Here is a 72089-nt window from a genome sequence, read left to right on the forward strand (position 1 = left end):
AGTTCACCTTTAAGAAGAAAAATAATAAATACACATATTTGTTTTAGGAAAAAAAATTGCATTTTTTTTCCCCACAGGAATCTGAGAAAGGAGTCCCCAAAGTCACTAGAGAAATTACCGTTTAACATGGGAGTCTATGGAAGGGGTGCCCGGCTTTGAAAAATCGGAGCTCCCCGGCCGTAGGTCCCCCGGACAACAAACCTTGCACACTTGCAGAAGAAGAGTGGTGCTACATGTGTGCCAAGTTTGGGGTCCAGGGGACCTACGGCCGGCCGGTACCGGGTCCCCAAATTCCGGGAGATCAGGCACAAAAAGGTGACTCGAGTATAAGCTGACGGGAGCATTTTCAGCACAAGAAAATGTGCTGAAAAACTCGGCTTATACTCGAGTATATACGGTAAGTTAAAAGCTAATTGGCTACCATGCACGGCTGCACCAGATTCTGAGTCCACCTGTTTTAGTAAATCTACCCAGTGTGCCGACAGTGGGACCCGGGGGTGTCAGAATACACCGATAAGTGGCTGTAGGCGCTAATTGACAAAAGCTTTCCAACATTTCCATTCAACAGAAGTCGATCTAATCATCAACTTCTGTCGAGCGGGGAATACTGCAGTCTCTGATGAATTTCAGTCTGTCTCTGTTTGTCTCTTTTCTCCCCCATCATACACTCTCAGAAAGCATACAAATAGAAAACAGAGAAAGCAAAATCTTGACATGGTTGTAGCAATGGTGGTGAAGTTAAGAACTTAAAAACAGATTAATCTAGTTAAAGAAAGATACGAGAGGTTTGTAGTGATTCAACCATCCATGAAAAAAATAGTTTTGGGTGGATCACACCCCCTTAAATTGTATTTTCTAGTCAAAATGTCTGTCACTCATGTGTGAAAATCACAAACTATCACAAAAATGGGACCTGTCAGAAAAGAAATACATAAGAAACCATTGCCGACTTATTTTTGAAGGTGCGTGCTCTGTAGCCTTTACTCCTTAACTTTTCTTCACCCCAACGACCTGCAATAACCATGTTCATACGTGTTGGAGACACTACATATGTACATGGGTCAGTAACTTGCTATGTAAAAAGACAAGGATGAGGATGTAAAAAGAAAAACGGCAACAACTGCTTCCAAATTTGTATCCGAACAGATTGCTTTTAAATGAAGGATGAACATGTATTCATTAAAGCTCAATTGAACACATATCACAGAAATAGATATGACGTCAGACAGACATTGTGATATCAGCTTCCATTTTCTTACCCTTACCTCTGTTTTATTGTTACAGTAATTGTGAAGTGTGTCTAAATATGACTCCGTTGGGCGTCCCAGTGCACTCAGTAATTTAAATGAAAAGTCCTGTTTTTTTTTTTTCCTAGTCATACTTACCTCAGTGGCTGGAGCATCAGAGTGATGCTGCATCTGTCCCCCGGCGTCTCTGCACTGAGAACCGGACAGAACTCGGTTCTCACTCCTCCCCGAGCAGAGCGATGCTGACTATCAGTCAGCATAGCTTCTGCTCTACTTCTCTGCGCTCATTGGAGTGCTGAGCAATGGAGGGGCGGGGAGGCAGTGGCTCGCTCAGACTGTCATCAATCAGGGCAGCTGGCGGATCCTGACCTGGAAGTCGGGATGATGCGCTGCCCCGACTGATGGCAGTGACGTCAGCGGAGAGCGGACTTCAGACCACTCTCCGTTGAAAACAGGTCACAGGAGTGCAAAACAAATTGCACTCCACTGACACATAGGAGAAGTTCAGCCTAAATAGCTCAGGCTGGACTTCTCCTTTAACAGACCTGGTCAGACCCCCCTCCCCCCTCATCTTCAGACACATCCCTTTTTTTTTTTCAGAAATGCCAGTCCGTATGAGGGTGCTTGTAATGATGGGTGACCCCTTTCTGGTGAGACAAATCCCTTTGTTCCTCAGCAATACAAGTTTGTAGAAGGGTGCTAGTAATGAGAGTTGAGGCTTTGCCGGTGACTTGTCCGCAATGTTCCACTATGGGGGAAGTTCCTTCCCTGACTGCGCAGGCGCAAACTTCCCGACGGAAATCTCCGAACCTCGCCCGGCATCCAGGCTCATTCTTTAACATCCCCGTGGATTGGAGGATGATAAAAAAAGAGCCAGGAGGCCGAGCGAGCGAAGCGAGCCATCCGAGCGCAGCGAGGACGTGAGGCCGACTGGCCACTTTCCTCTAAGTCCACGTCGCCCTGGATGCCAGCCGCCGTTCGGGGATTTCCGTCAGCAAGTTTGCACCCGCGCAGTGCTTGAAGGAACTTTCCCGATAGCTGGAACCATCTCTGCGCATCAGTTCGCGCATGCGCTGGAACTTCCATGATACATGGAACCAGCACGGCAGATCACCGGCATGCAGTGCTCAAGTGGAAGTGCAGAAAGTGCCTTTCCACTTGGATGAAAATATTTTTTAAAGCAACTTAAAAAAGCAAGGTCTGCCGTTTACATCCCTCCTCCCTTGCATAAATGCTGAAAAACATAAAAAGAAAAAAAAATGCAGAGGAAACAAAAATTAGAGAGTATACCCACCTTTCTGCCCACCATGCCTATGGGAGGGTGATGCCATCCTTCTACGTGTTCTACTGGTGAGATCTGGGAAATGTAAAGTACTCCAAATCTTGTGGGAAGATCCTGCGCAGTTAGATGATTTGGGGCACTCTGCATTCTCCTGGACCTCACCGAAGGATGACGTCAGCCGCTGCACCAGGAAATCCAGAGGAAAAGGGAGTATAATATATTTTCTTTCATTACAGGTCTTGTTTTTACCTTTATTTCACTAAGGAGTGGGGGTAAACAGTGGGCCATGCATGCAGTACAAGGTCCACCATAATGCATTCCCTAGCAAAAATCTATTAAAGTGGAAGTTCACCCCAATACTAAAATCTCAAATTCTACTGGTATCCCCAATCTAAGACTAACATATCTAGCCCTGTAAAGAAGAAATTGCTATACATACCTATTCTGAAGCCCATCCAGTCTGGTCTCCAGCGGCAGAAGCTCTGCAGAAGGGACAGCCAACAACGGCTGGTAAATGCCTGGGAAGGGGCGTCACCCATAGAGTTACTATGGGGCTTCCGTTGTCTGCTCCCTCTCCTGCTCTGGCCTCCATAGCGAAGCCGCCGCTGACAGCTTAGCATGGGACTGGACCGGATGGGCTTCAGAAAAGGTATTTATAGCGACTTCTTCTTTACAGGGCTAGATAGGTTAGTTTTAGATCGTGGATTTCAAGATTTTTGTATTAGGGTAAACTTCTACTTTAAAAATCGTAATATATGGCAGCACAGAACTATGCTGAGAAAAAAAAAACGACGCGAGACTTCAGCTGGGCTTTAATGGATAAGTTCACCATTGGAAACACATTCCACCCGTTTGTAGGTTGTAACACGTAACATGTTCCCACTCCTGCAGCTTCTCCCTGATCCCTTTCTAACTGTGATAGTGGACCAGGGATCTTCTCCCCGCACCGGCTGTCACAATTTGAAAAGAATGCAGTCATGCAGGGCTCCGCACATACGTCTGCGTCATTTATTCACTTGCAGCTGACGGCTCGTTCTTCTCAATGTACTACTATGACACCGGTGCGCGTTCTAGTAGTTTATTGATGCTTCCTGTCATTCTGTAACTGCCTGCCTGTACGAGGTTTGGGCAGACAGGTACACTGACAGTCAGCAGGAGAATGGCATTGCACCTGCGATCTGCTGATCTTGGTGGCAATGCTCTGCACACTTTTAATAAAAAAAAAAAAAAAATGCACATTTAATAATTTTATTAGAAAGGTGAACTTATCATTTTAAATTCTAGCATTTTAAAGGGGTTGTAAAGGTACAATTTATTTTTTTCCTATATAGCTTCCTTTACCTTGTCCTCATTTCTTCCGAGAAATCCTCACTTCCTGTTCTTCTGTCTGTAACTCCACACAGTAATGCGAGGCTTTCTCCCTGGTGTGGATTGTCGTGCTCGCCGCCTCCCTTGGACTACAGGAGAGTCAGGTAGCTCGCTACGTTGCAGATAGAGAAAGGAGCTGTGTGTTAGTGGGCGTCCTGACTCTCCCGTAGTCCAAGAGAGGGGGCGAGCACGACACTGCACACCAGGGAGAAAGCCTTGCATTACTGTGTGGAGTTACAGACAGAAGAAGAACAGGAAGTGAGGATTTCTCAGAAGAAATAAGTACATTTTAAAGCAAAAATGGAAGGATGAGGTAAGTGAAGGAGGACTGCACTAAGGTAAAGGAAGCTATTTAGGAAAAAAATAAATTGTACCTTTACAACCCCTTTAAGATAAGACACACAGACCTTATTAAAGAAACACCATATAATACAAACAACAATAGATACAAATTGGAGAATCACAATGATAGTTTCTGCTTGTCATAAGGTAGTGAATCTTTCACAATTCACAAGTAAACAATTTGCCTGTCAAATTCCCACACAGTGATCAGGGAATGGGATCCAGTAGGGCTGTGTGCTAGCGGAGGTATCAAGTAAAACAAGGCAGTTATGGTCTGGCACAAAGTCCTTCTCTCACCATGCGGAGTCATCAACTGGTGGGCAGATTTCTACAGATGACAGAGATACGCCGGTCTCGTTCAACGGGTTCGCCATTAAAGAAAGATTCCTCATTGCGTAGAATTTCATGAGTAAAGTCAAAGCGGGCAGTACCACTGACAGTAAAGGAGACAAAAAATAATTAAAAAAACATTCACAGTCAAGACAAAATTGACCAGTATTTCCTTTTTTTGCATTAAGGCTGAATTCACACCTATGGCATTTTTTGTGCTTTTTGCATTTTTCAGATTTGCACTACAGAACGTGTTCCATAGAAAACCATGTTATATGGACTGTAGTACAAATCTGCAAAAAGCACTAAAAATGCATAGGTGTGAATCAGGCCTAAGGGCACATATTGTAGTGACCCAAGGTTAGTGCTTAGCAAGAAGGATGCCGCTGCAGACTGGGGATGGGTTTGTCCAGACCCAAGACATGCAGACAAAATGAGGAGGTTTTCCGGCTACAGCACCCCTGACCCGGCCATGTTGAGCAGGCTCTGCTCAATCCATAGCAGCCACACCACTGAGTTTCGTCCTGCCCCTGGGGCTAAATCATGGAGGTTGTGTCCAGGTTATGACCTTGACGATTAAGCCCCGGGGGTGGAGCGAAACGTGTTGGGGGTGTGGCTTTGACTAATTGAGCCGAGGCTGTTTTTACTTGCCTACAGCATGGAAGGTTTCGGAGTGTGGCACACGAGAGACCTCCTCTCATTTTGGCACAAACTGTAGTGTTCAGCTTGGAAAAGTCTTTGTCTAAGTCACAAAACAGTATAACCATACAGGATACGGCGAGAAGGAATCAAAAAACATCTTCAACCGAATCAGTATGTAGCCCAGTAAAGCCTAATGCCGCGTACACACGGTCGTTTTTTTGTGATGAAAAAAAAACGACATTTTTAAAAACGTCATTTAAAATGACCGTGTGAGGGGAAAACGTTGTTTTATGTCTTCTTTGTGGGACATCCCAAGCTCGATTGTACGACATTTGGGTCCATTGGTTGTGGTAAGCGCATATGTATTCCACCTCATATTTGAAGATTTCTGTTGGGAAGTTCCTCACCATCTCATGACATCTTCATCGTTTCTATATTTGTTATGGACACTATATTACAGTTTTGTTTACATTGCTCACTTTATTGATTCGTATTTCACATTTTGTTGTTGTGCAATTTTTGCCATTACATCTTTTGTGTCACATTATATGGTGACACCTCACTAGGTGCATACAGTCATTGCCATTGGGCTCACAAGTAGCGCTACTTTACCATCCACATTTGCATGAATGTTGCCATTTTCTTGTGTAGCTGCTTCACTCCCGTTTAGGGTTCATTCTTTGATACATTTATTTTTGTTTTCGGGTAGCGCACATATTTTTCTTTTCACATGATGCTGCAAAGAGACTGTGAAATGAGGAATAACCCTCTTCTTTTTGGGCTTTTTGATCCTTTTAATACCTTTTCGCCATAAACTGTATGGTTATAATGACTCTAAATGAAAAAAAAAAAAAAATTCTAAACACAAGCCATTAGTTGATCTCATACACCTAATAAAATCAGTATGCAAATTACACTTATTTGTTTACAAACGGTTTATTGAAAAAATAAGTCTCAATACAGTTTAAACTCGAATTGGCAAGGAGTACAAAAATACATACAAGAGCAATGCTGTTATCAACCACTGCTTGCCCAGACACCCTCACTAACCAAGCTTGGCCAGTTAAGTGCAGGGCAGGTCACACCAGATTTTAGGGGTTCTATACAAGAGGTCAATAGCAGCGTGCATGCACCCAGAGGTGTCTACAACTCATGTAGACTCTTTCTGCCATTGGTTCACTTTAACTCTTTAACTCAGAAGTTTTTTTTATCTTAATGCATAACTTTCTGTGTGCAGCAGCCCCCCTAAAACCTACCCTAGCCCATCTTGATCCAACGATGTTGCAGGAGAGTCTCGGCTGCCCAAGACTCTCCCTCCTCATTGGCTGAGATGGCAGCGTGGCATCCCAACCACTCAAGCCCTCCCACCCCACAACCCCTATTCCAAACCACCCTCAACGACCTCACCCATCACTCCCCTTGCTCTCCACCTTCCAAACTACCCCTCTACCTACTCTTGCTAGGCAATATGTATCAGTAATTGGTATAGACGAGTACTTTAAAAGAAAAAAGTATCAGTACTTGTGGTTAAAAAAATGGTATCAGTGCATCCCTAGTGGGGGTGCAGTAAAAAATGTCAGGGGGTCAGAGGATGGGAGGTCAGCAGGGCAATGCACAGTGGGTCAGCAGTTTGTAGGCCAGTGTACAGAGGCTATTCGTTATTAGGACAGCATACAGGGGTCAGAAGGGCAGTGTACAGTGGGTCAGCAGAGGAGTGCACAGGAAATGGTAAGGCACTGTACTGGCAATCAGTAGGGCAGAGGACACTGTGGAAGGATAGCACACAGGGGTCACTGTGGAAAGACAGCACACAGGGGTCACCGCTGTAAGGATAGCACACAGGGGTCACCGCTGGAAGGATAGCACACAGGGGTCACCGCTGGAAGGATAGCACACAGGGGTCACCGCTGGAAGGATAGCACACAGGGGTCACTGTGGAAGGATAGCACATAGGGGGTCATCGCTGAAAGGATAGCACACAGGGGTCATCGCTGGAGGGATAGCGCACAGGGGTCACCACTGGTAGGATAGCACACAGGGGTCAATGATGGAAGGATAGCACACAAGGGTCAACCCTGGAAGGATAGCACACAGGGGTCAACCCTGGAAGGATAGCACACAGGGGTCACCGCTGGAAGGATAGCACACAGGGGTCAACGCTGGAAGGATAGCACACAGGGGTCACTGCTGGAAGGAGAGAAGATGGGGGTCACCCCAGGCAGGAGAGGCAGCCGGCTTAGCTTCCTTCCCTGCTCTGTACAGGCACAGCCTGAGTACAGGCAGCAAGTTTTCCTCATTGGCTCTTCCCCACACAGCACAGAGCTGAAATCCCCTTTGCAGAGAAACAAAATCCAACACATCCCCGCTGACAAGATGGAGCTCTGCATTGTTTACATATGCAAAGCTCCGTCCAGCCTGTCTTCTCGCCGATCAGCAGGTGGCGGCAGACATCCATTGGGCAGCATCTGCCGATCGGCTTCTGCTGTATCTAATCACAGCAGAAGCAGCGTGCCCCTACCTGGAAGTGCATAAGCACATATATATATATATATATATATACACACACACACGTGGTTCTGCACAGAACGCCCGCCCTGTAGCAGTAAATCTGCTATAGGGCAGTCAGGAAGTGGTTAAACATTGAACATGTATATATATATATAGCTAGGCAGGCAATCCCACATCTCAACCTACCTGATTATATACAAGCAGCGCCTTGGCAGCAACAGGTCCACCCGTTCCTCTGAATTGCTGACACAAACCAGTCTCATGACACTGCTGGAGAGTAAGCATATCCCAGCGATAGTACTGCCACAAAACTAAGGAGAAAGAAAGGTAATCATCACCACTAGAAGAATTCATGGCACAGTCTATAATTCTAAACAGCTCAAAAAATAAAGTTCAGTGGCCAGTCCGGACTGAACAAATGTATATTACAAAGGTTTTACAGGATAAGTTCACCTATCCTACCGATACTTTCGGTCAAGTACTCGCCGATACCGAGTGCCAATACCGCTCCTGTGTGAACCCAGGCTGAAGTCACTATGACAAGCCTGAGTTCACACAGGAGTGGTGCAGGAAACCGCATGAGATTCAGACAGGAATCACACTGCATTCCTGTTCAAATCACATGCGATTCTTTGCAGTGCAATTTGAGGCCATTCATTTTGTAAGGGCTCAAATCGCACCACGAAGGTATCGGTTTCAGACATTGGAGCACTTTCACGAGTACTCGCGAAAATACTCGATATTGGCACCAATACTGATGCAACCCTATTTTTTGGCATTCTCAGGCTCCTGCAGACTGTCAGTGTAGCTGTCTGCCCATACCTCGTACAGGCAGCAAGTGACTAAATGACAGGAAGCATCATGGAACTACCTGGAGGCCCCATCCATTCACAGAACTCTATGAATGAATGAATGACATAGCCGGGTGGGCGGAGCCCCACATGACCGCTTTTTTTTTCTTCCAATTGTGACAGTGGGTGTGAGGAAAAGATCCCCAGCCTGGTGTCACTATGGGGACTGGGGGAGCTGCTGTATGAGTAACATGTTACACCTTGAATACGGTGCCACATGTTAGGAAAGGTGAAATTATCCTTTAAGCAAAAGCAAGGCCTGCAATCTTGCAAGTCGTCAGTCATCATTACCTTGACACTGTCCACATGAGGTTTGATGTAGCCCTCTTTCTGGAGGTCCAGGACATGGACGAGGGACAGTTGTGCCTCTCCAGGGGGGAAAGCTTTCTCTCTTACCCTCTGCAGCACTGCTGAGCAGCCCGGGGACCATTGCAGGCGCTCTATCTCACGGAACCCATGGATTGCCTGCAGAGAGAAACAAACAAAAGTCAGTAAAGCACTGCTACATGTTCAAATAGAGTGTGTTAACTCTGTCATGGTGTCACAAACAAAAAGTACAAGTCAAACCAATAGAAAAAAACGATCGTCTGTGTGGAAGTCCATCGGTCAAAAATCCACGCATGCTCAGAATCAAGTCGACGCATGCTCGGAAGCATTGAACTTCATTTTCCTCAGCACGTCGTAGTGTTTTACGTCACCGCGTTTTGGCACGGTCGGATTTTTGACTGATGGTGTGTAGGCAAGACTGATGAAAGTCAGCTTTATCGGATATCCGACGAAAAAATCCATCAGATTCGATTTCATCAGATATCCGATCGTGTGTACAGGGCTTTAGAGTCTGCAAAAGACTTGAGACTGGAGCAGAGATTCACCTTCCAGCAGGAAAACGACCCTAAACATACAGCCAGAGCTACAATGGAATGGTTTAGATCAGGGGTCTCCAAACTGCGGCCCGGGGGCCGGATGTGGCCCTCTGCTTGCCTTTATCCGGCCCTTAGGGCACTATTCCTCCTACTGATACCAATGATGGGGCACTATTCCTCCCACTGATACCAATGATGGGACACTATTCCTCCTACTGATACCAATGATAGGACACTATTCCTCTCCTACTGATACCAATGATGGGGCACTATTCCTCCCACTGATACCAATGATGGGACACTATTCCTCCTACAATGATAGGACACTATTCCTCTCCTACTGATACCAATGATAGGACACTATTCCTCTCCTACTGATACCAATGATGGGACACTATTCCTCTCCTACTGATACCAATGATGGGACACTATTCCTCTCCTACTGATACCAATGACGGGACACTATTCCTCCTACAATGATAGAACACTATTCCTCTCCTACTGATACCAATGGTGGGACACTATTCCTCTCCTACTGATACCAATGGTGGGACACTATTCCTCTCCTACTGATACCAATGATAGGACACTATTCCTCCTACTGATACCAATGATGGGACACTATTCCTCCTACTGATACCAATGATGGGACACTACTCCTTCCCTAATACTGAATATGGGTCACTATTCCTCCTATTGAAGCCCGGACATTTTCTGCTCCCACAGGCCACAGTCTGGCCCCCTGAGGTCTAAACAACAGAAAAGTGGCCCTTCGTTTAGGAAGTTTGGAGACCCCTGGTTTAGATCAAAGCACATTCATGTGTTAGAATGGCCCAGTCAAAGTCCAGACCTAAATCACATTGAGAATCTGTGGCAAGACTTGTAAATTGCTGTTTACAGACGCTCTCCATCCAATCTGACAGAGCTTGAGATATTTTACAAAGAAGAAAAATGGGCAAAAATGTCCCTCTCTAGATGTGTAAAGCTGGTAGAGACATCCCCAAAAAGACTTGCAGCTGTAATTGCAGTGAAAGGAGGTTCTACAGTATTGACTCAGGGGGGGCGCTATACAAATGTACCCCCCACACTTTTCACATTTTTATTTGTTAAAAAAAAATGAAAACCATTTATAATTTTCCTTCTGCTTCACAATTATGTGCCACTTTGCGTTGGTCTATCACATAAAATAAATTTACGCTTTTGGTTGTAACATGAATGTGGAAAATGTTAAGGGGTATGAATACTTTTTCCAAGGCACTGTATAGTACAAATAGAAGTCTCTACACAGCACTGCATATGGGCACTCCAGGACACATCAAACTTCTGATAAGCTTTCCCTATTAGTTTTCACTGATGCACATTTGGCAGGGCCCATGGTGGAGGAAAATGTGAACATGGTCTGCCTGTCAACATAACTCAGTGTACACTATGTGCTGAATGGAGACAAATCCTGGCCAGATTGGGTGGAGTATACATTCCAGTGTACACTGATCCCAATGGTGGCTCCTATACAGCTTAGCCGCCTTTCCCAACCTTCCCACCCCACAGGAACCCTTCAGGAAACGCAGGAAATCTTCCCAAGGAGTGAGGCATTACCACCATTGTCACATGTCCCATCACAAGATATGCCATCTACCTCTCTTCCAGTGACAAGGGGAACATTTTGGATACCCCTCTATTTTACGTCCTGGTGACAATTGAAACCATGACAGATCAGGAGTGTGGATCTCTCCAACCATGACAGATCAGGAGTGTGGATCTCTCCAACCATGACAGGTCAGGAGTGTGGATCTCTCCAACCATGACAGATCAGGAGTGTGGATCTCTCCAACCATGACAGATCAGGAGTGCGGATCTCTCCAACCATGACAGGTCAGGAGTGCGGATCTCTCCAACCATGACAGATCAGGAGTGTGGATCTCTCCAACCATGACAGGTCAGGAGTGTGGATCTCTCCAACCATGACAGGTCAGGAGTGTGGATCTCTCCAACCATGACAGATCAGGAGTGTGGATCTCTCCAACCATGACAGATCAGGAGTGCGGATCTCTCCAACCATGACAGGTCAGGAGTGCGGATCTCTCCAACCATGACAGATCAGGAGTGTGGATCTCTCCAACCATGACAGGTCAGGAGTGTGGATCTCTCCAACCATGACAGGTCAGGAGTGTGGATCTCTCCAACCATGACAGGTCAGGAGTGTGGATCTCTCCAACCATGACAGGTCAGGAGTGTGGATCTCTCCAACCATGACAGGTCAGGAGTGTGGATCTCTCCAACCATGACAGGTCAGGAGTGCGGATCTCTCCAACCATGACAGATCAGGAGTGCAGATCTCTCCAACCATGACAGGTCAGGAGTGTGGATCTCTCCAACCATGACAGGTCAGGAGTGTGGATCTCTCCAACCATGACAGGTCAGGAGTGTGGATCTCTCCAACCATGACAGATCAGGAGTGCGGATCTCTCCAACCATGACAGGTCAGGAGTGTGGATCTCTCCAACCATGACAGGTCAGGAGTGTGGATCTCTCCAACCATGACAGGTCAGGAGTGTGGATCTCTCCAACCATGACAGGTCAGGAGTGTGGATCTCTCCAACCATGACAGGTCAGGAGTGTGGATCTCTCCAACCATGACAGGTCAGGAGTGTGGATCTCTCCAACCATGACAGGTCAGGAGTGTGGATCTCTCCAACCATGACAGGTCAGGAGTGTGGATCTCTCCAACCATGACAGGTCAGGAGTGCGGATCTCTCCAACCATGACAGATCAGGAGTGCGGATCTCTCCAACCATGACAGGTCAGGAGTGCGGATCTCTCCAACCATGACAGGTCAGGAGTGCGGATCTCTCCAACCATGACAGATCAGGAGTGTGGATCTCTCCAACCATGACAGATCAGGAGTGTGGATCTCTCCAACCATGACAGGTCAGGAGTGTGGATCTCTCCAACCATGACAGGTCAGGAGTGCGGATCTCTCCAACCATGACAGATCAGGAGTGCGGATCTCTCCAACCATGACAGATCAGGAGTGTGGATCTCTCCAACCATGACAGATCAAGGGTGCGGATCTCTCCAACCATGACAGGTCAGGAGTGCGGATCTCTCCAACCATGACAGATCAGGAGTGCAGATCTCTCCAACCATGACAGGTCAGGAGTGCGGATCTCTCCAACCATGACAGGTCAGGAGTGCGGATCTCTCCAACCATGACAGATCAGGAGTGTGGATCTCTCCAACCATGACAGATCAGGAGTGCGGATCTCTCCAACCATGACAGGTCAGGAGTGCGGATCTCTCCAACCATGACAGATCAGGAGTGTGGATCTCTCCAACCATGACAGGTCAGGAGTGTGGATCTCTCCAACCATGACAGGTCAGGAGTGTGGATCTCTCCAACCATGACAGGTCAGGAGTGCGGATCTCTCCAACCATGACAGATCAGGAGTGCGGATCTCTCCAACCATGACAGATCAGGAGTGTGGATCTCTCCAACCATGACAGATCAAGGGTGCGGATCTCTCCAACCATGACAGATCAGGAGTGTGGATCTCTCCAACCATGACAGGTCAGGAGTGTGGATCTCTCCAACCATGACAGATCAGGAGTGCGGATCTCTCCAACCATGACAGGTCAGGAGTGCGGATCTCTCCAACCATGACAGATCAGGAGTGTGGATCTCTCCAACCATGACAGATCAAGGGTGCGGATCTCTCCAACCATGACAGATCAGGAGTGTGGATCTCTCCAACCATGACAGATCAGGAGTGTGGATCTCTCCAACCATGACAGGTCAGGAGTGTGGATCTCTCCAACCATGACAGATCAAGGGTGCGGATCTCTCCAACCATGACACGTCAGGAGTGCGGATCTCTCCAACCATGACAGATCAGGAGTGTGGATCTCTCCAACCATGACAGGTCAGGAGTGCGGATCTCTCCAACCATGACAGGTCAGGAGTGCGGATCTCTCCAACCATGACAGGTCAGGAGTGTGGATCTCTCCAACCATGACAGATCAGGAGTGCGGATCTCTCCAACCAGCAATTTAAAGTTTTTTTTAGTTTTTTTTCAAACACATTTACATTGTATCCAAAAAGACAAAACAAAAAAACTGAAGTTCTGCTTTCATTAGACAGCAAGAAACGTTCACAGGTTCATCTCAGGGAGCCAAGCTCATGAAATCCATCTTTAGAAGAAGTAAGCCGCAGCTTCACAAATCATTACTGCTCTGCAGAGATGGTGGTAATCATTGCCCCCTGCTGGCATCCCTTGTCACTGTCCCCCCCAAGTGTAACAGTAGTCAGTGCCCCCTGCTGGCAGCGCCGCTCAGCGTCCTCTCCAGCTGCAGCCAGAGACCTCCTTCCCAACATCAGTAGTCAGTGCCCCTCTTTACCCCTTCAGTAGTAGTAGTCTGTGCCCCTCTTTACCCCTTCAGTAGTAGTAGACTGTGCCCCTCTTTACCCCTTCAGTAGTAGTAGCCAGCGCCCCTCTTTCCCCCTTTCAGTAGTAGTAGCCAGCGCCCCTCTTTACCCCTTCAGTAGTAGTAGTCGGTGCTCACTGCTGGCAGCGCCGCTTAGCGTCCTCTCCAGCTGTGGTCAGAGACCTCCTTCCCAACATCAGTAGTCTGTGCCCCTCTTTACCCCTTCAGTAGTAGTATAGTAGTAGTAGTCAGTGCCCCTCCCCTCCCCTCTCTGTAGTAGTAGTTGGTGCCCATCCCCCTCTGTAGTAGTGGTCAGTGCCTCTCCCTCGTCTGTAGTCAGTGCCCCTCCCCTCTCTGCATTAGTAGTCGGTGCCCCTCCACTCTCTGTAGTAGTAGTAGTAGTCAGTGCCTCTTCCCTCTCTAGTAGTAGTCGGTGCCCCTCCCCTCTCTGTAGTAGTGGTCAGTGCCCATCCCCCTCTGTAGTAGTGGTCAGTGCCTCTCCCTCGTCTGTAGTAGTAGTCGGTGCCCCTCCCCTCTCTGCAGCAATAGTCGGTGCCCCTCCCTCTCTGTATTAGTAGTCGGTGCCCTTCCCTCTCTGCATTAGTAGTCGGTGCCCCTCCACTCTCTGCAGTAACAGTCAGTGTTCCTCCCCTCTCTGTAGTAGTAGTCGGTGCCCCTTCCCTTTCTATGGTAGTAGGTGCCCCTCCCCTCTCTTCAGTAGTAGTCGGTGCCCCTTCCCTCTCTATGGTAGTAGTCAGTGCCCCTCCCCTCTCTGTAGTAGTAGTCGGTGCCCCTCCCCTCTCTGTAGTAGTAGTCGGTGCCCCTCCCCTCTCTGTAGTAGTAGTCGGTGCCCCTCCCCTCTCTGTAGAAGTAGTCGTGCCCCTCCCCTCTCTGCAGTAGTAGTCGGTGCCCCCCCTCTCTGTAGTAGTAGTCGGTGCCCCTCCCCTCTCTGTAGTAGTAGTCGGTGCCCCTCCCCTCTCTGTAGTAGTAGTCGGTGCCCCTCCCCTCTCTGTAGTAGTCAGTGCCTCTCCCCCCAGGTCCTCACATCGTCCCAGTGGCCGCTCTCATATCTCTTCTTCCTCAGGATTGGCTCCAGCTCCCCGCACAGCTCCTCCTCCTCCTCCCCGGTGATGAAGTCAGTCTGCAGGCGGAGCCCGGGGCTCACCCGGGACAGGGCGGCCTGGCAGGAGGGCTGCACGTGACTCTCCGGTACCGCCCCCACATGGCACAGGCGGTTCGGTCCAATCAGCAGAGCGAGGGGAGAGCCGGGGCCCCGCGGCCTGGACACACAGCGGAGCCAAATCCGCATGTTACCAAGGCAACCGAGAGCTCCGCTGGGCGCCGCCATCTTGTCCCCGCGCCGTGCATTGTGGGAGGAGAATAGGACAGCTGGGAGATGTGTGTCACCTTCACTGCACAGGGCGGGAACTTTACTGTAATACTCTATAGAGGTCCTTCCTGGATACAGCCCGTCCTATATACTGACACTGCAATACGTCACAGATATATGTCATGAGAAACCCACAGAACGGGACACACATATCCTGTATACTGACACTGCAATACGTCACAGATATATGTCACGAGAAACCCACAGAACGGGACACAGATGTGTCTGGAATTGCTATAAAGTGCATCTAAAGTTTGTTTGTTTACCTTTCCTTTTCAATGGACACTCAGCGACACTGAACTCACGTGACATTTTTTACACAAATAGAGATTTTTTTTGGGTGGTATTTTATCACCACTGGGTTTTTTATTTTTTGCTATAATTTAGGGGGAAAAAACAGTTTTCTTAGTTTTTGCTATACATTTTGCAAATAAGTACTTGTTCTCCTTCACTGATGAGGCTGCGCTGATGAGGTGAGACTGCACTGATATGCCCTGATGAGGCTACACTGGTGAGACTGCACTGATGTGCCCTGATGAGGCTACACTGCTAAAACTGCTGATGAGGCTTCACTGATGTGCGCCAAGAAGGTTGCACTGATGAGGCTGCACTGATGTGTGCTGGTGAGACTGCAATGATGTGCACTGAGAAGGCTGCACTGATGTGCGCTGAGGAGGCTACACTGAGGTGGCGCTGATGAGGCTGCACTGATGTGTGCTGATGAGGCTACACTGGTGAGACTGTGCAGATGAGGGTGCACTGATGTGTGCTGGTGAGACTGCAATGATGTGGACTGAGAAGGCGGCACTGATGTGCGCTTATGAGGCTGCACTGATGTGCGCTGAGGAGGTTGCGCTGATTGTGCACTGATGAGGCTGCACTGATGTGTGCTGGTGAGACTGCACTGATGAGGCTACACTGGTAAAACTGTGCTGATGAGGCCGCAATGATGTGCACTGAGAAGGCGGCACCGATGTGCGCTGATGAGGCTGCACTGATGTGCGCTGAGGAGGCTACACTGAGGTTGTGCTGATGAGGCTACACTGGTGAGACTGTGCAGATGAGGCTGCACTGATGTGTGCTGGTGAGACTGCAATGATGTGGACTGAGAAGGCGGCACTGATGTGCGCTTTTTGAGGGTGCACTGATGTGCGCTGAGGAGGTTGCGCTGACTGTGCACTGATGAGGCTGCACTGATGTGTGCTGGTGAGACTGCACTGGTAAAACTGTGCTGATGAGGCCGCACTAAGAAGGCGGCACCGATGTGTGCTGATGAGGTTGCACTGATGTGCGCTGAGGAGGCTACACTGAGGTTGCGCTGATGTGGCTACACTGGTGAGACTGTGCTGATGAGGCTACACTGGTGAGACTGTGCAGATGAGGCTGCACTGATGTGTGCTGGTGAGACTGCAATGATGTGCACTGAGAAGGCGGCACTGATGTGCGCTGATGCGGCTGCACTCATGTGCGCTGAGGTTGCACTGATGAGGCTGCAATGATGTGAGCTGGTGAGACTGCGCTGATGAGGCTTCACAGTTGAGACTGCACTGATATGCGCTGGTGAGACTGCACTAATATGCGGCATTGATGCGGCACTGATGGGGCTGCACTGATGATCATGGCATTGAGGATCAGTGCAATGATTATCTGTGTAGATGTCTCCTGTCACACTTGCCGGGTATTTTGGCTCTCCTCTCCTCGGGCTGTGAGTATTAATACAGCTGTGCTGTGAAGCCCTCAGAGGTTTGTTAGAGAACAGTGTTGCACGACTGCGCAATTGGCAGTTAAATTAGCACAGTGCGCGAATAGAAAAATAAATGCCCTGGTCTTGGAGGGGGTAAAACCTTCTGGAGGTCGAATGGTTAAAGGCATCCATTGGGGGGGGGGGGCCCCCCCGGTCACCAGAACTAGTGTTCCCATTGGAAGATTTCCCCCTGATGTCAACCCAAAATGTACTAATTTTTTGGTTTTCAGAACAAATAGAGAGGGTATTTCCCTAACGGGGGGGCAATAAAAAATGGACGGGGGTTCTCATTCCTCTCCCTTCCATACTCCGTCCAATCAGATTTGTGTTCCTGTGCAAGCAGAGAGTCATTGTATTAGCTGTCACTACTGTCACTACCACTGTAGTCCTGCCTGCATACTAGAGCTGCACGATTCTGGTAATAATGAGGATCACGATTCTTTTGCTTAGACTAAAGATCACGATTCTCAAACCCCCCCCCCCCCCCCAATAAATAAACCTGTGACTTATCTAAAAATATGAATATATAAAAAACAGACCAGTGATATAATAGTCTATAGTGTTAAAGACCATGGGGCAGATTCAGATAGAGATACGACGGCGTATCTCCAGATACGCCGTCGTATCTCTGAGTTCCGACGGTCGGATCTATGCGACTGATTCATAGATTCAGCTTCCCCATAGATCTCCCTAAGATCCAACAGGTGTAAGTGACTTACACCGTCGGATCTTAGGCTGCATTCTCCCGCTGGCCGCTAGGTGGCGCTTCGCTTTGTATACGCGACAAATATGCAAATGAGGAGAACCGCCGATTCAGAAACGAACGCCTGCCCGTCGCTTTTTTTTTACGTCGCTTGCGTTTGGCTTTTTCCGGTGTATAGTTACCCCTGCTATGTGAGGGGCATCCTATGTTAAGTATGGGCGTCGTTCCCGCGCCGAGTTTTGAATTTTTACGTCGTTTGCGTACATCGATTCAGAAAAGCGCTGGACGCAAGTTACGCTCACGCCGAAACCAATGACGTCCTAGCGACGTCATTGGGAGCAATGCACGCCGGGAAAATTCGCGGACGGCGCATGCGCTGTTGGATCGGCGCGGGGACGCGCCTGATTTAAATTGTAGCCGCCCCCTAGCCGTGGAATTTGAATTCCGCCGGTGGATTTACGATACGCCGCCGCAAGTTTTGAGGTAAGTGCTTTCTGAATACGGCACTAGCCTCAAAAACTTGCGCCGGCGGATCGTAAATCAGATAGATTACGCGGATCTAAAGATCCGCTAATCTATCTGAATCTACCCCCATATAACTCCTATGAAAAAAGCAGAATCAAACTTTGATTCTGCTTTTTTCATAGGAGTTATATGGTCTTTAACATTACAGACATATGACTGGTCTCTTTTTTATACATCAGAAGCAGTACCGCCAGCAACCATTGGGTGGCGCATGGATACACACAGTTGTACAGAACTGTGAGAAAGATTAATACATCAGAAGCAGTACCGCCAGCAACCATTGGGTGGCGCATGGATACACACAGTTGTACAGAACTGTGAGAAAGATTAATACATCAGAAGCAGTACCGCCAGCAACCATTGGGTGGCGCATGGATACACACAGTTGTACAGAACTGTGAGAAAGATTAATACATCAGAAGCAGTACCGCCAGCAACCATTGGGTGGCGCATGGATACACACAGTTGTACAGAACTGTGAGAAAGATTAATACATCAGAAGCAGTACCGCCGGCAACCACTGGGTGGCGCATGGATACACACTACAGTTGTACAGAACTGTGAGAGAAGCCCTAACATCCATACAGCGGCGCAGGCTGCTGACGTCGGTTCCGATATTGGCACCATTTGCATTCCACGCTGGTTACGTGGAACTGGCGGTGAAACAGAAGAATCGCGGGTCATCCCGCGGGGAGATCGCGGACGGGGAGAATCGAGATTCTCTTCGCGATTAATCGTGCAGCATACTAACCACATGGGGACGCTTCCTCGGCACAGGTGCATTCAGAGAACACTAAGGCCCAGATTCTCAAAGGGCTTACGACGGCGCAACGCCATGTACGCAGTCGTAAGTCCTAATCCGAGCCGTCGTATCTATGCGACTGATTTTTCCCCGTCGAGAATGCAAATTAGCTAGATACGCGAATTCCCGAACGTACGCGCGGCCGACGCAGTAAAGTTATGACGTTTACGTTAGGTTTTTCCGGCGTAAAGTTGCCCCTGCTATATGAGGGCCAACCAATGTTAAGTAACGCCGTCGTTCCCGCGTCGAAATTTAAAAATTTACGTTGGTTGCATAAGTCGTCCGTGAATGGGGCTGGACGCCATTTACGTTCAGGTCGAAACCAATGACGTCCTTGCGAAGTCATTTGGAGCAATGCACCCTGGGATATTTTACGGACGGCGCATGCGCAGTACGTTCGGTGCAGGAACGCGCTTAATTTAAATGCTACACGCCCCTACCCGCCTATTTTGAATTAGGCGGGCTTGCGCCGGGTGATTTACGCTACGCCGCCGCAACTTTACAGGCAAGTGCTTTGTGAATAAAGCACTTGCCTGAAAAACTTGCACAGGAACCATAAGGCAGCAGGGACCAAGGCCTCATTCAGACAGGTGCGCCCCAAGCCGAATGCAGCTAGCCAATAAAAGTGGATGCAGACGCAGGGGGCTGCACGGACGGAAGCGGATTCACAGGGCAGCGCACACACTCTTGCACGCCTTGGCAAACACCTTCTGTACCCAGTACAGGTGCCAGCGCTCGTCTAGGTGAGACTGGATACAACGGGTTCACACCTGTGAATTTTTTAGTGCGTTTTCAGTTTTGTAGAAACACACTACAGTACATGTAACACGGTTTCCTATGGGTCACGCAGTGGCGGCCCGTCCATTAGGGGCGGCGCCCCCCCTATCCAATGCGTTCGGCCCCCATTTTTGAAGCTCCTGATTAGAGCCAGAGGTTCTAATAGGCTTCAAAATAGGGTGGGCTCTTGGTGCAGAGCATTGCTCTACAAGCCCACCCAGATGTGTTACAATAACGAATGAAAATTTGCTATTAAAAAAACTGGTCCTCTTCGCAGCCAATCAGGAAGCGGGTATAAGACCCATTTCCTGATTGGCCGAAAGGAAAAGCGCCCCGATTGGCCATCGAGGAGGAGGGAGCAAACGTAAGAAGCCGCCATGCCCATGGAGAGCAGGGGAAGTCCCCGTGATACCCATGGAGAGCAGGGGAAGCCGCCACCACCATGATGACCGTGGAGAGCAGGGGAAGTCCCCGTGATACCCGTGGAGAGCAGTGGAAGGGGAAGCCGCCGTGATGCCTGCAGAGAGCAGAGTAAGCCGATGCCGTGATGACCACGGAGAGCAGGGGAAGCCGCCGTAATCCCAGCGGTGAGCAGGGGAAGCCACCGTGATGACCACAGAGAGCAGGGGAAGCCGCCGCTGTGATGACTGCGGAGAGCAGGGGAAGGAGAAGCCTATGTGATGACCGGGGAGAGCAGGGAAAGCCGCCGTGATGACCGGGGAGAGCAGGAAAAGCGGCCGTGATGACCGCAGAGAGCAGGGAAAGCCGCCGTGATGACCGTGGAGCAGAAAAGGCGCCGTGATGATCGCAGAGAGCAGAGGAAGTCGCGGCAATGACAGCGGAGAGCAGGGGAAGCCGCCGTGATGACCGCGGAGAGCAGGGGAAGCCGCCGTGATGACCGCGGAGAGCAGGGAAAGCCGCTGTGATGACCGCGGAGAGCAGGGAAAGCCGTCGTGATGACTGCGTAGAGCAGGGAAAGCCGCCGTGATGACCGCGGAGAGCAGGGAAGCCGCCGTGATGACCGCGAAGAGCAGGGAAAGCCGCCGTGATGACCGCGAAGAGCAGGGAAAGCCGCCGTGATGACCGCGGAGAGCAGGGAAGCCGCCGTGATGACCGCGAAGAGCAGGGAAAGCCGCCGTGATGACCGCGGAGAGCAGGGGAAGCCGCCGTGATGACCACGGAGAGCGGGGAAAGCCGCCGTGATGACCGCGGAGAGCAGGGGAAGTCGCTGCAATGACAGCGGAGAGCAGGGAAAGCCGTTGTGATGACCGCGGAGAGCAGGGGAAACGGCCAGGGACTTTTTTTCTGGTTTTTGGTTCCATAGACTTCAATGGATTAAAAAGTGTATTGAAAGATGCAAAATGCACCTGGAGTATGCAACCTGCATAGTTGTGAACCAGGCCTAACGGCAAATAGGCTGTTTTGTAAGAAAAGTTGCCCCTGCACTTAGTGAATACGGCGAGGTTTCCCTTTACAAAGACTATCCAATGAGAAATGTCATTGATTAACAAGGATCACCTGACCTGCCAAGACAATCAGGTGTGTGTGTTATATACCACCTGACCTGCAGTGGGTGTGGTTTCAGACAATTCAGTCTGTTGTGTTTTTATGCTGGCATAGTGCATGTGTGCTACACCAAAGCGGTTCCTATTGATCAGTAAAACTGTGATCCCAAGAGCTTACAATCAACAAAAGCGGTAAGGCCCAGCCCAGAATAATCTTTATATAGTATGCAATTGTATGTGTATTAGAGATGTTTAAAGTAAACCTGAAGTTTTTTTTTTTACTATAAAGTTACTCAATAAAGTATAACTAAAGGCAAACTTTTTTTTGTTTTGTTTTGGATGGAGTGGAGGTGGATTAGAAAAGCTGTCAGGTTTTTATTTCCCTCTGTGCCCCCCATTCAGGAGATTCACCTTCTTTCATTGTCTGTTTACCATCACTGTTGAAAGGGGGGGATCCCAAATGTTGGGGTGTCACCAGAACGGCAATAGAGGGGGGGGATTTTCCAATGGGGCTTTCCCCTGGAGGTAATTCCCCTTGCTTCCTGTTTTGGCTCTTCCTGTTTTGGCTATGTGACAGGAAGTGAAGTGAAATCTCCCCAAAGGGATGCAGGTGGCATAAAAAATGACAGGGGTTGTCTGTGATGGGTGGTTGCAGCCTTTCTAGCCTTGAGGAACCCTTGAAATGAGTTTCATGCCTCGGGAAACCCCTGCAAAGTATATTTGTGGTAAATGGAAAGGCATGTGGCTTACCTAAAGTTTTTGGCACCCAGGGATTGATTTCTTAACCACTTAAGACCTGGACCAAAATGCAGGTAAAGGACCTTGCCCCTTTTTGCGATTCGGCACTGCGTCGCTTTAACTGGCAATTGCGCGGTCGTGCAAAGTGGCTCCCAAATAAAATTGGCGTCCCCCCCCCCCCCACAAATATAGCTTTCTTTTGGTGGTATTTGATCACCTCTGCGGTTTTTATTTGTTGCGCTATAAACAAAAATAGAGCGACAATTTTGAAAAAAATGCAATATTTTTTACTTTTTGCTATAATATCCCCCAAAAATATATAAAATAACGTTTTCCTTAGTTTAGGCCGATACGTATTCTTCTACCTATTTTTGGTAAAAAAAATCGCAATAAGCGTTTATCGGTTGGTTTGCGCAAAATTTATAGCGTTTACGAAATAGGGGATAGTTTTTATTGCGTTTTTAATTATTTTTTACTACTAATGGTGGCGATCAGCTTTGCTTTTATTTTTTTTTTTTTTTCTTCTCGTGACTGCGACATTATGGCGGACAATTTTGACAAATTTTTGGGACCATTGTCATTTTCACAGATAAAAAAATGCATTTAAAATGTATTGTTTACTGTGAAAATGACAGTTGCAGTTTGGGAGTTAACCACAAGGGGGCGCTGATGGGGTTATGTGTTCCCTGAAGTGTGTTTACAACTGTGGCTGTAGGTGTGACGTCATCGATTGAGTGATCCCTTTTATAGGGAAACACAATCGATGCAGCCGCCACAGTGAAGAACGGGGAAGCCGTGTTTACACATAGCTCCCCCAGTTCTTCAGCTCCGGGGACCATTCGTGGGACTCCAGCGGCTATTGGGTCCGCGAGTCCCGGAGCTTCGGACCAGGTCTCGGGAGCGCGCCCGCCACTAGTACAGGACGTACCTGTATGTGCATGTGCCATTCTGCCGACGTATATTTGCAGGAGGCGGTCCTTAAGTGGTTAAAGGCAAAAGCTCTGCTACCTTCCATCGTCCAATCATGTGGAAGCAAAAATGGTGTTTAGGTTCCTACTTGCTCCACCCCAACCCCCCCCCTTTCTTCCTTTTTTTTTTTTTTTTCCCGGGGGGGGGGGTTGTGTTTTTGGTTATTCTCTGCAATTTTTTTTTAATCTGTACTGTAGCATTACATTCACTGAATGCCCCTGTATCAAGAGTTGACCATCACTGTGCTACACAATTAAATAGCGGCTTGGTGGGAGATCAAAATTGCAGGCCTGCAAATGTCTTTTGTAGTAGCTTGCATTCAAAGTAAGGGCAGCCAAACAGATTGGTCTCCCACAATTGGTTGACCCACTGTATACATCACCCGTGTAGCTGTAACCCTGCTTCTGGAGTACTGTATGCCCCTAATGCGACACCTTCAATCCACCATGCAATAGTATATGCTGCCTACTCCAGCTGACCACTAGGTGGTGACAGAGTCCTTGTTGGGGTTTGCATGTATGAACTGTGTGCTTATGGAAATATGCATTGTCTGTGTTTACTATACATTACAAGTACACTTGTGGTGATCACTTATTTGTTTATATATTGCTCATATACTTAATCTATTTGACTATTTTATTGTATGTAACTTATTTATAGTCTTCATTAGAACTGTAGCACTTACAGGAATGCTAGGTTGGCCAGGAGCCGGGTTACTGTAATAAGATATTACAGGGGTAATAAGATACTCAGGAGCTGGGTTATTGTAATAAGATATTACAGGGGTAATAAGACACTCAGGAGCCGGGTTACTGTAATAAGATATTACAGGGGTAATAAGACACGCAGGAGCTGGGTTACTGTAATAAGATATTACAGGGGTAATAAGATACTCAGGAGCTGGGTTATTGTAATAAGATATTACAGGGGTAATAAGAGACTCAGGAGCTGGGTTATTGTAATAAGATATTACAGGGGTAATAAGACACTCAGGAGACGGGTTACTGTAATAAGATATTACAGGGGTAATAAGACACGCAGGAGCTGGGTTACTGTAATAAGATATTACAGGGGTAATAAGATACTCAGGAGCTGGGTTATTGTAATAAGATATTACAGGGGTAATAAGAGACTCAGGAGCTGGGTTATTGTAATAAGATATTACAGGGGTAATAAGAGACTCAGGAGACGGGTTACTGTAATAAGATATTACAGGGGTAATAAGACACTCAGGAGCTGGGTTACTGTAATAAGATATTACAGGGGTAATAAGGCACTCAGGAGCTGGGTTACTGCAATAAGATATTACAGGGGTAAAAAGACACCCGGGAGCCGGGTTACTGTAATAAGATATTACAGGGGTAAGAAGACACTCGGGAGCCGGGTTACTGTAATAAGATATTACAGGGGTAAGAAGACACTCGGGAGCCGGGTTACTGTAATAAGATATTACAGGGGTAATGAGACACTCGGGAGCCGGGTTACTGTAATAAGATATTACTGGGGTAATGAGACACTCGGGAGCCGGGTTACTGTAATAAGATATTACTGGGGTAATGAGACACTCAGGAGCTGGGTTACTGTTATAAGATATTACAGGGGTAATAAGACACTCAGGAGCTGGGTTGCTGTAATAAGATATTACAGGGGTAATAACACTCAGGAGCCGGGTTACTGTAATAAGATGGTGTGGCTGTTTTGTGATGTGTTCTCCTGTTCTGAGATGAAATAAACAGACATGCTCTGATATGGACTGTGATGTAATTTTCCCCCTTAGGGGTCGATATGTTTCGCTCATCAGGAACATTGGACAGAAATATCCGTGATGTTGTTGTGTCTGAGAATACGGAGTTGAAGAAATTCTATGAACAGATGAAGAGGGAATTGCGGAGCATTCTCAGCAGACATGTGGGGATCCTGGGCCGAGGGGTCCTGGAGGTAAGATTTCCTACTATGCCTCTATAAACCTGCTGCCACAAACGCCTCCATCTGTTTGGGAGGGACATGTGCGCATCGCGAACACATTCTAGATTTGAGTCGCGGTGTGACCGTCCCCAGCCTCAGGCACTGGTACATGTAGCCTGCATTCTTCAGTATCTGCATCTGAGATGCATGACACTATGGCAACACTGTAGTACCTTGTGCTACTACATTAAGCCCAGGTTTAAACTAGCACGATCTTGGACATCGCATGTGATTTGCACCCACACTGCTGGCGCTGATCACCTGCGATGTCTGAGATGCGAGTATGGCTGAACTTGCATTAAATTCGCAGGGACTTTTTTTATTTTTTTATTTTTTTTACGCACTGAAATCTGATGCAATGGGTGTTCTCACCTATGCAATCTGTTTCTTGTGCAAGTTCACAGTTCGCACTACGATCTCTGAACCGATCTGGGGGTGTTATTGGCACCAACAGTGGTTCGCAGAGGGAGGTGTGAACTGCCTGCGAGTGAGATGTGGGAACTAACGCTGTAATTGCGCTGGCTCCCGCATCGCACAAGTGTGAACCTAGGCTAAGGGGTATATATGGGGGGGGGGGGGGGGGGACTGACTGTCCAACAAAACTGCATATAAATTGATTCAGTGCAAACAGGGCAAAATAAAACCACCTCTGGTTATTCTCTGTACGTTTTTATGTGGGAATGAGGAAAATACTATATGGCCACTAGATGGCGCAGAGATGCATACACTTTTCCTATGGTATTTAGTGCCATCTAGTGGTCATAATGCAGCATTTTCTCCTTTCCACATTCCCAATCTGTCTAGAACAGTGATGGAGAACCTTGGCACCCCAGATGTTTTGGAACTACATTTCCCATGATGCTCAGCTACAATGCAGAGTGAAAGAGCATCAAGGGAAATGTAGTTCCAAAACATCTGGGGTGCCAAGGTTCACCATCACTGGTCTAGACTATAGCCTGAGCACAATGGATTTTGCCCCATTCGCACAGAAAAAATTTACAGGCTGCTATGCCAATTTTTTTTTTTTTAATCATTAACCCTTGGGTTGATAGTTCTGCAAGATTACATATTTGTTAGACTGCTGAAGTCTAACATTCTTCCTTATTTTAGTCTCCATAACAATCCAAAATTGTGTGGTGTCTTTTTTTTTTTTTTTTTTTCCAAGTCACTAAAAGCACGAATTTAGACTGCCCCGCATTTACCGCACACAACTTTTTTACTGCATGCTACTGTAACTTAGGAAGTGAACAGCAGTGTGTTGTGGTGTTTGTTTTATGTGCCGCAAGGTAAGTTGTGGCACAAGAAAATTGGCCCTTAAAGCAGGGGTCTCAAACTGGCGGCCTTCCAGCTGTTGCAAAACTACAAGTCCCATCATGCCTCTGTCTGTGGGAGTCATGCTTTTGTAACTGTCAGCCTTGCAATGCCTCATGGGACTTGTAGTTTCAAAACAGCTGGAGAGCTGCCAGTTTAAGACCCCCTGCCTTTAAGAATCCTGACAACTTTTTTTATTTTATTTGGGGGTTGCAGAAAGGTTAAGGCCCTTTTCACACACGGCGTACTACAGCGGGCACAGCGTGAAGCCTGTTTACCTGCACATACAGTCCCATTGATGTCAATTGGGATGCAGCAGCTGCGCACACACTGCTTCCAATTTTAACCTCCCATATGGGTGCAGGTCCCTGAACTCACACTGTCTGCACCCACATGGATATTACATTGGGAGCAGGGCCTGGACACAGCTGCTGTGTCCCAGTTGACGTCAATGGCACTGCCTGCACAGGGATGCACGGAACACCTGTGCGGGCAAGTGCCGCCCTCGCACGGACCCACGCCGTGGTAAACCCCCTGGGGGAAAAAGGCCTAAAACCTCTTTAGATGGAGGTGAATGTGTAAGTTGTATCTATTGTATATACGGGGCTCCATCACTCGACCAAAAGTGACCTTTACCGTATGCCTTGAGTTCTTGTGTGCTGTGTGTATCCTTTTGAAACTTTGCTTTTACCCAGGATGCCTCGGGGCTGAACAAGCGTGGTGGTGGTGGACGTGTAAGACCTACCCGGGTGGCAGATGTTGGGTTTACAGGCAGCCTGAAGAAGCAATGGAACAGCCTCAAGCAGCTTGTAGAGGTTCTAGAAGCCCGCGGTGAGCCATGGAGTGATTTTTGTCCTGTATACAATAAAACAAAATATTCTTGTGGTTAGGCTGTGATAGATGCTGCATTCTCAGAACTCCTACGTGTGTGTGTCAGCAGAGCTGTGGATGGTGTCAGAGCAAAGATTGGTGTCAGTAGGGCAGTGGACGCCGTTATGGGGCTTTGGTGACATGTCAAGGGTCTCAGTCTCAGTTTTGCTCTTGTGCACACGATTGCGACTGCTGGCCACACCCATTGGGTTGCCCGCTGTGCAGCGAGCGTGCGCGCGCGCGCCCTGTCGGCTTTTAACAGGAACCCTGTATAGTGCCCCTGTAAAAAGACATTAGCCGGTCGGGAACCGGTTAATTAATCTATAGCAAGGAGCTCCAAACGTTCTGAACAAAGGGCAGTTTACTGTTCTTCAGACTTTGGGGGGGGGGGGGGGGGGAGTAGAGAATGTCCCATCTTTGGTGTCAGTGGAAGAAATGGTGCCCCATTAGTATCAATGAGAGTAATAGTGCTACATCTTTGTTATTGGGAGGGAATCGTGCCCCATGGTTGGTGTCAGTGGAAGAAATGGTGCCCCATCATTGGTATCAGGGGGAGGGATTAGTGCCCCTTCATTGATAACAGGGGGAGGCATTAGTGCCCTATCTTTGTTATTGGGAGGGAATAGTGCCCGTCTTTGCTATCAGTGGGTGGAATAGTGCCTTATCATTGGTATGAGTGGGAGGCATGGTCTTGTTTTAATTGGAGAAATGGTACCCTAAGGGCCGGATGAAGGCAAGCAAAGGGCCGCATCTGGCCCCCAGGCCACTGATCTATAGCATTCAAAGCAAACTATCCATACTATATTGACATCTGTGATGCTGTTTGGATGTTTAAGTTTCAAAGCCTAAAGGTCTAGCGCTGAGCAGTGCCGCAGGGTGTACCAACATGGCTTCCACCCCCTACCTAGGGCTGGCGTCCAGCTTCTTTCAAAATGTAACATCAGAACCGCATCACAGATGTCAATATACTATATTTATATACTCCTCACTTTATTGCTAAAATTACTTTGAAATTCAAGACGTAGCTGGGTGTAGTAAGGTGTTCCCTGTCGCCTTCTGACTGCGGGTGTTCTGTCAGATTGGAAACCCGGTATCGGTGGAATGCATGCACAGATGATGGAACATCACTTCCGTTGGCTGATCTGACGGGTTTGCTGATCTAACAGAACACCGGCAGGAGGGAGTGCTTTGCTGAGAAATCTCCTCCTCTTCCTCCAGAGAAAAGAAATGCCCATGAAGACTCCTGGGATGCATGAAATCATTTTGGCCTAGGCCAGAAACCAGAAAGCAATTTAAAGAAATGTTTAAAAAAAAAAAATTGTAATTATAAAATGTACCTTTCTATCTCCTTTATAGATTGCCAGTCAGTGTTTAGCTGAGCTTTGAGAGTGGCCAGCTTTTCTTTTACAATTGTATGCAGGAATGACCTGTCAGTTGACACCCAGAAGCTAAACATGGTGCAGAAGATGGTCAGGGCTAGGGTTGTCCCGATACCGGTATCGATACCGAGTATTTGCGGGAGTACTTGTACTCCTGCAAATGCCCCCGATGCCTGAATAGAATACTTGCCCAACCCCCACCTCCGCCGCATACCGCAAAGCCGCCGCTGCCGCGTTAATCAGCGTGCGGGGAACATTACAGGCAGCTTTCGTTTGAATAACTGTATTCCCCGCCACGCATAGACACTCCCCCCTTGCTCGGGATTGGACAGATCCGAGCAAGGGGGAGTGTCTATACACGGCGCGGCAAGGAATGGACAGCTATTCTAACGAAAGTTGCCTGTAATGTTCCCCGCATGCTGATTAATGCGGCAGCGGCGGTGGCATCATCATCTACTAGGTATGGGGGGACATGGCTGGATATATGTGGGGGGGGGGGGACATGGCTGGATATATGTGGGGGGGGGACATGGCTGGATATATGTGGGGGGGGGGGCATGGCTGGATATATGTGGGGGGGGGGGACATGGCTGGATATATGTGGGGGGGGGGGGGGGGACATGGCTGGATATATGTGGGGGGGGGGGGGGGGAGACATGGCTGGATATATGTGGGGGGGGGGACATGGCTGGATATATGTGGGGGGGGGGACATGGCTGGATATATGTGGGGGGGGGGGGGGAGACATGGCTGGATATATGTGGGGGGGGGGGGGGAGACATGGCTGGATATATGTGGGGGGGGGGGGGGGGACATGGCTGGATATATGTGGGGGGGGTGGGGGAGACATGGCTGGATATATGTGGGGGGGGGGGGAGACATGGCTGGATATATGTGGGGGGGGGGGGAGACATGGCTGGATATATGTGGGGGGGGGGGGAGACATGGCTGCATATATGTGGGGGGGGGGAGACATGGCTGCATATATGTGGGGGGGGGGGGGAGACATGGCTGGATATATGTGGGGGGGGGGGACATGGCTGGATATATGTGGGGGGGACATGGCTGCATTTGGGGACGCATTTAAAAAAAAGTATCGGTATTCGGTATCGGCGAGTACATGGGGGAAAAGTATCGGTACTTGTACTCGGTCCTAAAAAAGTGGCATCTGGACAACCCTAGTCAGGGCAATGTGAATGCAGGAGAGACTCCCATTCCGGATGCGCCGCACCTCAGGCGGGTGCCTCTGTTTTTGCCCTGCGTACACGCATGCATTGGATGAAAAGCCACATTCAGAACGAAACCCTTTCATTTGTTGAGTGGTGTTAGAAATGTTTTAGAGCTTTTTGCTTATCAATGAAATGACTTTACAGCATTTATAATGGCACGGTTTTCTACAGCATCTCAGCCCTCAGAGGTGAGTCATGTGATCAGCGTGACCGACCATGAGAAGGAGCTGACGCGGCTCAAGGAGGAGGTGAAAGAGCTGAGGGAGGAGCTGGCGCAGAGCAAGGAACTGATTGGTCATCAGCAACAACTACTACAGGTATAGATGCAGAAGGCCTAGGTGATTGTAGGAGTTCTTGCAACTCCTGTTGATAATTATGTACTCTTGCCTGTGGAGGTATAGAATTCAAATTTCTCTTAAAATCTTCCATGTGTTAATGGACTCCACAGTGTACAAATCGAATGTAGCAAGTTGACGTGTTTCAGCCTAAACGGCTTTAGTCATAACAAATGTAGCGCTACCCCCACAGGAGCCGCTGGATAGAATAGGGATGGCGTGTTACCTCTGTGAGCGTCTAGGGGTGATGATAAGATGATGAGAGCAATAATAGAATGTCCAAGCAGCAGATGTCTTTTCTTGTAGTTTTATATCACCCAACACGGCAAAACAGTAACTTGAGGTAGATAGGAAAAGATGGGTGAAGAGGAGAGTTGCAGATTCAGGCTCAAACACAGAAGCAGTCCTGCCTCCAGCGGCACTTTTACTTCGTCGTCACTCCAGCCGGAGTGGGTATAGTGTACCTGGACAGGCCTCTCACACTGACCTGGCAGCCAGAGTATCACTCGGAACTTGAGGAGAAAATAGTCTCTGCCACAGACTTGGTAGAAATGAATAGGTCAGAACGGGACCTCTGCCACAGGCCCCCTTCTCCAGAACATAGATTGTGAGGTAAATCCTCCTTGGTAAATTTACTGCCCGAATCTCCCTCAGGTAGTCTTTCAAATGGTCACAGACTGACAGGTTACCAACAGACAAACTCCCAGTGTCCAGTCACCTCGATCCCCGATGGATTGTCTAGGCCCTGTTGCATCGCCTGCCTCCGGACTTTCCTCAGACTGACTCCCCACCGAACAGCTCAACTCGCTTGGGATCTTCCTCAGAATGTTGAGGGACCCAGTAGATGACTGGGGCCCCGGCATAACTTCAATCGCTCCGGGTCAGCATGGTCCCGGAACCGAAAATATTGCGTAGCACGTGCGCCCCGGCCTGGTAGGCCATATTGCCGGGGCCCGTGATGTGCGCACACCCTAAAGGTGAGTGCCGCACCCGGAACCGCAAGAACGAACCACCCCACCAAAAAGGCGTCTGCCTCAGAAATACCCTCCCCCAGCATGCCCCGCGAGGGGAAAAACCTCACTGATTCTCTGCTGAAGAGAGGCACCTCTGCGTGGACTCTTCTGGCGCCATCTGTCTCCCACAGGTGGAAAAGCATCTCTGGAACACAGAATGAAACCACAGCGCAGCCCAACCCAGCAGAGACCCAATTTACATAAATTAACCGGATTAACTCTCTCATCCCCCCCCTCTAAATTTAGGATGGCACCTGGACTGAAAGTACACAGGCGCTACACAAATAACAGAACATAAAAGCACATAATAATGGTATGTATAACCACTCCCCGAACACGCTGTGCTTTACTGCTTTTCTGGGTAGGGGGCACGCTGGCGCTCTGGGTGTGCTGTGGTTGGTCACAGCACAAGCCGATCAGTGGGTGCTTAGCGGCGATCTTCTGCTGTGTCATGGAGCATGCAGTAACAATGTCCCACTGATTCAATGTCCCGGCATTGGATCAGTGTGCCGTCTGCAAAAGAGGGAGGACAAATGACACCCCGCAATGTGCGGCTTCCAGGGCAGACCCCATCCCCTTTTCTGTGCCGTTATCGGCCGAAAACGCTATTTATTTATTATTTTTTTTTTTTTCATTTTTTTAATGAATGAATCCTCTCTGAATTGCCGGGGCCGACAATTCATTATAGCCACAAGTCCGGTTTTAAAAGACTTTTTTTTCCTTTTCAGAAATGACACTTTGTGCAGGGACAGTTCTATGTACGGGAAACATGTGCTATTTCACATGCTAACTTTACACACACCCCCCCCCCCCCGGTACGAAATTTAAAGTAATATTTCACTTTTATTGTTTCACTTTTAGCATTATTAAATTCACTGCTCCCGAAAAAACAGCTGTTTTTAAAACTTTTTTTTGCATTGATACATGTCCCCAGGGGCAGGACTCAGGTCCCCAAATACTTTTTAGGACAATAACTTGCATATTAGCCTTTAAAATTTGCACTTTAGATTTCAAATGTTCGAGTCCCATAGACTTTAATGGGGTTCTAAAGTTGACACGAACATTTGGTGTGTTCGCAGGTTCTGGTGCGAACCGAACAGGGGGGTGTTCGATGCATCCCTACTTTTCAGTATGCCGACTCTCTACACTTCTCCCTGACTTCCCCCCTCCCTGACTTCCATGTCCTGCACTCGCCTTGTGCAAAAACAATAAGGATATGGACAGCCGCACTCCAGTAACTTGAAAAAAGACGTGGCCTTTATTGGGTACAGGAAAAAATGCACTACAGATATCAGCACACAGTGGGATAAACAGCTGACGCGTTTCGCATTGAGTGTCAATGCTTAATCATAGCTATGATAAAGCATTGACACTCAATGCGAAACGCGTCAGCTGTTTATCCCACTGTGTGCTGATATCTGTAGTGCATTTTTTCCTGTACCCAATAAAGGGCACGTCTTTTTTCAAGTTACTGGAGTGCGGCTGTCCATATCCTTATTGTTTTTGCACATCCTGTGCATTGCCAGCACCCATCTGCTTCTGAGTGGACATCAATCACCCTAGTGAGCTCACCTGGAGCGGCAGCTCTCTTTCCTGCACTCGCCTGGTGCCACCCCTGCTCAGGATATAGTGTGGGAATTCCTCCCATCTCTATCATATGGGCGGAGCAAGGAGAAGACTCGCTCATCGCACTGATTTCCGGGCTCTGGCTGTCACTGAAGCACCGAGTGCAGACTTGTGACCATGCCACGACTGTGCTGGACAGCTGTGTCATGCAGCCTGGGACATTTACCAAGTCTGCACTCTGTGCAGATCATGTAGGTAGCACCAGCCCTGCTCTGCCGCCCCTCAATTTGCTGCCTGGGACCCATGGTAGGGGCAGCCCTGAGTTCCGCAACAGCTGGAGAGCCCTAGTTTAAGGATCCCTGCCCTAGATGTTTAACCCCTTCCCAGCCAGTGTCATTGGTACAGTGACGGTATATATTTGCACCGATCACTGGTTCCCACAAAGTGTCTGTGTCAGACATAGCTGCCATACTATCACAGTAGAAGTCGCTGACTGCCGCCATTACTAGTATCAATAAATAAAAATTACAGTATATATACCATAGTTTGTAGATGCTATAACATTTGCATAAATCTATCAATATACACTTATTGGGATTTTTTTTTTTTAAACAAAAATATGTAGCAGAATACATATTGGTCTAAATTTTCTAAAGAAGTTAAATTATATATATATATATATATATATATATATATATATATATATATATATATATATATATATATATATATATATATATATATATATATATATATATATATATATATATATATATATATATCCCAGTGGTGATCAAATCCCACCAAAAAGCTCTACTTGTGAGAATTTATATAAATTTCATTTGGGTACAGCGTCGCATGATCGTGCATTTGTCAGTTAAAGTAACGCAGTGCCATATAGCAAAAAACGGCCTGGTCATAAAGGGGGGTAAATCTTCTGGAGGTCAAGTGGATAAGCTCCACCTAGCAATTATTCCATAAAATAGTCAATAGAAAACAATGCGGCTAAAAGCAGATAATTTGAAAAAACACGCACAGCCCTGAATGTCAGACCTCAGCCAGTAAAAAAGTCAAACATTCGGCCTGTGTGTATGGCACCCTGTCCAACAAAAGCTGGATATTTGGCTGGCTTTTGTCGGACAAACCTGCTTGAAAAATGGCAGCCGACCATCTCCCGATCAGCACTCTCCTCCATTGTCTGAGGGGGGGGGGGGTCCGTCCACCTGTCAGAACTCGGCAGGGGAGACTGCTGTACGAACGTTGGATTGTTGGTACAACGGCTCCGACCAGAGCTGACAGCGGGTTGAATGGAAAAACCAGGCTTTTGAATGAATGAAAACTTATATAGCGCAACACATGCAAACTTAATTGCCTCTGGGCGCTATTTTAACCTCCAAAAGCCACATCCAAAAATACTAAAATTGTATAAATGACTAAATAGATAATCTGCATATTACAGGGGAGGCACATGCTGAAAATCTACCTGAGAGGCATGGTAGGGAACAGAAGGTGGAGAATAACAGATGCAAGTCCAGGTCGTTGAGAACCAGAATCTGGGGAACATTACTGTGATTCACATTATCAAGATGTAAAACACATTTCCAATTGTTTTCTCTTTCAGGTTCTTGGGCAATAATAGCTTGGCTCAATTGCCCAGGAGAGATGTTGGAGAGTCGGCTTTTGGGAAAGCTGGTGGATTTTTAAGCTAAAAACTAGGGTCCCTCAAGGGTTAAACCTGAGACGGAACCTTGACTTGTATCTGTTAGGCCAGGCCATAGATGGTTTGAATCTCAGCAAGTTCAGCAGGAACCCGTTGAGACTCAAACAGTGTATGGGTAGGCTGAATGTACCAAGTTGATCGCTCAGTCAATTTGGGTACGATCAGCATGCAGGGCTGCCTTAATGAGAGGGCACACTGCCCAGGGGCCCCAGCTGCATGGGGGGGCCCCTGCAATTCCCCAAAGCAGCTTGTCCTTGAGCCCACGCTGACCCAAAATTTGGGGCACCATGATGGCACTGAGTGATAGATGCACAGGGGAGGCAGTCTGCCTCCTACCTACTTGATGTCTGTTTACCTGCACTGTCATTGTAGGGGCCCCAGAGCATTACTTTGCCCAGGGGCCCATGATGCTATTAAGACTGCCCTGTCAGCATGTCGGATTTACTTGCGATTATCGCTAATGGCTGCTATAGCCACTAGCAATAATCGCGGTCTTCTTCTGGTGGGGATGGCTTCCCCCCCCCCACCGGGAGAATACAATGTCTCGCCAGGATGGATTTCCCTGTCAGGTCTGTGTTAAAGGGGGAATTGTGCAAACTTGTATCCTGCAGCAGGGCCGGGACAAGGAGTGGGCAGGAGGGACGATTGCCCCTGGCACAATGGTTTATTGCAGGGATGTGGGGCACCCTGACCCTAACCCTAAGGGAAAGGGGAGCGCAACTTGGCGTCTTTGCCCTGGGCGCTGGATGATCTTGTCCCGGCACTGTCCTGCAGTCTGTGGTTGCAGGAAGAAATTTGCAGTCTATGGTCTGCCTAAATCTCCACCACCTCTCTCCTACCATGCCTCTCGGGTATATTTTTAGCATGTGCCTCCCCTGTAATATGCTGATTTCATATATTTAATCACATGCCATTTCTCTTACCACCTTCCAGGACGGCACCCGAGAGATGATGGCTCCTCCTGCAGGAAACACAATCACATGACAGTTTAAAAGGCCCCGCCCTTCCCCTTGCTCCTCCTCAGTATTGATTGTGTTTCTCCAACACAGCGACACGTTTGTTTTGTTTATGGAAACCTAGAGACCGGGGAGGGTCGAAGGTACCCCTGTGAGACAGGTTTAAGGGAGGCCGGGGAGGGCTGAACTTACCTGTAGACTTCGGTCCAAACTCACAGGTCGCCTTATGGAAGCACCAGTGCTCTGAGCTGCGGGAAGGTGAGCCATCACTGCGTGCTATTGAATCCACCACCATTCGAATCGCCGTTTTCCCGGGTCTCCAGACGTAAAAACGCCGCGCTCCAGGCCTCATTCTGAGACAGGAACTGCATCACAGGAAGTGGGCGGTTCCGGACGGCGTAACCCGGAAGTTCCCAGTGGAGCGAGGAGACATCGTGGGTGGTGGACGGGTCGGCTTGCGGTGACCAGTACAGGAGTACCGACAGCCAGGACCGAGTCACCCTCCTCATGGAAGAGGACGGAAAGACCGACACGACCGCTGGCAGATCCAGGTCGGGGGGCGGTAAGTACCAATCCCCCTGGAAAGGGAGGGGGGAAGCGGTGAGAGTTCCCAAACTTTTAGGGAACGACCGGAGCAGGATCTGGTCCCTTCTCGTCCACTTCCTCCCCTCCCCAGTACAGCCAGCAGTCTTGGGGGAAAAAAGACAATTTAAATGTATATTTCATGTCTTTCAGAAACCCCCAGCGGACCCCAGGAGGCCTCAGCTCAGTCTCCCTCCGCTACAGGGCATAGTTCCTCTAAAAAATGTGGGAATTGTAGAGAGAAGCTCCCCAAGTCATACACAAAACCTTTCTGCTACAAATGTATTAATATACTGGCGGGAAAGGAGGCTGCTGCCATGATGAAGAGTTTTCTCTCATCCATGCAAACAGAAATGTTAGCAACAGTTAAAGCCTTTCGGGAGGCAGCCGGGCAGTCGGCACAGACTGAAACAGAGGAACTTACCCCTAAGGAAGGCACTTCCTCTCAGGAGACCCACTTTTCTAAGGGCCCAAGTGTTTTCTTTACACCTTCACAAAATCCCCCTTTGGGGGAAGCAGATGGTGAAGAGAGTGAGGTAGCCAGTCTACCTAGGTCTAGGCACAGCTCAGGGGAGGTAGATGGAGACTCCATTAGTCAGTCTCAGGAGGACACACGTCCAAGAAAACACCTCTTTGCTGTAGAAGATCTAGAGAGTCTCCTCCAGGCTATCTACGCCACAGAGGAAATTCCTGAGACCCCTAAACCTACCTCAGCACAGGATAAAGTTTATAGGGGCCTGAGTGACGCTCAATCTAAAGTATTCCCCCTGCACAAATCCCTCAAGGAGTTAGTCCTTCAGGAGTGGAGAGACCCTGAAAGGAGAATAATCAAACAAAAAACCTGGAAAAGAAGGTTCCCCTTCTCCCAGGAAGATGAGGAAGTCTTTTTTAAGCTTCCTAGACTTGATGCGGCTTTGTCGCAAGTCACTAAATTGTCTGATCTCTCCTTTGAGGATACAGGTAACATCAAGGATGTGATGGACCGTAGAGCAGAGTCTCTCCTTAGGAAAGCCTGGGAGGCCAATGCGGCAGCACTAAGCCCAGCCTTAGCAGCAGCATGTGTAGCTAGGAATACAGATGTTTGGGTAGAGACACTCACCGACCACCTCGCCCAGAATTCGGAGGCGGAGGAGGTAGTTGAGTCACTTACAGTGGTAAGGAAGGCGATTGCTTACCTAGCAGATGCAGCTACGGAATCTGCAAGGGCAGCAGCCAAGACAGCTTCCCTCATTAACTCTACTAGGAGGGCAGTTTGGATCAAGGCCTGGGAAGGAGATGCTACATCCAAGGGAAAACTCTGTGGCATCCCCTTTCAAGGTTCCCTGCTGTTTGGGAAAGACCTGGATGATGTCCTGGCTAGGTCATCGGAAAAAGGTAAAAAATTCCCAGTTAAACCCAAAAAAGAAGGTTTCAAGAAAACTTTTCGAGGCCCCCAGGGGCAGGGTAGACAAAAAGCCAAAAAGGAACCTTTTAGGCGTTGGAACTTTGGCAAAGGGAACAGGAAGAACAACCTCCTTTTCCCTCCTCCAAAACCCAGCGACAAACCGTCCAAGTGACGACGTAGTCAGAGTGGGGGGTCGACTATCTCAATTCCTTCCCCTATGGGAGAAAATTTCGAACAGTCATTACATCTGCCAAATAATTCAAAAAGGCTATCGCCTAGAATTTCTGGCTACACCCCCCCACCATGATCACCATTACTCACCTTCCCAGGGATACCCTGAAAAGGTCTGCCCTCTTGGAGGGCATACAGGACTTAGCCAAACAACTAGTGGTAGTACCAGTACCAAAAGCTCAGCAGTACCAGGGATTTTATTCCCATATTTTCGTAGTACGGAAACCCTCCGGGAAATACCGTCTAATAGTAAACTTGAGAAACCTGAACAAGTTTCTGGAATACAAAAAGTTTGCTATGGAAAGTATTTATTCGGTAAGAAAGAACCTCATGAAGGAGGCCTTCTTGGTGACCCTAGATCTCAAAGATGCCTATCTCCACGTGCCAATCCACGTGGATCACCAGGTATATCTGAGGTTTGCGGTCGTGGTGGAAGGAGAAACCTTCCACTGGCAGTTCAGAGCACTACCATTCGGGCTAACCTCCAGCCCAAGGATTTTTACAAAAGTCCTAGCAGAAGCAGTGGCATACCTACACCTTCAGGGCATATCCCTTATACCTTATTTAGACGACTTGCTGATTTCAGGAAAATCAGCCGCCCAAGTCACGCTGGATGCCAACAAAGCAATGGCACTCCTAGAGAGCCTAGGGTGGATAATCAACATCGAAAAATCCTCCCTCAACCCAGAACAGGTCAAGACCTTCCTGGGATACGTAGTGGACACCAGGCAGCAGAGACTCTTCTTACCAGAAGAAAAAGTTTTAAAACTAGCCTCAGCAGTCGGGAACCTTATCAAAAACCCCAAACTCTCCAGACGGAATGTTCTGAGAGTTCTAGGCCTGATGTCAGCAAGCATCCCAGCGGTGGTTTGGGCTCAGCTTCATGCAAGGGCATTACACTTCTTCTTCCTGTCCTCATGGGACAAAAGGAAAAAGTCCTTAGATCAGGATATACTACTCGCCCCCCAGGTTCTGTCCTCCCTGGAGTGGTGGACATCTCCCCAAAACCTGAGGGGAGGGCGACCGTGGGCTCAGTGGAACCCAGTGAAGGTTACCACGGATGCCAGTTCCTGGGGGTGGGGCGCCCACCTGGAGGGGAAAAAAGCGCAGGGGCAATGGGACAGCTCACTAGCTCGCAGGTCATCCAATTACAGAGAACTCAGAGCAGTGGGGGAAGCCTTAATAGCCTTCCAGGAAGACAGAGGCAGAGAAGTCCAAGTAAGCTCAGACAACTCTACAGTAGTAGCGTACCTAGGTCACCAGGGAGGGACCAGGTCCAGTCCCCTACTAGAACTTTCCAGGGAAATCCTAACCTGGGCAGAAGAAAGAGTACTCTCTATCTCAGCCATATACATAAAGGGGACGAGCAATATAGAAGCAGACTTCCTCAGCCGTCACAAGTTGAGGGAGGAGGAATGGGAACTGAACCCAGAGGTGTTTCAACACCTAGTCCAGTATTTCGGGGAACCGGAAATAGACTTGTTTGCCAACAGACTAAACAGGAAGGTAGAAAGGTATTTCTCGATTTCCTGGGAACTACAGTCGGAAGGTCTGGATGCGCTATCCCAGACCTGGCGCTTCGGGCTGGCCTATGCCTTCCCGCCGGTAGCGCTCATTCCGCGAGTTCTTCAGAAACTCAGCAGGTCTCCAGGCCAGATTCTTCTGATAGCACCATGGTGGCCAAAAAGAACTTGGTTCGCAAACCTAAGAGCCATGGCAATGGTGGAGCCTCTGAAGCTCCCGTACAGGGCAGATCTCCTCAGGCAGGGCCCAGTACTCCATCCAAAGCCGGAATTCTTCCAGCTAGCAGCCTGGTTAGTGAGCGCCAGATTCTAGAACGCAGAGGCTGCTCAGAGAGGGTCATAGATACCCTTCTCATGAGCAGAAAACCAGTAATTCAAAAGATTTACCAAAAGGTATGGAAGACCTTCTGTTCCTGGCGTAAGGAAAGACAGGTAGCTTCAACTTCTATCCCGGTTATCCTGGACTTCCTCCAGGATGGGGTAGATTTAGGATTAAAAGTTAGTACCCTTCGGGTCCAAATAACGGCTCTTTCAGTCTATCTGGATAAAAGATTGGCGAAAGAGGACCTTATAAAACGTTTTTTGTTAGCTAGAGAAAGAATTTCTCCAGTCCAAAAATATAATTGTCCGCCTTGGGACTTAACTAGGGTGTTAGAGGCGTTATCTATACACCCATTCGAACCTCTGGAAGAGGTTCCCCTTAAGTTTCTAACCTTAAAGTTGACTTTTTTGTTAGCCATTACTTCGGCCAGGAGGGTAGGGGATTTGCAGGCGCTATCCATGAAAGAACCCTTCCTGAGGGTACAGCCTGATAGGATCACCCTCAGAGCAGACCCCCTGTACCTGCCGAAGGTGGCATCCCTATTTCATAGGACGCAAGACATAATATTGCCGTCCTTTTGTTCTGAACCAAAGAACGAAAAAGAAAAGAAATTTAATTTGTTAGACGTGAGAAGGTGTCTTCTCATTTATCTAGAGAGAACTAAAAGTTTTAGAAGATCTAACCACCTACTAGTTCTACACGCTGGGCCCAGGAAGGGACTGCAGGCATCAAAAGCCTCAGTCTCAAGATGGATTAGAGAAGCAATATCCAAAGCCTATGTATGTACTGGAGCAACAGCTCCCAAAAAGATCAAGGCTCACTCTACCAGAGCCATAGCAACTTCCTGGGCTGAGAAAGCAGGGGCCTCCTGGGAACAAATCCGCAGTGCGGCCACCTGGTCCAGCCATCATACATTCCTGAAGCACTACCGTGTGGAAATGTTGTCACAGCAAGACTTAGCCTTTGGTCGAAAGGTGCTACAAGCTGTGGTCCCACCCTGAAGGTAGGCCTGTGTTTATTACTAAATTATCCTCTCGGGTGCCGTCCTGGAAGGTGGTAAGAGAAAACCAACGTTAGACCTACCGGTAACGGTATTTCTATGAACCTTCCAGGACGGCAGGCCTACTTCCCACCCTATGTGGAGGGAAAAAAGGTAAGTACCTATAAGTACTACGTCCCTTGTGAACCAGTTCAGGATTACTCTATTGCATACTGAGGAGCAAGGGGAAGGGCGGGGCCTTTTAAACTGTCATGTGATTGTGTTTCCTGCAGGAGGAGCCATCATCTCTCGGGTGCCGTCCTGGAAGGTTCATAGAAATACCGTTACCGGTAGGTCTAACGTTGGTTTTTTGTATGTGGTTTTTGATGTGTTTTTTCATATACCACTTTTAGTGGTATGTTAAAACCTCCTGGGAAGCCAATTGGCCGCATATATTCTATTGACTTTTTGATGGAATAATTGCTAGGTGGAGCTTATACATGCCAGCATTTATGGTGTTTTATATTCTGTTTATGACTAAAGACATTTATGGTGGAACACGTCAACTTTCTACATTAGATTTTTACACTGGGGAGTTATTAATAAACTGAAGATTTCGAGAGCAATAGGTGTCAATGCGGATCATTTACGTAAGAATTTATGTACGACTGGATGGTGCACCCGTGAGCTCTTTGATTTTTCTGCTGATTGAATGGGTCGCCGCAGTTGATCTTTTTGCTATGATTCCAGTATTCTCATTTAGCTGTCAGTCTACCGCAATTAAAAACCAAACAAAAAAAGATGCATTGTAAACCGTATTGTGCTCAGGCAGCAGGGCACTCCCCAAACCTACACATAATGCCCAATAAAAGAAGAAAAGACTCAGCTGGTTTACAGCAATATAAAATGTGACTGCTTGTCATGTTCATACATTGCACTTAAAGGGGTTGTAAAGGTCAATTTTATTTAATTTTTTTTTTATAAATTGGTTCCTTTTAAGCTAGTGCATTGTTGGTTCACTTGCCTTTTCCTTTGAATTTGTTTTTTCCCTTCTAAATGTTCTCTTTTTTTTTTTTTTTTTTTCTTTGTCTGAATTTCTCACTTCTTGTTCCTCCTCAGTAAGCTTGCCCCCATATGCAAACATAATGTTGGCTTAATTTCAAACAAAAAAAACCCTTCTGGCTTTAGAACCACTTCAACTCTTATGATTAGTTGACCAACTTGTATTCCACGCTGAAAGTAACTTGCATTGGCTGTGCTAAAGTAAAATGTAGTCTTGATTTTTATTTTAAGCCCACTTCCAGCCAAAACTTTAACTTTGGGGATGAGTTGGCTCCTTTTTTTTTTTTTTTTTTTTTCTTCTTCTTCTTGTTAGCCTAAACGGGAAGAACAGGATGAAGGAATAAAACCCCTGAAAGGTTTTTATTGCTACCTATGACCCTTGTATGGAAACTCACTCTTGCTTTCTGGCTCATTGACCGAACTGAAAGGAAATGCTAAATGTGACGGTTGTCACTGGCAGGGTAAGTTGGAGGAAATCTCCCAATGTTGGCACTGGTTCAACCAAAAAGGTAAGTGGGATTTCCCCTGATTGAGGAGATGCCCTCTAATGCTCTGCCCTGGGAAAATTCCATCAATCAACCTCTAACAAGTTCTAATCCTTCCTTGCGCAAAACTAAAATGTTTTGACTGGAGCTCCACCTTACGTTGACGTTGCAATAAACTCCAAGGTATTTGCTAATGGAAAATGGTTCCCATTTTAAGAATGAAATGGTTCTCTTGTGCAGGATCAAATGTTGCCTTCTCCTGGGACTGGACAGCAGTCTCCGCTGTGGGACGCTTACTTCTTAGAGGAGCAGTTGAGGCTGCAGGAAGATCGGGCGGTGTTCGAGGAGCAGAGACTGGCTTTCCAGGGTGAGAGGGAGAAGTTCACAGAGGCGGCCATTCGTCTGGGCCGAGAGGTGACTTTCATTTATATCTTTCAATACGCCTTAACTTTTGCGAGGATAAGCTAGAAGTTCGAAATCTAGAAACTGATTTTACATAAGATGAATGCGGAGACATGTATCCATGTACACTGTAATCACAATTGGTGTTCCAACTGTTATCAAAGCCGGCTGGCTTCCATAAAAACATACTTGACATGTCCTGATACATCCCTGTGCCGTGGTGCCTCTTCCAAGGAATCGGAACCAGTCTACAGTACAGTCGACTTCTCATATTGAGCTGTTGACCAGTAAACTGATCACTGGAACTATAGGTTTAGCAGTGCAGGACACGACCTGTCTATAGCTGTGCAGAAACCGGAAGCACGCCACCTGGAAACAAATTTATTGATTTGCGGTTTCTGGCAAAATGCCTCCCATTTTTGGGTAGCCTTTTGTATGTTTAGGTGCCATGTCAGACTGGCAAAAGGTCCCCAACGGTAGATTACTCATGTGACAAGCCGCTTATCCTAATGGACTCCTTCGCTGGCCCAGAATTCTACTTGCTAGTGAGGGAGCACCATGCCGTTGGCCTGGCCAGCAATTGGGTCTTTCCTTAAGTTGAAAACTAAGTTGCCTCATAAAGGACCAGTGACTGCAAGTTGTTGGCAACCGGATTGCTAATCTGAAAAGACCCAAACCCCTGGTACCCAACCTGAGGGCCGAATGCGGCCGTTAGATCTCAGTAGTTTGTAGTGGGAACATTGTTTCAGGTATTTGTATTGATGTAACATGTTCCCAGTTTGGTATTGTCTTCTGCAGCCAAAAATGCATCCTGTCCACACTCTGACCCTCATTTACTCTATTAGATCTGCAATTTGACAGTCCTTAAAGTGGAGTTCCACCCATAAATATAACATTACATCAGTAGTTTTAAAAAAATGTCATTGGTCCTTTACAATTTTTTTTTTTTAGATGCCTTCAAAGTGTTGTTGCTAGGCAGAATAGTTAATCTTCCCTCTTCCTGCACCTAGGTGCTTAATGCTTCCTAACCTACACCACACAGACTCCTGGGAATGTAGTGGGTGTAACTTTCCAGGAGTCTGTGCACTCCCCAGTCTCAAAGAATCATGTGACTTGGACAGCACAGGTGCTGAAACCTGATCTGACACTGCTTGTGCAGCACTGAGCATGTGCGAGATTTGCAAGGCTGAAATCCAGGAAGTCATACAGTCTGGCTTCATGATGCCCACACTTAAGATGGCCCCAGTCAATTTCTATTTTATAAAGTGTCTAAATGCTGTAACAACCTAACAAAACAGACCTTAGTTTACAGACTAACTTTACTAGAATACATTAAGCTTGTGTATTACAGGGGTATTTATATATAAAAAGTGAAATTGTGGCCGGAACTCCGCTTTAAGCATTTAATATATTGACCATTGTGTGGCCCTTTGGTGTTGCTGGGGGCTGCATTTGAGGCCCCCCTTTAGCTCATAAGCCAACAACCACTGACCCAAACAATGCTTAATTGGACCACAAATTAACCACTAGCCGACCGCCCACCGCCGTTCTACGTCGGCAAGTTGGCTCGGCTGGGCGAGAGCACGTAGTATAACGTCCTCTCTCCCAGCCGCCACTAGGGGCTCGGTACAGAGCGGGGACCGGGAGCTGTGTGTGTAAACACACACAGCTCCCGATCCTGTCAGCGGGGGAAATGCTGATCTTCGGTTCATACAATGTATGAACCGAGGATCAGTGTTTCCCCTAGTGAGGTCCCCGCCCCCTAGTGTTAACCCCTTCACTGCCAGTGGCATTTTTATAGTAATCCAATGCATTTTTATAGCACTGATCGCTATAAAAATGCCAATGGTCCCAAAAATGTGTCGAAAGTGTCCGAAGTGTCCGCCATAATGTCGCAATACCGAAAAAAAAATCGCTGATCGCCGCCATTACTAGTAAAAAAAATATAATAAAAATACCCCCTATTTTGTAAACGCTATAACTTTTGCGCAAACCAATCAATAAACGCTTATTGCGATTTTTTTTTTTTTACGAAAAATATGTAGAAGAAAACGTATCGGCCTAAACTGAGGAAAAAAAATGTTTTTTTATATATTTTTGGGGGATATTTATTATAGCAAAATGTAAAAAATATTCATTTTTTTCAAAATTGTCTCTATTTTTGTTTATAGCGCAAAAACTAAAAACCGCAGAGGTGATCAAATACCACCAAAAGAAAACTCTATTTGTGGGAAAAAAAGGACGCCAATTTTGTTTGGGAGCCACGTCGCACGACCGCGCAATTGTCAAAGCGACGCAGTGCCGAATCGCAAAAAGTACTCTGGTCTTTGGGCAGCAATATGGTCCGGGGGTTAAGTGGTTAATAACGTTTTATTCGTTATGTTCCATTCGTTTAAATGCGGCATTCATTATTTTGGATAACTCGTAACTTTGGATAAATTCATATTAGTTGCGTTCACTAACAGCCAATTTGAAAGACAGTTCCAATACCTATAGTTTAATAGTTAGTAGTAATTTATTAAACAGGTTTTTCGTTCAAATATCTCAGAATTAACGAATTTGTCACATTTCGTCGAAAAACAAATTCGGAACTAAACAAATTGCACATGTCTACTGCAAATCAGCCATATAAGAATGAATGGGATATCTATGTGAAATGCGTAAGTATAGACCCCCTAAACTTCTGTCCCTTTTTTGTAACTGTTTGGGAAATAAAATGGGTCTATTTTTTCCAAAGCTGCTATGAAATTCTTTCAGCAATAAGTGAACTAAACCGTGATTGTAGCTGTATAAACTCTTAAAACTTATGTGGCTTACATCACATACTCCGTTATACAGAGGCTCCAGTTTAAGGCGGATCAAGCACTTTTCATGAAGCAGCAATTTTTAAATATGACTCCAGGTGTTGCAACGCCCCCCTGGAAAAAGACTCCACCTTGGTCTGCGCTAAGTGAGTATTTAAATTTTCTGAGAATACTGTTTTAACTAAATTTGGTTTAAAGTGTACTCTGCTTTTCCTGGTAGTAGCCATATAGATGTATATCTACGATGGTTCTCATTGATTCGGTAAATTGTCAATTCATTTGCGCAAAGGTTTTTAAAGAAGAAAACTAGGTTGCTGATGTTTTTCAATTGATTATAATTTTTTAAAATGTAGGTACTTGTATAGCGCTGTCAATTTACGCAGCGCTTTACATAATTCCATATACCACATGGGAATTTGTTATAAAAGCTGCACTTGCCCTTTCTATGTGCAAATACAGTATGTGCAAAAAGCAATACATAACTATAAAAAGTGCTCTTGGTGCAAACAAAATGCATTAGTTGATAAAATGCGAAGATCAGTCCATAGAGTGCATCAAAGTCCATCAGACATGTAGTCCCAATGGTGACTGTGTAGCTGTTTTCTATCCTTATAAATGGCCTTCAAAAAAGGCTCCTATACATCCACAAATGTTCTACTCCAAATCACCTTCAGTTCCCTCACTAGGGTATGAACTCGCCCATTGCTGTGAACCCGCTAAGTGTATACGAAGGTAGGTCAACCAGGCTTCAAATTACTGCTGCATCACCAAGAAGGAACAATGGCATACCTCAAAATTTGAGATGGGGGAAATGAGGGACACCTACTAGCAAATGTATGTCGGCATAGGACATGCCCCCTGCCACACCCCTTAAGGGAACATAACCACCAAAAAGTTAATTGAATCCACAAGTGCTTATTTTTTATTTTTTTTTCATTACTATTCCTTTATATTGGCTTTTAAAATGGACAAATGCAGCAATTTAGAATTTGGATGAAAGGTTTAGCACTCGCCTACTATCACATGCCTCACTCTCAAACCGCAACTCACCCCTGCGGTTTATACTGGGCACACCACAATTTGAACTGGGCATGCACGACCAACGGTTCCGTGCGTTGCGGGGGCTACATCAAGCCTCCCACTTCAGCAGTTCAGGCAGATGGAAGACGATGGCCGAACTTTCACACCCTGGCGGACAGTACTGCCTGGACTTCCTGAGAGCACAACAGCTCTCCCACTTTCTAAATGGCATGCCACCTCCCGACTCTTCCAATCGACCCCTCACCACACTGGAAGTGCTCTGTACAGAGACAGGAGTGATACTTCATACACTTTCCCTTACATCAACTTGCTGATCTTACCCCCCCAGAGGGGTATCAACCTCCGAGTCTCATCAAATGGGAGAGGGAACTAGACTGCCACTTTACCACTGACAAAAACACATTCTCCAATTCACACAAGTGATCCTTGTGTGCCAAATTTCAGGAAACGAACTACAAAAACCTCACAAGGTGGCACAGAACCCCAGTATTACTCCACAAGCTTTTCCATACATCAGACCTCTGCTGGCCCTGTCAACAGGAGAAAGCGACCCTGCTCCACATCTTTTGGTCTTGCCCCAAAATTCAGCACTTCTGGGGAGAGGTCCGCCGAATAGTTCAGAAATTTACGGACCTTACGGTCCCCGAAAAACCGGCATATTTCCTCCTACATGGCACTGACGCCCCTGCACTTGTCTACAAAAAGTCTGTTATCCGCCACCTGCTAGACGCAGCCAAAGCTTGTATACGACTTAATTGGAAATCCCCACACCTGCCGGCCATAGACCTGTGGCTCAAAAAAGTAGATGACATTAGCCACATGGAAGATCTAATTCTCACAAGCCAGGACAGGGGGAAACGTATTCAAAGACATGGCAGCAGTGGAATATGTTCAAATACTCAGGACAGAATCTCAGAGGAGGAGATACGCTGACCTGAGCGCTTTTTAGATGCTGCTATACTGAACCAAGGAAGACCCCCCCCCCCATATTCTAACTGCGAGATTTACACTTGCTGGTTTACAGTAGAGTTCTATGTTCGTTTACCCCCCCCCCCACATAAACTCCTCCATCACCCCCCCCCCACATTACTTTTTTCTCTCTCCTTCCTTCATAATCGGGGATGACGCCCACTTTTTTTTTTTTCTATTTATTTTTTCTCCTGTTAAAATTTTGGAAGACGAGAGTGGGGCTCACGAGGCTATGGTCCCCCATCTGACCAGGCACAGCCATATGGCAAGCCCAGATTGTTGCCAAATCTTGTAATGTAGATATTGGCTACAACCTATACCGTTTCTGTTTGACGTTTGTGCCATAATTACTTTGCTTTATTCTCTTACTGTGGACCGCTCTCTTGATATAAATAAAAAAAAAAATCTATTTATTTTTTTGAAAGACAAGAAATTTTATATACAACTATATAAATCGAGCCAAAATGAGGAGGAAAGGGGGACAGTGCTCCAAATCAGGGACAGTCCCTCAATCAGGGACAGTTGGGAGCTATGCAATGGATCCATGTCTCAGGATGACTCAGAAAAGGAGAACCATGGAAAACATGGCGTAATACTAGATAAAAATGTATGTCCACTCACAAAGGTGCCCTGGCATCGGGAATTTGGCAATTCACAAATTGGCCGCTGCTGTCCCGCAGCTTCCTCTGCCAGCATGCATTCCACTAGGCGGTTGTTATGTTTCACTGAAGTCCCCACCCCTATGCGTGTCGTCACCAGGATGTTCTCAAACTTCTCAATTTCGTGGATTCAGGTCTTGGTATTGCAAATGATAGTTGGTCACGTTCAACTGGACTTGTTCTGTAATGTTAGACTTTTTCCCCCAAAGCTGCTTTCTGTTGCGTTCTGGTAACATACCCCAGCTTTTATATCAATACAGGTAGTAATCCAATCCCCATGGAAAGGCAGATGTTTAGCCAAGAACAGAATGGGAAGCTGTCATCTACATATAGTATTTTTATCCTAGGAAATCAACACTGGGCTCCAGATTTTACATGTACTGTATGTACAGATTATAATTCATACATTGCAGCACAAGGTAAAGTGAGAACTCTATTACTTGCCATCCCTGAATCCCTCCTCCTAGACAACATTCTCACCTTGCTTCATGATGGCAAACCGCCCATGTTCAGAGTCTCTCAGAGGTCTCTGGAGGATAACGACATTCTCCAGTCAATAAATGGTCTATTTGCACCTATAGATATTAAAATCAGCCTAGATTATGGCAGATGTATGGGCGATATATGAAATAACCAAACAAATTTTATAACTTGAAAGCGTTATGTGCTTTTATGGTTCAGGTATTCAGAAATGTGCTGTTATGTGTATTGGTCCACTATATTGACTACTTTGGATTCTTAGGTGCAGGCACCCCAACAAAGACTACCAATAACTCCAAAAAGCAGTTCACCCCCAGAATGTCTTATGGTAATAAGATGGGATTGACGTCTGCTGACCCCATGACCCCAAGCACTGCTGAGCTTTACAGGGTTCTGAGACTGGCTCCCCCCAACAGGTAATAAGATTAATAATATATTGTATGTATTGTATCATATATTGGAACCAGTCATTTACCCACAGGCATGTTAAGGCTGTAGGATTGTGTTCTGCATTGTCACAACACCTCAGAAAAAGATATGTCCAGCAACATGGTAGTGAGATTTTCTTCTATCCGAAGGATGACAGATGTCCCTATTTTCCGGAGACTGTCCTTTTCAAAGAGTTTGTCCCTCTGAATCAGGCATTCTTGACATTTGTACCCAGGATCCCACAGTAGACAATTCACAGGGCAAGAATTGCCCTCTTGGCAATCGCCCATCCATATTCCAAAATGACCATGCAAGCACAAGCCGCTCCATTTTGGAATCATTTTGGATGGATTATTGTGCAGGGTGAGTGCTGAGGGGACACTTTCTCTGGCATTGTTTACCGTGGGCTGCCAAGGACTGTTAAGCTAGTGCCTGCGAAGGCCATGGAGAAAGCCCTAAGATGCCTAGATGAATTGTATATAAAAAGACCATCAGAAAGAGAATGACTAGACCTGAAGCTTTTCATGTTGGCCTTGAGCCATCTCTAAGCCAAAGGACAAGGTACAATCTTTGCAGCAGCTACACGTATTATTCGATAGAGATATAGATAGATAATCTATCTTATTGCAACTTTTTAATTGATTATTGCATGTGTACTTAATTTAATGGTATATAGCAGTGATGGCGAACCTTAGAACTACATTTCCCATGATGCTCATGCACTCTGCAGTGTAGATGAGCATCGTGGGAAATGTAGTTCCAAAACATCTGGGGTGCCAAGGTTCGCCATCACTGGTATGTAGTAACACCAATTAGTATTTAGAGCACTGTATGGTAGTGGAAATAAGTTACACTTATTACCCTGCACTCTGTGCCTTCCTTTGCTGATCCCCCTGCTGAGCAGAGCGGGCGGATGACTGGTCCATGTCTGCTCAGTTGCTGAAGAGCAGACACTGACAGAACTCGCTTTGCTCTATGGGCAGCTGGCTGTAAACAAACTGTTTACACCCAACGGCCCTACGATCCGCCTAGATGCAGGGGGATGGATTCCCTTCATAATTTTTTGTAGTGGCCTGGGTTGAGTTGTATTGGAGGTAGGCTGGTGTAAATGGACAAAAGCCAGCTTTTACCCCCTGGTCCATGGACCATCCGATCTGCCTGAAAAACTTGGCCTGATCGGATAGCCCGTGTGAAAGGGGCCTCTTAACCTAATATTTAACATGAAAGCAAACGCATGTATTGCCCAAGCAAGCGAAAGGACAAGTTCACTTTTTAATGTGTCCCCCCCCCCCAGCCAGCAACACCTACTCGCCTTTCCTGCCTTCCCTCGGCTCAGTTTAGCCATCGGAAGTAACAAGTAATCCCCCTTGCTCTCATGTGACAGTGCTAGTAATTGTCCTAGACAGGGCTCAAGTCCTGCGGGAACGCGTGGGAACGGAGTCCCTGCACTTTTTTCACAGCAGGAACGCAGTTCCCTTTGCAGGTCTAGAGCAGCCGAGCCGCCTGAGCCAATCCTTTACTAAGCGGCGATGCCCAGCTAGAGTCACTGTCAGGGGCAGGCGAACCTTGGTAATCCTTTGTTACTGGCCGCTTCCTGTATATGGATTTATCGGGCAGTGTGCGGGTATTCCGTCACTTCCTCGATCCCGCAATATCTCCTGGGAGCTTTTGTCATTGTTCCCAAGAGACATTGCGGAGGTCTGCCGCAAGTTATCGCGGGATTTAGAAAGAACTTGCTTAAAGGCAGACCTCCACAATGTCTTCTGGGAACAATGACAAAAGCTCCCAGGAGACATTGCGGCATCGAGGAAGTGACGGAATACCCGCACACTGCCCGATGAATCCATATACAGGAAGCGGCCAGTAACATAAAGGATTACTAAGGTACAGTGGATTGGAAAAAAAACATGCGGTTTAGTAATTATGCATATGAGAGTATTTTTTTTTTTTTTTTGGTGGGGGAGTGGATCTTGGGTGGGAGTTCCCACACTTTTTTTTCCCCAGGACTTGACCCCTGGTCCTAGAGCTGAGTCGTGAGCCCTGTGTATGCTCTGACTCCGAGCTTACACAGGGTTTAATTTTCTCTGCTACTGTAGCCAAAGGAAAGGTGAGCATGTACTGCTTTGTTGTCCATGGTCAAAGCACATGTTCACTCCAGCAAGTGTTTAATCCAGACGTCACTGGTTTTCACCAAAAGTATCTGTGCTGGGATCAGCAACACAATGACTACCTCTGCATGCAAAGATGTCAGATGGGGACAATGACGGCTTTGCAGTTTTCATACCACAGTACTCATGTGAAGGATTATGACAAATATAATTGCTGTCTGCTGTCCAGGTCGACGATGTCCCATAACAATCATAGCTGTAGCCACCAGAGCGTGGAGTCGGAGGAGGGCAGCAGTGATGGATGGAGTGACAGTCTGTCACCGAGGAGTGCCTGTAAGTGAACATTTCATTATACTCAACATTGCCTTTGGTGATGACCTAGATCAGTGTTTCTCAAATCCAGTCCTCAGGCCCCCCCAACAAGTCAGGTTTTCAAGATTTCCCTCAGATGAAAAGGCTGTGGTGATTACTAAGGCAGTGAAACTGATCAAATCACCTGTGCAAAATAATGGAAATCCTGAAAACCTGACCTGTTGGGGGGGGGGGGGGGGAGCTGAGGACTGGAATTGAGAAACACTGACCTAGATGATTCTTATTTAATATGGACTAGTGAGTTTTTCTTCCCCCACCTCCCCCAAACGGACCTTTAAAGTGTATCTAAATCTAAAAACAAAATGTAAAATATGGCAGTTTCAGGCCTTTGATGCGTAAGCTTTGTTTTTAGCTTGGTATATTTCACCTGGTAACCCTGTGAATAACTCACTTCTGTCCTACACTGACAAGCTCACTCACTCCAGTATTTTTTATATAAGGAGTGAGCAGTGTTGTCACCCCAGGCTGGCCCTGTTATTTACCTACCTACACCACCCACAAAAGTGCTGAAATTTGTCAGTTGAATGAAATGGAGTGGCGATTTTATACATAAAGACCAATATACCAGGATTGATTTTAAAGACACAAATCCATAAAAGCACCCCATCGTTTCTGCACTTTAGCATTGTTACCTTGGAAATGTTTTGGGCCAGGTCATATTCACAAAGTTGGGAGCTGCGGTGGCTCAACGCGATTGGCACTGCACTGACAAGCCATTCACCTCTGCAGCTAGGGGTTCGAATTCCGGTCTCGGCTACATGTGAATTGAGTTTGGTCTCAGCCTGGCTCCCAGTGGGTGTGCTATGCGAGGTAAGCCTGCGCTTAGTACGCCCACCCCCCTCCCACAAAAACCACCACACTTACACGCACTCGAAATTGGGTTAACATGCACGCACTTTGACCACGCGATCTCTAAAAAAAGAGGCGAAGGACTAACGGGGCTGGTTGAGCGGGCTAGATCCTCTCACTCCCTTATAGGGAGTCCCTCTGCCCTGTTGGTCTTCAAAGCGGAGCAGGTAGGGCGGCTGTGAGGGAGGACCCCCTCACACACCCGCCATTGCCACCTGGGGCATGGAGAAAGGTGGCAGATTGCCTCTGGGGGAGGCCTGCCCACTCCCAACTCCTGCAGTCCGGCTCCTCTCTCGAGTACACGCACAAAATACACTTTAAAAAAAAAAATGTTCTAACATATTCACAAAGTTATCAATAGGTTCACAGTTTGTAACGTTGCACCCATATTTAGGGTGTAACATGGTATTATGCAGCATCTCCTCCCTTTGACAGTGGGTGGGGATCCTCTCATTTGTCACATCTTTTAATATTTGAGCGGCTGTGTGGGACTCCACCTCCACAGCCATATTATTCATTTACAGGAATCTGTGAATGAAGAAACTACAAGTCCCATCTGCCACCACGACAGATGGCTTGTAGTTTCGGTGAACTGCGTGGGTGTTAATATGTGCCCTTGTCGTAAATTTCACACTTCCTCCAGCTTCCAAGCACATACAGAAGTATGGGTAATAAAGCTGGAGAGGGTGTGCAGGAGCCTGACATTGCACCCACGATCCACTGATCATGGATGCAATGCTTTGCAGGCTCCTGAGAAAAAAATCATTTTTTTCTTGCCAAAACATTTATTATATATATATATATATATATATATATATATATATATATATATATATATATATATATATATATATATATATATATATATATATATATATATATATATATATATATATATATATATATATATATATATATATATATATATATATATATATAATTTTTTTTTAAAGGCGAACTTGGCCCTTAAAGTGAACCAGTGTCCAAATCCCATATGAGTGTATTTAAATATCCTGTAGAAGTAGTAAAAGCACTTTAAAACAAGCCCCCCTTAAACTATATTATCTATAAGCATTGGGGAGAAATTCAGTTTTCAAAATGCACAAGGCACTGGGGGAGATTTATTAAAACGAGAGTGGGAAAATCTGGTGCAGCTGTGCATGGTAGCCAATCATTGTCTAAATTCAGCTTTCTCAATTTAAACTTTTTATCAAAACAAACTGGAAGCTGATTGCTTTCTATGCAGAGCTGCATCAGATTTTGCGCACACCCCACTCTTAAGCTGGGTTCACACTATTGCGAATTGGATGCGGTCTTCCCCACATCCAATTCGCATTTCAGGGGATTGTGATCGGCTCGCAATGGAGTCGGTTCACACATCTCCAGGACAGCTGCGGAGCCAATTGCACAGGAGTCCTGAGCGTCTTCTGGTCTAGTTTCAAGTCTGAATTCGGCCAAAAATTAGGATCGAAATCAGACCTGAAACGTGAACGGAAATGCATCGGACCCCTGCTGTGAGTCTCTCCGCATGGCAGGGTGAATCCAGCCTTAAGTCTGTGTGTGTGTGGTGTGTGTGTGTGTGTTTTTTTTTTTTCTATAGAAGCAGAATAGTGTCAGCCTTCTAATCTAATTATGTACAATTATTCACCGTGCAAAGAGCTTAACATTACAACATCAATCCTTATAGTGACTCAAAAATAAAGTCCCATAGTGCTGAATTTCATAAAGTGCTTGTGCTCTTAAAGGGTCACTAAAGGAAAACATTTTTTTTGCTGAAATGACTGTTTATTGGGTATAGAGACATAAAAGTTAACTGATTCCTTTTAAAATGATTACAAATTGAATTTAATCTATCATATAATGTGCCTCTAGTTTCACTTTCGGTTTTAAAGGTACATACATGAAGTTCCGGGTGAGAGGTGAGTCGGGAAGACTCGCAGAACAAAAACAAACAAATCCAGGGCAGTGTTTTGTTTTTAAAATGAATCTGATTGGTTCTGAGGAGTTTTAGACACACAGTAATGACAGCTTAGACCACCGTGAAAATCTCCCAGTACGATGTTTATAAGGAAACAGGCAACCAGGAAGTGTGGAGATCACAGCAGAATTACAGCTACTTCAAAGCAAAAACGAACAATGAGGACATGAAACCAGTACTGCAGTAAGGTAAAGGAAGCTATTTAGCTAAAAAATGTTTTTCCTTTAGTGACCCTTTAAGATTCAAAGGACGGGTACTTCACTTGTGCTCAGTCCAAGTGCCCCACATAGATGTACACTCAGTCTGGATATTGACCACCTATCTCTAGTGTGGTTACTTGCACTTGTTGGGGAGGTTAAAAATTGCATTGCAAAAAATGACTGTAGGAGAATGAAAGTTTGACTTTGGTTACTAATATAAGGCAATCCAGTCAGCGATTTAAAGACGGATAAAGCCACTGCTGTAATAAGTTGCAATTTTCTTTTCCATTTTTAATTTTTTCAGCTCCAGAGTTGCATCTCCCTCATTCTGTTGCACCCTTCAAGGAAAGCATGACTCCATATCTTTGTCACAGACCCACACCAGTGAGTGTGCCCGGAAGCCATGTTGACCCGCGGACCCCCAGCTCTGCAGAGCTGTTCAGGGTACTTCGTCTAACTCCTACTGAAAGGTATAAAAGTCAGGACCCCCTACATCTGACAACCAACACTTTGTGAAAAGGCAACTGATGAAACAGGCTTGTTGTAGATTATTGAACCACACTAATCTGTGTTCTGTGGCAGATGTATGCACTGGCATTTCTCGAGGCCAACAATATGAATGGTGATTCCTACACTTTCTTGTGGTCGAGCTGCCTGCAGCAGGCTTGAATGGGAAGGGTGGTGCAGTCCCCTGACTGCCGGTTATGTGACCAGATGTCAAGATTTTTTATTTTTTTTTTGGTTCATAGGAGCTCTGTAGGGAAGGATAAGATCTACCTATTTTTTAGCCACAATCCACAAGATCAAATGCCTAGGCATTTGGACACTTTTACTGCGGCATTGTTTTCTGCAACACTTGTAATCTATTTAGGTTTATTCACTTTTGCGGGTAGGAAGTTTTTGCATTTGATGACTGATCTGCTTTTAAGGGCACAATGGGATTTTTTTCTCTTCAGATCTGCTTGAGGCTTGGTATACACCAAATATGAACGTGGCTGACGGCAGGGGTCTGGTGCATCCCCGTTCTCTGTTTTCAGAGACAAATCAGGCCAACATTTTTGCCTGAAACTGAGCAACAGACGCACAGGACCTCTGTGCAATCCAGTCCGCAGCAAATGGAGATGTGTGACCCAGCTCTATTGAGAGTCGGTCACAATTTCCTGTCGTGTGAGAAATGGATGCGGAGAAATTTTAATAAGTGTGAAACCAGTCTCACTGAGAAGTGGCAAACTAAGCGCTAAAATCCAGATTGTGTATTTGGCAACTGAGGGCACAGAAAGGGTTTATCCATTTTATGAAATATTACTGGCTTAGATCAGGGGTCCCCAAACTCTTCAGCATGAGGGCCACATCCTATATTTTTACAAATATTTACGGATTGGAAAATGTGTGCATATTGAGCATATGCCACTGACCCTAGCTGCAGGCCAGATGTGGCCTGTAGTTGGGAGACCCCTGGATTATATGGATGCATTTGATCTTCTATTGAGTGAGTTCAGTGCTGCTCTACGAAATGTGGGGCAAATGCTAGTTTGCCTTTAGCAGTGATGGTGAACCTTGGCGCCCCAGATGTTTTGGAACTCCATTTCCCATGATGCTCAACTACACTGCAGAGTGCATGAGCGTCATGGGGAAACTTACCGTATATATACTCAAGTATAAGCCGAGTTTCAGCACTTTTTTTTGTGCTGAAAATGCTCCCCTCGGCTTATATTTGAGTCACCTTTTTGCACCTGATCTTCTGGACTTTGGGGACCCGGTGCCGGCCGTAGGTCCCCTGAACCCCAAACTTGGTACACATGTAGCCCCACACTTCCTTTACAAGTGTGCACAGTTTTTTGTTCGGGAGACCTACGGCTGGGGAGCACTGTGTGTGTGTGTGTGTGTGTGTGTGTGGGCTTATACTCCAGTCAATACGTTTTCCCATTTTTTTTTTTTTTGTGGTAAAATTAGGTGCCTCGGCTTGTATTCGGGTCGGCTTATACTCGAGTATATACGGTAGTTTCAAAACATCTGGGGTGCCAAGTTTCCCATGATGCCCATGCACTCTGCAGTATAGTTGAGCATCATGGGAAATGTAGTTCCAAAACATCGGGGCTGCCAAGGTTCACCATCACTGGCCTATAGCAACAAAGTCAGTCCCTTTTCATTAACTAAGAAAATTAAACATGTACGCTAGTTGCACATGCTATACAAAACTCCAGGGGATCAGTTAAAGGTAGATCAGTTGCTCTGTGGCTTTTGTTGCTTCTATTACCAAGTTGTTAATATGATGTGTGTGGGTTTTTTTTTTTTCTTTTGCAGTGCACATTCGGGGAGGAAGAGTCGTGGAGATACGCTGTGGAAGTCCGTTGTACACCACTCTCACCGCAGAGCCAGCCTCTCCAAGGTGAATGAAGCTCCATGTTATCACGAGACTGTAAAGTATAGCGAGAGTGAGCCAAGGTGTCCTTACGAGTTGACTGGAGATGGTTATGAGACAGACTCTCTGCATTCTGATGACATGGGACGTACCATGGATCAGGGAGATACTCCAACCAGTGACACACATTCCCTACCCAGAGACGAATCTGAGTTCTTCAATAATGATTCTTTATATAGAGTGACGCCTCTTCAGGAGACCTCCCACCTCCACCTAGGAGGGCACATACCCCACTTTGGGGACCCTGACTATTACAGCCAACTGGCCCATTTCCAAAGCAAAGGTGTGTGGCCGTGCCAAGAGTTGGGTGAACAGAGATCCAGCAATGGGATCAATTCTAATGGTATCCAAAAGGGTAATACCAAGGAGAGCCTTCAACCCAAAGATGGGTATAGAAGTCGGTCACGTGACACTCTGCACCCTCAAGACGCCTGTAGAAGTAGATCTGCAGAGAGTAGGCATTCCAGCACGGAGTGCAGAAGCAGATCAAGGGAGAGAACTCGCTCTAGAGAGCGATGTCGAACACGGTCAAAGGAAGATATTCAGCGTCGACACAGCCTCTGCCACATTTCAAGGCCAGTAATTCATTTTGAGGATGAGTGTCAAAACAGGGTCCATCATAGCAGCACAAAGAGGAGGCAGTCGCTGGAATCTCTCCAACACAAACATGGCCAGTCTAGAGCGGTCCCGTACATTACAGGAACCCGTAACAGCCGATCAGTACACCGGAGGTCATCTCAGCACCATAGGGACTCTTTGTATACCTCTGGCCCTGGACGTTCCCCTTTGCACTTGCGCCAATCTTGCCCCTCTGCCCGTAACTCAGACCCTTGGACTTGTGAACAAGTTGTTGCTTCCAACCTTTGTGCTGACCTGCTGACTCAGTTCTTGGACTGCTCTTTTTAAGTGACCTCTTCCAGGCACGAAAAGGACGTATTAAGGTTTTTTTTTTTTTTTTTGGATAGCATGTGGTAGGGTTAGAGAGACCGTCATGTTTTTATTATGGCGTAGCCACTGAGGAGTGATCCTCTCTAGGTCTGGTGACATCCATTTACTAAGACCAGAACAAGAGGTGTGGGGTAAACCAATGTGGGCACTTTGCCCAGTGCCAACTGTCTAAGATACAATGACCACCCTTTTGGAGTGATTCCCTTACTTCCTTTTGTGTCTCCAGGACAGGAAGTGATAGTTTATCACCTCAAAGGGACATGGACAGAAATAAGTTGACAAGTGTTTTTAACCCATTTTTTTTTTTTTATTAAAGTTTTCGCTATACATGTACTTTAATGAGCTGAATTAACTTATTTTAAACCAGTTGGAATAAAAAGTAATACAATTTTTCCATAGGTTTTTCTATGTTTGTGTAATATTTACTTAATTCACTGACCCCCTACCCTGAAAACAATGCACTTGCTTGCTGTGGTGTGAGGAATTTTTGTCTCACAAGTTTCTGTAATTTTTGGCAGAGTGTGTAAAACTGAACTGTTTGAAAAAGGATTGATATGTTATATTTAAATAAGAGCACTTTTGGCTTTAACACTATTGATTGTTGGAGCACACATTTTATGTAAATTATGTGTATGAATAAAGCTATTTTTTTGCTAATGGTTTGGTTGACTTACTAGCTGAGGTTGCTGTAATATACATTGGAACTCTGAAGGTGCTTAGATCCGACAACAATACAGGCGGTCCCCCTAGTTACAAACATCCAACTTGCAAACAGAGGGAGACAACAGGAAGTGAGAGGAAATCTATACCTAGGAAGGGAAATTCACTCCTGTAAGAGTTGTGTAGTGCCCTGGGGTTTAGCCGGGGAGCTCCTCGCCAAATTCCTTGTAAGAGGTAGCTACCATAGTTAAATTGTTAGGGATCCATTGATTTCTCACCAAGTTTGGCCTTTCTCTTCTACCACTAGGTGGCTGGGCACTTGGTGGTACTAGATATGAGAAGGAAAACTTGAGGTCAGGTTATGGGTATCTCGGGCAATGGGCAGGAGTCTTTGAATCCGTGGCCTGCTGGGAGAGTCTATATATTTGGGTGGAGTCGGGTAATTTTGTGTTCTGTGCGACCAGGACTGCCGTCTGGGTGGACATGTGTTGTCTGCCCTAGGCTGGAGATTGGGCCTATCCTGGGGGCATCTGGCTGCCAGGCTGTGTGAAGGCCTATCCAGAAATAGGAGGGCAGGGTTGGGACTGCGGCTTGCAGTCCAACCAAAAGTGAAGATTCTGCCGGCCGGAGAACATGTCGTGGTCAGAGGTAGAAGGGAAGCTGTTGCCACTAAGGGACCAATCACCTTTACCAGGGACCACAGTCAGTAACTGAAGCAAGTACCGGAGCAGTGTTCTCACCAAACTGGCACGGTGGAGAATCTGGAAACTTCAGGCGGTGATCGAGCCAGGGACCCAACCAGTGGAGGTGATGCTTTCAGAGCAGCCTTGTGTGTCAAGCTAGGGGAATGGTCAGCAGGGGTGAAGCTTTAAGGCAGGGGTGTCCAAACTTTTTTCAAAGAGGGCCAGATTTGATGAAGTGAACATGCGTGAGGGCCGACTATTTTGCCTGACATTCTTTGAACCATTAAAATTTGGTCTAAGTGTGTTCGTCTGAGCAATAATACACGGCCCAACAAGAATTCTCCTGCCTTTGTGGCTGTGTGTGGTGAAGAGATGAGCCGGGCGTGTTATTTGGATATACTGTATATATTTTATTTGTGGCCCCAACGAATCCCAGAGCGCTGCTTAGGACGAGCTTGGGCGTGTTATTTGGATATACCGTTTTTATCGGTGTATAACACGCACAGGCTTACCATTGCCATGAATGCAACCTCACCATTGCCATGAATGCAGCCTTACAATTGCCATGAATGCAGCCTTGCCAATGCAACCTTACCATTGCAACCTCACCATTACAACAAATGCAGCCTCACATGTGCCATAAATGCATCCTTACCATTGCCATCAGTGCAGTCTGAACGATGCCCATCTGCAGCCTCGGAGGGCAGAGGGAGGGGGCGGGACGAGTGCCGACAGATTACAAACAGGAGAATGTCTTGTTTACCCTGTGGCCTATTTTATACAAAGTCCTGCCTCCTATGATAGACAGAACAGTCGTCCAATGGCATCCCAGGAGACGGGACTTCCAATAGAGACGTTGCTGAGTAAACAGGAGATTCTCTTCATGTAATCCAGTGTTTCTCAATTCCAGTCCTCAGGCCCCCCCAACAGGTCAGGTTTTCCATTATTTTGCACAGGTGATTTGATCAGTTTCACTGCCTTAGTAATCACCACAGCCTTTTCATCTGAGGGAAATCCTGAAAACCTGACCTGTTGGGGGGGGGGGGGGCCTGAGGACTGGAATTGAGAAACACTGATGTAATCTGACGGCGCTCGTTCTGCCCCCTCCCTGTCCCCTCCAAGGCAGCGCCAATAAATACAGTATATATCTTTTGTGGCCCTGGGGGCCACAAACTATATATATATATATATATATATATATATATATATATATATATATATATATATATATATAATCTCTATATATCTATATATATATATATATCCAAATCCCCAGGGGGGCCATATTAAATCAACAGGGGGGGGCCACATTTGGCCCCCGGACCTGACTTTGGACATGCCTGCTTTAAGGTATCTGAAGTGTCAAGCTAGGGACCCAACAGGGAAGCCTGAGTGATGCTTGAGGGTCCAGTGAGAGACAAGGGGCTCCAAGCAATAACTACAAGTAGAAGTTGTAGTAAAGCTGAGAACTGTTAGGTTTGCATTAGGAACTGTTAAGTACTGTAGCCATAGGGGCAAACCTGCATCGATCTGTTGCGATCTCAATCGAGCAGAGACAGCCCAGGGGACCTGGAAGTCCCGGGACACTCAATCCCGGCATTGCTGAGCTTCGCAGCAGACATGCTCCTGTTGCACTGTACACAGAAGCCACAGTCTAACGCTCGTGGCCGTCAGAGTATAACCATGGTAACTCTCTGCACTGCTCGCGAGAGTTGAGGCTGACAGGAATCTGTGTGGATGACAAAGCTTGGACCCAGCAGGTACAAATTCTTTAAAAAAAAAAAAAATGATTGAAAAAAAAGTCTGCCCAGGGGGAGAGCAATAAAATGTAATGCCAGCGTTGTGGGGGGACAATGAATTACACTGACTGACGGGAGGAGCTAAGAGACACACACATGGTCTGACAGGCCCCCCTCCCTGCAGAGTTTGTGTCTTTGCCCTCCCTTGTCAGGCATCAGTGTGTGCACTGGTCTTAACCACTTCAGCCCCAGAAGGATTTACCCACTTTTTTTTGTTAAAGGAGTTCTCTGACCTAAAACTTTTAACCCCCGCTGTGCCCGGGCTGTAAAACTATACAAAATAAACTTTCACTTACCTGGCTACGATCCCCCGTTGTTCCGATATCGCCGTCCCGGTCTCTTCCGCTTCCTGCGTGTCGGTGACTCACAGTGCGCTCAGCCTATCAGCGGCCGCAGCAATGTCCCGTCGCGGCCGCTGATAGGCTGAGCGCACTGTGAGTCACCGACCCGCAGGAAGCGGAAGAGACCGGGACCGGAGAACGGGACGGCGATATCGGAACAACGGGGGATCGTAGGCAGGTAAGTGAAAGTTTATTTTGTATAGTTTTACAGCCCGGGCACAGCGGGGGTTAAAAGTTTTAGGTCAGAGAACTCCTTTAAAACAGTTGCTTTTACTTTCAAATTATGTTATTTAAATTTTTACCTTTTTTATAAGTGGTATAAATTTTAATATAAAAAAAAATTTTTTGCGCTACCCTCATTTTGCTTCAAAGTTCTATATTTAATTTTTTTTCTTTTTTTTTTCCTGAAACTTCCCTCTTAAATTGGGGTGCGTGTTATACTCTGATAAATACGGTACCTGTTCCAACTTACAAATGGATTCAACTTGAGAACAAACCTACAGACCCTATCCTGTTTGTAACCTGGGGACCGCCTGTATACACATTCTGCAGCAAATGGAATGTGGGGGAAGCTCAATGTTGTGTTTTTTTTCCCCCCAAAGGCTTTAACTAAACCTTTTGAGATACAGGGGCTACCATTATTTGAAACTGCTGTTTGCCGCTTTAGTACTTCTCTAGTCAAAAAACAGTGGGAGTCTTCAACTCCAAACTTGTACTGCACAATCCACAAATTTATCCCAAAAAGCGTTTAGGACTGATGGTAAACGTGGAACTGGAGCTTGATGTCATGAAAAACTTAGTGCTGGTGTCAGTGCTTCAAGAGCCACCACACACAGACGTATCCAGGACTACAACTGTCACATTCCTTGTGTCAAGCCACTCCTGAACCAGAGAGAACGTCAGAAGTGTCTTCCCTGGGCCAAGGAGAAAAAGAACTGGGCTGGTGCTCAGTGGTCCAAAGTCCTTTTTCGGATTAAGTAAATCCTGCATTTAAAGCGGGGGTTCACCCTATAAACAAAAATTTTTTTTTTCTTCTAGCATAAAATTAGGCATAGTAGCGTGAGCTACAGTATGCCTGTCTTGATTTTTTTTCGCCCGGTACTCACAGTGCAATCGTACATAGAAGATTCCGACTCCCTGCGGGGAATGGGCGTTCCTATCCAGACGGAGGATGATTGACGGCCGGCTCTGGCACGTCACGCTTCTCCGGAAATAGCCGAAATAGGCTTGGCTCTTTACGGCACCTGCGCATAGTCTGTGCGCAGGCGCCGTATAGAGCCGAGACCTACTCCGGCTGTCTTCGGGGAGCGTGACGTGCCAGAGCCGGCCGTCAATCATCCTCCGTCTGGATAGGAACGCCCATTCCCCGCAGGGAGTCGGAATCTTCTATAGAGGATTGTACTGTGAGTACCGGGCAAAAAAAAAAATCAAGACAGGCATACTGTAGCTCGCGCTACTATGCCTAATTTTATGCTAAAATTTTGCTATGGAGGGTGAACCATTGCTTTAATTTGGAAATCAAGATCACATAGTCGGAAAAGGCACGGAATCCAAGTTGCATGAGGTCCAGTGTGAAGTTTCCAGTCAGTGATGATTTGGGGAGCCGTGTAATCTGCTGGTGTTGTTCCACTGTGTTTTATCAAGTCCAAAGTCAGCGCAGCCGTCTACCAGGAAGTTCTAGAGCACTTCATGGATCCCTCTGTTTTGACCAGCGTTATGGAGATGCGGATTTTATTTTCCAGCAGGACTTGGTACCTGCTCACACGGCCAAAACTACCAATACCTGGTTTAATGATTTTGTCATTACTGTGCTTGATTGGCAAGCAAACTTGCCTGACCTAAACCCCATAGAGAATCTGTGGGGTATTGTAAAGAGGAAGATGAGCTGACCTGGGCTTCCATTACACCTCAGCAGTGCCACAGGCTGATCGCCTCCACGCCACGCCACATTGATGCAGTAATTCATGCAAAAGGAGCCCTGACCAATTATTGAGTGCGTTATATACTGTACATGGACATACTTTTCACCAAGTCAACATTTCTGTATTAAAATTTTTTTTTTTTTTTTTAGTTGGTCTTATGTAATTTTCTAAGATACTGAATTTTTGGTTTTGAATTAGCTGTAAGCCATAATCGTCAAAATTAAAATAAATAAATATATCACTGTGTGTAATGAATCTATATAATATGAGTTTCACTTTATGAATTGAATTGCTCAATTGAATTAAAGTGGGTGTAAACCCTCCATAAACACAGTGAAGTGAGCAGCCTCAGATGATACACTGAGATTAACCAAATCTCCCTACATAGGTTTTACATGTATATCTGCTGTCTTCACATTTATTATATATTGTTTAGAAAGTTCAGATCATGTTAGGAGATTTTCTCTTCCTGGTTAACACAGATTGTGATGTCTGGGCATATAGCAAGATAGCTAACATTGCTGATTGGAGGAAAGGCACACACCCCCTCTCCTCATAGGCAGAGACTCTCTGAGCTTTTTTGTAATAGGAGCTGCTCTCTGCTACTCTATTTTAGCAACCTCCGTTGACAAAAGATTCAGGCTGCTTTTGTCAAAAAATATGTCAGGAGTTCTCAGGCTGATAACAAGAAATGTTCAGAAGAGAGCTATAAGACTTAGCTCATTGAAAAGAGATAACAAAATACTGCAGATGTATGTGCCCAGCTCAAATTTCATGAATCGGGTTTACATCCACTTTAACTTTTTTGATATAATTTTTTGAGATGCACCTGTATATCAGCGGGCCCGAGAGCGGTGTCTCTAGATCGGGGATATGCAATTAGCGGACCTCCAGCTGTTGCAGAACTACAAATCCCATGAGGCATAGCAAGGCTCTGACAGTCACGAGCATGACACCCAGAGGCATGATGGGATTTGTAGTTTTGCAACATCTGGAGGTCCGCTAATTGCATATCCCTGCTCTAGATTATAGGAGGAGCGTATGGCAACCAGCTGGAATCGCACTGGCCAAACTTGTTCTATGCCTACATAGTTGCATCATTCATTCACAGAGATCTGTGCCTGCATGAACGATAAAGGTCTGTCTGCCATCAAGACAGACGGCTGTGTAGTTCTCAATGGAACACTTATGCATCTGTGTATTTAGGGGGGGGGAAATTACCTGCTCTAATGAGCCCAAGTGGCCATGTCCGTACACTGTCACACAAAGCTGAGAACTACAATTTTCCTAGTAACAGAGGAACATCTATATAGGATAAATTGACAGTTTCTCTGCAAAGGACAACACCCAATTACTCTCCTTACCTACAGCTCCCTGTTCTTTCCAGTTGGCATTGAAATTAATTGTTGGAAACTTCCCTGGTCATGTGACTAGTGAATGACTACCAGTGGCGGCTGGTGCTGAAATTTTTTGGGGGCGCAAACAAACTGAAAAAAACCCCCCCATAAATTGCAGCCTCATTTTGCCCATCAAACGCAGCCACTATACCCATAAATTGCCACCACTGTGCCATCAAGCGCAGCCACTGTGCACATGAAACGCACTTGTAGTGCAAAGTGGATTTGCCTTTAATAAATAACCCCCATTGCCACTTGGCCCTGCATGAGCAAGGTGACGACTTATTTCTAAGTAATGGCAGCCCTGGAGCTTGCATGTTCAAAGTCAACAGTTAGAGCTTTAATATTTCCTTGCAAATTGTTATTTTACTGATCAAAAAGAAAACATGTAGGGCCAGATTCAGAAAGATCAGCGGATCTTTCTGCTGGCGTAACGTATCGCATTTACGTTACGCCGCCGCAAGTTTTTCAGGCAAGTGCTGTATTCACAAAGCACTTGCCTGTAAAGTTGCGGCGGCGTAGCGTAAATTACCCGGCGGAATTCAAATTAGGCGGGCAGGGGGCGTGTATCATTTAAATAATGCGCGTCCCCGCGCCGAACGAACTGCGCATGCGCTGGCCACGACTGAATCCCAATGCGCATGCTCCAAATGACGTTGGCAATTTGTCATGCTTTCGACGTGAACGTAAATTACGTCCATCCGTATTCGCAAACAACGTAAAAAAGTCTAATTTCGTTGCGGGAACGACGGCCATACTTAACATTGGCTGCGCCTCATAGACCCAGTTGTAACTATACGCCGGAAAAAGCCGAACGCAAACGACGTTAAAAAAAAAAAAGCGCCGGGCGGTCGTTCGTTTCTGAATCGGCGTAACTCCTCATTTGCATATTCCTCGCATAATAATACGGAAGCACCACCTAGCGGCCGGCCTGGAATTGCAGCCTAAGATCCGACGGTGTAAGACTCTTACACCTGTCGGATCTTAGGGATATCTATGTGTAACTGGATTCTATGAATCAGGCGCATAAATACGACCGTCGGAACTCAGAGATACGACGGCGTATCAGGAGATACGCCGTCGTATCTCTTTCTGAATCCGGCCCATAAAGGCCTTTTTTTTCCCATAGTCTTAAGTTGCAGAATTAAATGTACTGCTTAAAACCATAAAAAAAAAAAAAAATCTTGCTCAACTCTATGTGAAAATAATTTTATTTCTAGTAATTTTTCTATCCCAGCCATGATAATGAGGTGACAATAAGGCATACATAAAAACTGGAAGATGAAGTGCTTGATGAAAAATATCTCCAGCCACAAATCCCTGTCTGCTGGAGATAATGCATAGAAGTTGCATTTTTGGTTTAAACATTTTTAAATGAATTGTGGTATTCAAAGTTCACAGATCGTTTGTTCCCTTATATTCACGGACCATGTTATTTTGGTTTATTCATGTATCTGGCATAGTGACAATTCCAGAATCGGCCTCTGTATAACTGCTACTTTTGTTATTGCTGGATTTTTTTTTCAATAAAAATATTGAAATACAAAGTTCACAGAACAGATCGGGTTATACTTGTTACAATGTGATCCAATATCTGCTGGCATCATCCACTCCCTACTTCCACTTTAATTTCCAAAAGAACCCCTTACCCCCAGAACTGCCTGGTAACTCTTTACAGATACTTCTGATATTGTTCTGGTTATGGGTTGAGCCAAGGGACCTGCCATTTTTTATATACCATATTTATTGGGGTATTGCGCACTCCGGCGTATAGCGTGCACCCCTAAAGTGGACTCGCATTCCTGAAAAAAAAAAAAAAAGTTTTTAGTACTTACAGTTTTGGTGTCTTGCGCGGCGTCAATCGGCGGCCTCGTCGGGTCCGGCGTCCGTCTGCGGCTTCGGTGGTGTCCTCCCCGCTTCCCGCGCTGAGTTTGAACTACTGCGTCGGCATATACCGAGCGCAGTACACTCGTGTATAGTCGCGCAAGCTCAGCTCCTCTCGCGGTCACGTCCTGTACGTCCAGGACGTGACTGCGAGAGGAGCTGAGCTTGCGCGACTATACACGAGTGTACTGCGCTCGGTATATCCCGGCGCAGTAGTTCAAACTCGGCGCGGGTATCGGCGTATATCGCGCACCCACGATTTTGCCCTGAATTTCAGGGCAAAAAAGTGCGCGGTATACGCCGATAAATACGGTATTGGAGGCTCCCATAGCAAAATCCTCTCCTGGATATTCCCTCTAACCTCCTCCATCACAGCCAGGTATAGGAGGTCTCACTCTCCGTTTTATTCTTTATAAAGTGACTTAACCACTTCCATACTGGGCCTATTTTGGCACTTCTCTTCTACATGCAAAAATCATATTTTTTTTGCTAGAAAATAACTCAGAACCCCCAAACACGATATATGTTTTTTTTAGCAGACACCCTAGGGAATAAAATGGCGGTCATTGCAACTTTTTATCTCACACGGTATTTGCGCAATCATTTTTCATGAATTAAAAAATAACAAAACAGTAAAGTTAGCCCAATTTTTTTGTATAATGTGGAAGATAAAGTTACGCTGAGTAAATAGATTCCCAACATGTCACGCTTTAAAATTGCGCATACTCATGGAATGGCGCCAAACTTCAGTACTTAAAAATCTCTATAGGTGTCACTTATTTTTTTTTACAGGTTACCAGTTTAGAGTTACAGAGGAGGTCTAGAATTGTTGCTGGCGCTCTAACGCACGCAGCGATACCTCACATGTGTGGTTTGAACGGCGTTTACATATGTGGGCGGGACTTACATGCGTGTTCGCTTCTGAGCGCGAGCTAACGGGGATAGGGCAGTTTAAAAAAATGTCTTCATTATTTTTTTTTTATTTTACTTAATTTATTTTATTTTTACACTTTTTTTTAATCACTTTTATTCCTATTACAAGGAATGTAAACATCCCTTGTAATAGGAATAGTGTGTGACAGGTACTCTTAATGGAGAGATGCGGGGTCAATAAGACCCCACATCTCTCCTCCAGGCTGGAAAGCATGAGATCGTGAAAAAAAATAAAAAAAATAAAAAAAATCACGGATCTCATGCTTTCAGCCGCGATTGCAGCTTTGTTTACATTCTGGTACCCGGGCGTCATAACATCGCGCCCGGGTCTCCAAAGATCATAGAGATGACCAGTGACCATCTGGTCACCAGTCATCTCTATGCCTCCCATCTGGCGCCGGCAGATCGTTTCTCCGGGTCTCTGATGGCACGGGAGAGGGGGAGACGTCCCCTCCCATCGCCTATAAGAACGATCAAGTGGCGGAACTGCCGCTATGATCTTTCTTATGGTGCACAGGATCGTCGGCTGAAGAGATGGATATCTGAATGATGTCTGTAGCTGCAGGCATCTTTCAGATATCCCCACTGAAAGTCCAGGACGTCATATGACGTCCTTGGGCGGGAAGTGGTTAAAGGGGTTGTAAACCCTCCTGTTTTTTCACCTTAATGCATCCTATTTATTACGGTGAAAAGACACCTTGCAGTGACCGCCCCCCCAATTTTTACTTACCTGAGCCCCGAAATTTCCCTCGGTGGGGACCGTCCCTCTCTCCACGGAGTCGCGGCTCTTGATTGGATAGCTTGCTAGCAGCGCAGCCATTGGCTCCTGCTGCTGTCAATCAAATCCAATGACGCAGGGCCAAGTCATACATTCGGCAACTATGGATGCCGAATGAATGACTCAGGAGCGTGCCCACAAATTGGACAGAAATGGACGATCGGGGCCACTCTGTGCAAAACGAGCTGCACAGTGGAGGTAAGTAGGATATGTTTTTTTTTTTTTTTTTTTTATAAAAAAAAAAAAAAAAAAAAAAAGAATCCTTTACAATCACAATCCAGCAGCAGGTCCTTGATGCCCAGTTATCAACCCCCAGCTGTATGCAGCTCACAAGTACCCTGCATCTTGGCATATGCATCTTTGCTTGTGCTAGTTACATGCCATGTTGGGCACCAAAGGGAAAGAAAAAAAGCAGACTGCAGTAGCTTGCCATCTATATTCCTTTGAGATCAAAGAACAATTTTAAGAGGATTGATATACAATCTTCCAGAACTCTAAATGATACATATTATTGAGGACACTTCATTTATCTGTGCCCCAAGGTGCTATTTTTGTATAGAGGTGCCACTGTGTCACCCTTGGGGTATGTTGGGGACCATACCCAAGGCCTCTCTATTTACAAAGTTGACCACCACTGATATAAGCTCTTGTAACAGTCATGGCAGGTGGGTGGAGATGGGAACTCAGTTGCAGATATAGGGCTGTAAAGACTTAAAAAAATTTTTTTTGGGGTGAACCTCCACTTTAACATTAGATTGAGGCTCATTTTGTGAAGGGGAATCGGGTGTTTTTTTTTTACAATCAAAGCTGTACTTACCGTTTTAGAGCTGCATCTTCTCCGCCGCTTCCGGGTATGGGCTGCGGGACTGGGCATTCCTACTTGATTGACAGGCTTCCGACAGTCGCATACATCGCGTCACGATTTTCTGAAAGTAGCCGAACGTCGGTGCGCAGGCGCCGTATAGAGCCGCACCGACGTTCGGCTTCTTTCGGCTACTCGTGACACGATGTATGCGACCGTCGGAAGCCTGTCAATCAAATAGGAACGCCCAGTCCCGCAGCCCATACCCGGAAGCGGCGGAGAAGATCGCTCTCTAAAACGGTAAGTACAGCTTCGATTTTAAAAAAACTACCCGATTCCCCTAGACAAAATGAGCATCAATCTAATGTTAAAAAAAAATTTTCGGGTGAACTCCCGCTTTAAGAATCCTGTTCATCAACCAACATGGATGTATACATTTTGGATGAATTGCCCCTTTAAAATTTCCATCTGCTATTACTACCTGGGAACTTAGAAAACATGAATTAAAAGGGTTGTAAAGGTAAAAAAAAAATTCCCTTAAATAGCTTCCTTTCCTCAGTGCAGTCCTCCTTCACTTACCTCATCCTTCCATTTTGCTTTTAAATGTCCTTATTTCTTCTGAGAAATCCTCACTTCCTGTTCTTCTGTCTGTAACTACACACAGTAATGCAAGGCTTTCTCCCTGGTGTGGAGAAAGCCTCTTGAGGGGGGAGGGGGCGAGCAGGAGTGTCAGGACACCCACTAACACACAGCTCCTTTCTCTATCTACAAAGTAGAGCGTATTCTGACCCTCCTGCTCGCCCCCTCAAGAGGCTTTCTCCACACCAGGGAGAAAGCCTCGCATTGCTGTGTGTAGTTACAGACAGAAGAACAGGAAGTGAGGATTTCTCAGAAGAAATAAGGACATTTAAAAGCAAAATGGAAGGATGAGGTAAGTGAAGGAGGACTGCACTAAGGTAAAGGAAGCCATTTAGGGATTTTTTTTTTTTTTTTTACCTTTACAACCCCTTTAAGCCTCGTACACACGATACGATTGTTGAAAGGGGATTGTCTGTTGACAGACTGTTAGTACGCTCCTTTTGACAATTGTCCAATTTTCGGCCAACAAATGTTGGATGGCAGGCTAGTAAATTTTCAGGGGAAAGAAGTTTGCCGTCTCATTTTCGTATGGCCAGTACACAAATCCGTCACACAAAAGTTTAAAGTACAAACGTGCATGCTCGGAATCAATGCTCACCAAACACGAAATTAGCAGAAGGGGCCCAAAGGGTGGCGCTTAAGAGCGGAAATTCCTTGTAGTACGTCACTACGTTCGTGTTTGTAGCATAACAATTGTGTAACGTTACTACGCAAGACAAGATCCTGGCACACGCCCTTTTGACAAAAAATTAGGCGCTCGGTTGACCAACAATCGTACCTCGTGTACAATTCGCGTGGCTGGCTCTCAATGGAGCCGGTTCACACAGGACCGGGAAGGCCACGGGCCAGATTGCAGAAGGGTCTTGTGCGTGTCTGGGTCTGGTTCAGGTTCGGGTGCGAATTGAGGCAAAAATTCGGACCTGAACCGGTGAACAGACACACGCCGGACCACAGGCACGAACCCGCGGCCGCATATATGTGAACCCAGCCTCAAGAATAGCTGATGTAGACAAGAACTGATAAATATTGGCCAAAGATTATATATATTTCTCCATGCCAGGAGGGGGCAGTATAGCATATAACAAAATACAGTCTATGAACCAGGGAATAAAACTAATACAGACAGAGAGAGAGAGAGAAAATCTGAATCTGGCTTTCTCTATGATTATGGGTCTTTTTATTTTCACAGCTTCCTTCGCCTAAGGTTTAGACGGCAGCGTCTCTTCGGGTTTCCGCACCAGTTCTGGTTCATCTTCTCCATCTTGTGGGGGGTGTACCAGGACTTTGTCAAGGATGCCAAACGTCTGAGCTTCTGTAGGGCTCATATATCGATCTCTCTCCATCACAGACTCTGCGGGAGAAAATATATTCTAGAACAGACTGTACAGCAGTGAGCTCATTATACTGTATACTGAGCCATGAAAGGGTGTATCTGGTCACTATCGGAAATGACCGTTTATCCGCATATGATGTCAGTAAGAGAAACCATTGTTTGGAAGATTATATATATATATATATTATATATACACACACACACACACACACACACACACACACACACACACACACACACACACACACACACATATATATATATATATATATATATATATATATATATATATGAGTGAGTGTATACGTGCGTGCGTGCGTGTATATATATTGGCCCAGATTCAAGAAGCAATTGCGCCTGTGTAACCATAGGTTACGCAGCGCAATTGCTTACTTGCTCCGGCGTTACGAATGCTCCTGATTCAGGAACATCGTAACGCCGACTGCAGCCTAAAATCTGCGTGGCATAAGGCTCTTATGCCACGCAGATTTTAGGCTGCATTCTTGCGTTGACCGCTAGGGGGCGCTCCCATTGTGATCAGCGTATAGTATGCAAATTGCATACTAACACCGATTCACAATTGTTGCGCGGGCCCTGCGTACGCAAGTTACGTTGTTTCCGTACGGCGTGCTTAGCGTAAGGCTGCTCCTGCTAATAGCAGGCGCAGCCAATGCTAAGGATACCCGTCGTTCCCCGCGTCGCGACGTTCGAAATTTTACGTCGTTTGCGTAAGTGAATCGTGAATGGCGCTGGACGCCATTCACGTTCACTTTGAAGCAAATGACGTCCTTGCGACGTCATTTGCCGCAATGCACGTCGGGAAAGTTTCCCGACGGAGCATGCGCTTTACGATCGGCGCGGGAACGCGCCTAATTTAAATGATTCCCGCCCCCGGCGGGATCATTTACATTGCGCGCGCTTACGCCGGGCAATTTTGCCGGCGCGCCCTCGCAATTTACGGAGCTACTGCTCCGTGAATCGAGGGCAGCGGCGCAAATTTGCGGGGGCGCAGGGCAAAATCGTTGCCCTGTGCCTCCGCAAAAAAAGAGCAAATCTCTTTGAATCTGAGCCATTATATATATATATATATATATATATATATATATATATATATATATACACATATATACATACATACATACATACATACATACATACATATACAATATACACACACACATACATACATTTTTCTCCCCCCCCTATAGGGTTTTAAGGGCTCATTCACACTTGCTTTGGCCTCTTAAGAGCAATCTGCATTGTACAGGTAGTGAGGAGGCATTGCTTTAACCTCTCAAACCCCACACTAGCACACCACAACCAAGTACATGTAGGTG

At 46.4% G+C, this 72089-nt stretch overlaps 3 protein-coding genes across 3 annotated transcripts in view; 1 reads left to right on the forward strand and 2 right to left on the reverse strand.

Annotated features, from left to right (window-relative positions):
- Positions 1-4268: 4268 nt before the first annotated feature.
- ALKBH7 (alkB homolog 7) lies at positions 4269-15245 on the reverse strand. Its single transcript, XM_040346587.1, has 4 exons — positions 14901-15245; positions 8862-9035; positions 7906-8030; positions 4269-4672 (listed from the first exon to the last, which is right to left on the reverse strand). The coding sequence occupies exons 1-4, from the start codon at positions 15201-15203 to the stop codon at positions 4549-4551; spliced, it is 726 nt and encodes a 241-aa protein (XP_040202521.1). The 5' UTR covers positions 15204-15245; the 3' UTR covers positions 4269-4548.
- Positions 15246-21351: 6106 nt separating this feature from the next.
- Positions 21352-58238, forward strand: LOC120933388. The gene is made up of 10 exons (XM_040346588.1): positions 21352-21493; positions 24786-24946; positions 26980-27115; positions 29934-30079; positions 42161-42334; positions 45161-45272; positions 48538-48691; positions 51042-51145; positions 54516-54681; positions 56516-58238. The coding sequence occupies exons 2-10, from the start codon at positions 24794-24796 to the stop codon at positions 57537-57539; spliced, it is 2169 nt and encodes a 722-aa protein (XP_040202522.1). The 5' UTR covers positions 21352-21493; positions 24786-24793; the 3' UTR covers positions 57540-58238.
- A 12205-nt stretch (positions 58239-70443) lies between these two features.
- LOC120933389 (caseinolytic mitochondrial matrix peptidase proteolytic subunit) overlaps positions 70444-72089 on the reverse strand; it is a 28304-nt gene continuing 26658 nt past the window's right edge. The window contains exon 7 of the mRNA XM_040346589.1: positions 70444-70770. Within this exon, the coding sequence (XP_040202523.1) occupies positions 70619-70770 (152 nt within the window). The 3' untranslated portion in view covers positions 70444-70618. The remainder of the gene's footprint in view (positions 70771-72089) is intronic.

This window comes from Rana temporaria, chromosome 3, assembly GCF_905171775.1.
Source record: "Rana temporaria chromosome 3, aRanTem1.1, whole genome shotgun sequence".
Taxonomy (NCBI): domain Eukaryota; kingdom Metazoa; phylum Chordata; class Amphibia; order Anura; family Ranidae; genus Rana; species Rana temporaria.

Excerpts from the sequence above, each read along its gene's own strand:
- LOC120933388 (XM_040346588.1), top strand. The coding sequence starts at position 24,794 with ATGTTTCGCTCATCAGGAACATTGGACAGAAATATCCGTGATGTTGTT. Across the intron at positions 51,146-54,515 it reads TCTGTCACCGAGGAGTGCCT|CTCCAGAGTTGCATCTCCCT; the intron begins GTAAGTGAACAT and ends TAATTTTTTCAG. Across the intron at positions 54,682-56,515 it reads CGTCTAACTCCTACTGAAAG|TGCACATTCGGGGAGGAAGA; the intron begins GTATAAAAGTCA and ends TTTCTTTTGCAG.
- ALKBH7 (XM_040346587.1), bottom strand. The coding sequence starts at position 15,203 with ATGGCGGCGCCCAGCGGAGCTCTCGGTTGCCTTGGTAACATGCGGATT. Across the intron at positions 8,031-8,861 it reads CTCATGTGGACAGTGTCAAG|TTTTGTGGCAGTACTATCGC; the intron begins GTAATGATGACT and ends CTTTCTCCTTAG. Across the intron at positions 4,673-7,905 it reads CGCTGCTTGTATATAATCAG|TGGTACTGCCCGCTTTGACT; the intron begins GTAGGTTGAGAT and ends CTTTACTGTCAG.